A 72,089-nucleotide genomic window follows, 5' to 3' on the forward strand; every position below is an offset into this window, starting at 1 on the left:
CAAATATCATGTTAATCTTAAAAAAGGGTAAGGACCCTGAGCTGCCAAGTTCTTTCAGACCCATCTCAGTCCTTAACACCGACTACAAGCTGTTAGCGGCCATTGTAGCTTCTCGATTGAAACCTTATATTGGTGACCTAATTCATGGGAATCAATCTGGATTTATGTCAGGATGGAATCCTGTGAGAAACACGAGGAAAATACTAGTGCTCATTGAGTCTTTTTGGAATAGATATAAGTCCTCCAGTTCTCACGAGATTCTAGATAAGGCCATCTTAACGGTCGATGCGGAGAAGGCCTTTGATCGGGTCAGTTGGGATAATTTGTTCTTCGCCCTAGACCAATTTGGACTTTCGGGGTTTTTTAACAACTATATTCGGTTAATTTATACTACCCCCACATCTGCGGTCATTATTAATAATGTGACCTCCCAATGATTTGTTCTGTATAGAGGGACTAGACAGGGGTGTCCACTCTCTCTTTTGCTATTCAACATCAGTTTGGAGCCCCTGGCCATACGATTACGCCAAGAGCTGGATGGTATCTCACTGGCAGGCGAGAAACTGGTCCTGCTTCTATATGCGGACAATCTGTTGTTATTTCTATCTAATCTTAAGGTCACTTTGCCAATTCTTCAGGATATTATTCAGGAGTTTGGTGAGATTTCTGGATTCAAGGTTAACACCTTGAAATCGGAACTAATGTGTCTCTATAAAAAGCCTTCACTTTATATTAAGAATCCCTTTTTGGAAGTCTCTCAGATTACATATTTAGGTCTTCGATTTTCTAGAAACCCGGAAGAGTGGTATAAGTTAAATTATGGGCTTGGGCTGGAGCATTGTAGTAAAAAGCAACCCTAACTTCAGCCCTGGACTCTCAAACCAGATATTTAAAGACTGGGAGCTAAAAGGTTTAAAAACCATGAGTCAAATTCTGGGAGCAGAAGGGCATCCACTAACCTATGCAGAAATTGCAAATAAATTTAACCTAGGTGCACGTGAATTCTATGCTTACCTTCAAGTTAGGCACTTTCTTCAAGAGTTGCTTAAGAACTATGGAAATAATTGGTCTGTGGGTGAATTGCAGTCTAGGATTTCTATTTATGCATCAGGAATGTATGCAATTTCTCCACTATATTTACTTGTAATTCAGAAAGCCTCGAGTCTGCAGGTCAGCAATATGGTTGCAAAATGGGTTCCCCAATTCTCAGATATAAATGAGCAAACCATTGTTGGGAGTTTTAAAATAACTCAACAGAGTTGGGTTCCAACAATATGGAGAGAATCTCAGATAAAAATCGGACTTCAGAGGTATCTTACCCCAGGAATTCTATCTAAGTGGTACAATGCAAGGGTTCTCTGTTCTAGATGCTCGATAATGGATGCAGATTTATTTCATTGTCTGTGGGGGTGTCCAAAAATTTTCCAATACTGGAAAAAGATCTCATATTGAATGAGCACAGTTTTAAAACTGGAACATGAGCTAATTTCTATTGCGATTTTTTTTCTGGTGAGATTTCAAAGAATAAATAAAAATTATAGCCTTATAAATACAATTATATTAACTGAACGTAATCTCATCCTTAAACTATGGAAGGCATGTTCAGCACCTACAATGGCACAATTTAAAGCAGCCTTAGTTAATCAATTTACGACAGAGCAGTTTAATATACCCTACCCACAAGACGCCCACTTGGCCGCTTTCTTTAGAAAATGGGAAATGTTTGTAAGATCCTTGCCCCTAGTATACCAAAAAAAAAAATGATTAAACCATTCAGGGAATCTGAGTTCATTTTGATAAATATTCTGGCGGGTCATTTTACTGGAGATTGGGCAGTGGGCGTAGAGTGAGGGGCTTGGGGGGATTGGAGGAGGGAGAAGGTGGATTCACCCCTTCCTTTTTTTTTTTTTTTTTGGTTTGTTTGTTTTGTTTGATGCATGTAGGTTCTATCATTTTAAAAAACAAACAAAAGGGAAGAACAGAAAGCAATGAGATATATGTATATGAAGCTGGATACACATCTGGTTGTTTTGTATTTACCACAGGCTATGTATTAATTATATTAGTCTGTGACTCTGCTGTGATATTTATTGATATCCCTGTATTTTTTCATCATTTGCTCTTGCACTGTATTATATTTTTTAAATTGTTCTGTTGTTAAACTTCTTTTCTCTTGTTATAAATAAAGATTAAAAAAAAAAATCAGAGTAACTTCAATTGCATTTTCTTTTAATTATGCATTTGCTGTCTATGCAATTCTAATGGTCCTTAAAATTATAGAATTACTAAATAAATATGTCTGAAACGGATTAAAATAAAAGTGATAAAAATCCATTTAAGAATAAAAGGCTACCATTTTTGCAAGAAAAGGAAACAAACAAGGAGAATGTTAAGAGTTCTTTATAAGGGCACATCAAATACAATAAACACAAAATAATATTATCAGAGTTACACCAACATAACTATATAGACAAACTGTAAAAACTGCATATCATAAACAAAAAAAGGTCTTGCGGTAATTTACACATCAATGGCTTTAGTATAGTCATAACTCGCATTCTGTGACAGATAATAGTACTAAGCCATATTCTTTGAAGTCCATAGATGCTCAGCTACACATGTGGCAGTAGGAAGATATGCAAGTTCTAAGACAAATGAAGTAGGCAGAGACTGCTCCCCATAAGACTTAGTACAAATGCCAATAAATAGCATATCAATATAAAATGAAAAAAGGAAATATTCCATCGCAACTGAGACATAATAAAAGAAGAACATCAAGCCTGAGTCCAATTAAATAAAATAATGGGAGATTGCAATCACTTTGATGGACTTTGTGTTGGACTGTAACATAATACAATAAATGCAAGGCTCTAGGACACACAGTTGAACCTTCAGCCCACTCTAGTTTTTCAGGCAGTAGACACTTTCAGATGGGATATAAAGAGCCACCTCAGTTGTACTAAACTCTTAGCCAGTGGCTCATAGAATTTCTCCCTGTTAGCTCAATGCAACATCCACCAACTACAAAAGGCTATGGAGATGCCATGCTCTTCCTTACTCAGCCCCTTCATACATTTTCCCCATCGCCCACACCAGTCAATACAGACTCTTCTTCATGTTCTCACCACTCTTGTGCTGTTTCTTCTCACTTAAAAATAGGATTTACCAGAGTGCTAGGCATGAATTTGAAATGTATAAATAAACTTTTGTAGTATGAACCAGGCAGTCTTAATAAACTGCTATACCCAGCTCACTAAACTAATCAAAATTATTCACAGAGGACAAAGACATAGGTTCAAGGCGCTAATGGTGCTTCCTTCCAGTGATAAGTAACAGATTTTAGATTGGTTTTACCACAACCACAAGCACAGCATTCTGTACCAGATGTTCCGCTTCAAATCAATATTTTTTAATGCTCATTAAAATAACAATAAGGATTAGATCTCTAGTAAGTGAGATGAGGTTCTATGAGAAAATTACAAGAGAGAAAAAAGTCTTCTTTAATATATCCCTGGAACAAACTAAAATACTAAGACAAATTAAAAAAGAAACATTTAAAACTGTCACCTACAGCTGTACCCCCTGAATTCCTGGGCAATTACACAATACATTGGTATCAGGTGCCATTTATGAGCCTAAAAAATAAAGGAAGAAAATAACAAAAAGTAATGCATTTTTGCTAAAAAAAAAAAAAACACAGACCTTTTTATATTCGCCTGGCTAATGTCTATATGTTTTTGGTTTATTGTTAAGAGCATCTCTTATCTAAAGTTTCCTTTATATATTGTATATTTATCTATAAAATGTGTGCAACATCTGTTGAATATGCTTCCGTTAATGTTTGTCAAGTTGATGTGTTATCTGTTTCTAAATAAAAAGAATAAATAAAAAAGAAATGTGTGCAACAGCCCTGATAATTAAAAAAAAAACAGTTTGGATTCCTCATTCCCAAAAGCTGATTAACTTTATTGAAGCAATCCATTCCAGAATTACATAAACAATATATGGTCACTTGTATGTAATTTAGTTTTTTTCTTAAAGGGACAGTCTACACCAGAATTGATATTGTTTTAAAAGATAGATAATCCCTTTTTTTTACCCATTCCCTAGTTTTGCATAACCAACACAGTTATATTTATATATTTTTTACCTCTGTGATTATCTTGTATCTAAGCCTCTGCAGACTGCCCCTTTATTTCAGTTCTTTGACAGACTTGCAGTTTAGCCAATCAATGATGGCTCCCAGGTAACTTCACGTGCACGAGCACAGTGTTATCTATATGAAAAACATGAACTAACACCCTCTAGTGGTGAAAAACCTGTTAAAATGCATTCTTAAGAGGCGGCCTTCAAGGTCTAAGAAATTAGCATATGAACCTCCTAGGTTAAGCTTTCAAATAAGGATACCAAGAGAACAAAGAAAAATTGGTGATACAAGTAAATTGGAAAAATGTTTTAAATTACATGCCCTATCTGAATCATGAAAGTTTTTTTTGGACTAGACTGTCCCTTTAAAATACATTTTCCTCATTGTAAGTTTGATGAAGCTATTTAATATCTTATCATAACTTGTATATAACAGACCATTAAAATGAATAAAAGTCTACTAACAGATATACATTTTCACTGGTTTGCAGGTTGAAACAATATTTACAGGTACCTTATTATGTTTAGGACATTTAAATCTAGGGAATACATCTAATTAACCCAGAAAAGGGATATTAAGTAAAATAACACAGTAATGATATATGACACAATCTTATTTTTGAGACGTAGGTTTTGTCAAAATAAGGAAGTACATCTGCATCACTTTAATTTTAAATATATACATATTTAATGCATATGGGCCTATTAAACACTCCAAATTGAAATGCATAGAATAGGTGCAGACCCAATATTATCTAACATGCTAACAATACAGAGAACTGTTTGCAGAAAAATGCAAGTAAAAAAATGTTTTTGTTCATTACACTTAGTTTGATGATACAGTCTGTTGTGTGATTATTTAATTAGGTTTATAATGCTGTTTAGCATTTAAAGTCTTCATTTCAAAGCTTTAAAAATAATGTAGTAGGTGTTACTTATGACAATTTTGAGAGGGGCCTGGAATCTAACTCCCTCACTTCCCATTGACTTATATTATAAAATGGGTTTCAATTTACAACGGTTTCGATTTACAACCATTCCTTCTGGAACCTAACCCCGGAGTAAACTGAGGGCTACCTGTATATATGTATATATACATATATATTTATGTGTATATACACATATTAGCACATAAATATATATAAGCATAACCATATATATTTACAGGGAAGGCACAGTTCCCCATAGACCACAATGTAAAGGCACTTTTCAGTGCCTTTTATTTCTAACACCCCACACCCACCAACTTTAACCCCTAAAAATTGCTTAGTACAGTTTTTTTCTGAATTTAAAAAAGCTAAAAAAAATTAAAGGGATACTTAACCTAAACTTTTTCTTTCGTGATTCAGATAGAGCATGCATTTTAAAGCGTTTCTAATTTACTCCTATTATCAATTTTTCATGGTTCTCTTGCTATCTTTAATTAATTTTTGAGTGCTAATTACTACAGCAAGCTCACAGTAGCAATAACCAGCCACTTGTAATGGCTGGTTATTTATTGTGTGCCCGTAAATGGGCGAATTCCAGTTAATGGGCCCGATATATATTAGCACTCCACTTGTAATCTAGCCTATATTGTTTAATTTTGATCACAGCATTTAAAAGCTTATTAAACTAGCAATCTTTCTTAATACAATTTTACCTACAGCAGTGCAGTTCCTTTTGCTGAACAGAGGAGTTTCCAGGGTATGTCTGAAGCTCTCTCACAATTCTTGTGAAATTCTTTAAGCATTTTAAACAAGCTGGTCTCACTGATTTATTATAACGCCAGTTGTATGCATGTAAAGTTTGCTCCAAATTTACAAAACACTTATTTTAACTAACAGAAAAGTAATATATACTACAATATAGACAAAATCAAGTTAAATTGTAGAGAAAAGAGTTCAGGTTGTCTAATTTTACCCAATCAGAGCAGATGCCTGCAGGAAACAATTTAAAGGGACATTACAGTCAAAATTTAAATGCACGTAGATTAATTACATGTTCAAATAGAAACATATTTGCGATATACATCTATTGGCAAAAATGCTTATAGTAAAAAGTATCACTGTTTAAGTGGTAACATTTTTCTCTGCATGTGCATGTGAAGCATAGCTAGATATTGTCACTGCAGCCACATTTTAAATATTACTGCTGCTCAGATCATTAGTGGGGCTTGTATCATGTCAGCAATTAACAAACTGAGTCATTACCAGATGGTACACCTTAGGCTCTCTGAGCAAGTGCTGTGATTAAAATGCTGGTGCACGGTGCATACTTAAATACACTTTTGAAACAGCTATAGCTTTTATTAGAAGCATTTTTGCTAATACACGTATATTGCAAAAATGTTTCTGTTCAATACCGAAATGCACCCATGTGGTTTCCAATTTTGGCTGAAATATCCCTTTAATCTGTGCAAATACAAAACTGCTCTTACAATGATTCAGCATAAAAAATATTCCTTTTGGATACATAAGATTATTTATTATTTAAATGTTACAATCTCCTTCCAGTCCAATTGTTTATTCAAACTTAAAACTTCACTAGCAGCCATTCCATATGATATAGCACTAAAGTAACACATAATGCTTGAAGGAACTAATACTTAATGACTTGGCAGGTCAGCTGTGATCTCTTACATGTGTTTATGCTTCAACTTATGGCGCTACAAAGGGAACATAACATATAAAAAGCAAATTTAGTACATTGTATCTGAAGCTTCAAATAAAATAAACACATTTTCAAATGCTTGTATTTTTTTTTAATGGATTAACAAATTTGTCTGAAATGTGTTAATTTTTTCTCATCCAAATTGATACAAATTTGAAGTAAAGTATTTTTAAAGGAATATGATACCCAAACATTTTCTTTCATGATTCAGACAGAGCATGTGATTTTAAACAACTTTCTAATTTATTTCTATTATCAATTTTTCTTCATTCTCTTGGTATCTTTTGTTGAAAATCAGGGACTTTTGCTTAGGAGCCGGCCCATTTCTGGAGCACTATAGGGAGGCAGTTTTACAGAAAGAGAACTAGAGAGCAGCACTATACCCTGCAATGTAGTGCTCCAGTCACCATCCAATGAATCTCTTCATCACAGAATATCATGAGAACAAAGTAAATTTGATAATAGAAGTAAATTGGATTTTTTTTAAATCACATGCTCTGTCTGAATCACAAAAGAAAATGTTTAATTGTATTAGCCCTTTAGGCTATTCACATGCAAAAATGCATTTTTAGATGGAGAAAAATAGATGGAAGGACAACATTAAAAACTGGTGAACCTGGTGAACCAATTTTTATAGCATATGACATGGAGATAGATGTGATGATTGAGATAGATTATTCCAAAATTTATTTTAAAATATGATTCAGCATATCCGTAGTTAGTTACAATTTACATTATTTCAATGTTTTATATGCAAAGTAACATAACTTAACCTATATGTGCAGCATACCAGATCATTATAACCATTTAATCAAATTTTGTGTCACATCAATAGAATATTAATTCAATTTTAAAATGTTACATCAATCTGTAGTTATATCAGATTTAAAAATGTGATTTTGAATAGCTAATACTTTTTTGTATTGTTCATTGAAATGACTAACTTTAGCGACGCCGCACGATCTTCATATTCAGCATCTTGGCTTATGTAAAAGTTGATCTACTAGAAAAGAGACGTCTAATACAAATGCTTATGTTAACATAAAGCAAATCAAAGTTTTATAATTAGAAATGTTAAATGGAAAATGATGTATCTATGTTTTTTTTCTCACAGACAAACCTGTTAAAGAAAATAGCTTAATTGCAAGAGGAGCAAGATTAATAGTGCAGGGTGCATTATTTTTTTTATTATGCCCTATGCTTTTAATGGTTGGTGCAAAAAGAGCACTCATTATCCAGTTATTACAAGTAGTGAGTTAAATGTTGCACCTGAGTGCAATCCAAAATACAACTGTAAAGATTAGCACTTTTTAAGGCTTGAAGTAAACCATTATTATTTAATAGTATAGCACAGCCCTACAGGAAGAACTCCAATACTTGTTCATGATCAGCTTAGAGTGAGAACAAAAAGAGAAATGCTATTGATTGCACTTGAGAGATATTAACACACAAAAGTGCTTATAAAGCTAAAAGTTCTAATATATTTGCTTTACACTTGCAGTCTAGGCCAATATAAACATGCTTATTGATACATTTAACCTGTGTCTGTGATGGACACAATGTATACTTTGCTATGTTATAAGTTAAAGGGACATGAAAACCAACATTTTTATTTCATAATTCAGATAGAACATACAATGTTAAACAACTTTCCAATTTACTACTATTATCAAATGGTCTTTGATTTCTTGTTATTCTTTGTTAAAAAGCAAAAAGGTATGTTCAGGAGTGTGCACATGTCTGCAGCACTATATATACAAGATATATATAATAATATATATAATACAATATATTCATACTGTATGTGCTAACCCCAATACAGGAATAGACATACAGGTATAGGTATATATAGATACAGTCGTATGCAAAAGTTTAGGCACCCCTGACAATTTCCATGATTTTCATTTATAAATAATTGCGTGTATGGATCAGCAATTTCATTTTGATTTATCAAATAACTGAAGGACACAGTAATATTTCAGTAGTGAAATGAGGTTTATTGGATTAACAGAAAATGTGCAATATGCATCAACACAAAATCAGACAGGTGCATAAATTTGGGCACCCCAACAGAAATATTGCATCAATATTTAGTAGAGCCTCCTTTAGCAGAAATAACATCCTATAGATGCTTCCTATAGCCTATAATGAGTGTCTGGATTCTGAATGAAGGTATTTTGGACCATTCCTCCTTGCAAAACATCTCCAGTTCAGTTAGGTTTGATGATTGGTGAGCATGGACAGCACGCTTCAAATCACCCTACAGATTTTCAATGATATTCAGGTCTGGGGACGGGGATGGCCATTCCAGAACATTGTACTTGTTCCTCTGCATAAATGCCAGAGTAGATTTTGAGCAGTGTTTTGAGTGGAATCCATGCAACCCTCAACTTTAACAAGATTTCCAGTACCGGCACTGGCTACACAGCCCCACAGCATGATGGGACGTCCACCAAATTTTACTGTGGGTAGCAAGTGTTTGTCTTGGAATGCCATGCATAACACCCCTTGTTATGACCAAATAACTCATTCAGTCCACAGCACCTTCTTCCAAATTGAAGCTGGCTTGTCCATATGTGCATTTGCATACCTCAAGTGACTCTGTTTGTGGCGTGTGTGCAGAAAAGGCTTCTTCCGCATCAGCTTCTCCTTGTGCAAAGTGCGCTGAATTGTTGAACGATGCACAGTGACACCATCTGCAGCAAGATGATGTTGTAGGTCTTTGGAGGTGGTTTGCGGACTGTTTTTGACCGTTCTCACTATCCTTTGCCTCTCTGATATTTTACTTGGCCTGCCACTTCTGGCCTTAACAAGAACTGTGCCTGTGGTCTTCCATTTCCTCACTATGTTCCTCACAGTGGACACTGACAACTTAAATCACTGCGATACCTTTTTGTAGCCTTCCCCTAAACCATAATGTTGAACAATCTTTGTTTTCAGGTCATTTGAGAGTTGTTTTGAGCCCCCCATGTTGCCACTCTTCAGAGGAGAGTCAAAGAGAACAACAACTTGCAATTGGCCACCTTAAATACCTTTTCTCATGATTGGATGCACCCGTCTATGAAGTTCAAGGCTTAATGGGCTCACCAAACCAATTGTGTGTTCCAATTAATCAGTGCTAGGTAGTTACAGGTATTCAAATCAATAAAATGACAAGGGTGCCCAAATGTATGCACCTGTCTAATTTCGTTTTGATGCATATTGCACATTTTCTGTTAATGCAATAAACCTCATTTCACTACTGAGATATTACTGTGTCCTTCAGTTATTTGAAAGATCAAAATGAAATTGCTGATCCAAACACCCAATTATTTATAAATGAAAATCATGGAAATTGTCAGGGGTGCCTAAACTTTTGCATACCACTGTATATATAAAGAAATATGTATTTACAATAAAAAGGACATTGTTCTGTATGTGAAGAACATTGGAATGTGAAATATTAATAATTCATGTTGGGTTTAGCGCACTTTAATAAAGGTGATGTGAGGTCTGTGTCTGTAACACTGTGAGAATATAAGGTTTTGGACCGCAACTGCAGATTAAAGGATTAAATGGCAACAGAAGTTGTTAGCTTGATTAATCTGTTACAAGAGAGTAGCGAGTCTGCTAGAACTGGTAAGGAAACTGACATTTGAGTGAGTCATAGATGGGGTGTGGCTTCGCTCATAGCAAGTTAGTTAGTGCAATTACTGGATAGAGAGTTTAATTAATATTTGAGCAAGTTCCAGAAAACTCTCCTTGTAGAGAGCGGTTGTTAGATTGAACTATGCTGCGGCACAATACTTTGGAGATCCGATTAACAAGAGGCTAGTCTGTGAATCCGCAGCATGATGCAGCGTTATATTCCCGGTATCAGAGGCAACAGCATGCTGCAGCGTTATAGTCCCGGTATCAGAGGAAACACTTAAGGTAATCAGATGCCTGAGGTTTTACTTGCAGAGAGTTAGATGTTCAGTGTAGTATCCTCATACAACAAACTGGTGACAGCTGCTCCGTAATAGTTGCAACAGATCTTTACTGTAGAAGTGATATTGAGAAGTCGTTGAGAGGGGTGTGTACGAACTGACAGGCAGAGGCTGTGAGCTGTAAGTCTCTCCAGAGACAACGGTAATAGTAAATGTCCACAATAGGATATTATAGTACTCTGTAGATATCATGTAGCAGGTTTTCGAAGAATTTATACTGGAATCTTAGGCAGAATTCCTGAATTAACTAGAGGTTTGTAGCCAGATTTGCTGAGACACTTGAAGCACTGATGTGAAGCAGTTCTCACAACGGAAACAAATTAATTGGCAAGTACTGTTAGGTGTGCTGAGACTTTATAAGGAGGATTTAAAGGAAGATATAGGATACGTGTATCAGCGGTAAATTAGTTGTATCAAAACATGACAGGTCCCCCCATCAAAAGAGCTGCCCAGCAGCTGCAGGACCGGGCCTGTCTGGGTGTCTCCGATGAAAGAGGGATACTAAATGGGACGCCTGAATGTTGGTGGAGGGTTCCCAGGAGTCCTCATCCGTCCCATAACCCTTCCACCTTACCAAATATTGCAAGATCCCTCTATAGCGTCTGGAATCCAGGATAGCCTGCACTTCATAAACCTGTTCCGGCTTCAATTCAAGGGAGTCCTGTAAGACCAAAGAGTCAGAACAAGTAGGTCGATATGGTTTAAGAAGAGAGACGTGGAAAGTGGGATGGATATGGAGTTCGGGTGGAAGTTGTAAAGTCATGGCATTTTTATTAACAACAGCAGAAATGACAAACGGTCCTATGTAGAGTTAAGAAAACTTCTTACATGGAGTCCTCAATTTGAGGTGTTTCGTTGAGAGCCATACCTTGTCCCGATAGCATAGTTGGAAGAAATCCATCTTCTAGAATCATAATACGACTTCTGCTTCTGCTGGGCTTGTTTGATGTTATTCCTCAGGAAATTGAAAACTTCAATAAGGCTATTGGTGGTCAGTTGGGGAAACAAATGAAAAGTTGGATGAAAACTATAATTAGTGTAAAAAGGTGAAGTCTTTGTCGAGGTGTTAACGGAATTGTTATAGGCGTATTCAGTCATAGGGATGCTATGGAACCACTGGTCTTGCTGATATGAGCAATAACACCTAATGTACTGTTCTCGGCACTGGTTTACCCTTTCTGTTTGCCCATTTGATTGTGAGTGGTAAGCTGTGCTATAACGGTGTTCTATCTTTAGAACTTTACAAAGCTGTTTCCAAAAGCGTGAGGTGAATTGGGAACCTCTGTCACTAACAATGATGGAAGGAAGACCATGTAACCTCACAACATGTGTAAGGAATAGATCCGCTGTTTCAGCTGATGTTGGTAATTTTTTAAAAGGGATAAAATGAGCCATCTTTGTGAGTAGATCCACAACCACTAGGATGGTATTGTTGTTGTTGGATTTCGGTAGTTCCACTATGAAAACAATTCCGATACTCTGCCAGGGTCTTTCTGGAATTTGGACAGGTTTTAGAAGACCATATGGATAGTTCTTATCAGCCTTGGACACTTCACATGTTTGACATGTTTTTATATAGAGTTTCACAGAGTCGTTCATGGATGGCCACCAGTAGTTCCTCTTGAGTAAGTCCAATGTTTTGTGGAGGCCGGGATGTCCTGCCAAAGGTGAATCATGATGCTCACACAAGAACATGTCTCTTAGTGAGGGAGGTATATACAATGTATAATTGTAATAATAGAGACAATCTTATTTCAGTAGAAGGTTTTCTTTAGGAAAAGAATCATCTTCCTTTTGAGCTGAGCATACGAGAGTGGCTGGATTGGTGGTAAATCCTAGGAAATAGTCGTGAGAAATGATGGATGTAGGAGAAGAGGTATTGGGTGGTCTATCATCCTTTCGTGATAGGGCGTCGGCCTTTCCATTCTTAGATCCTGGTCGATGTGAGGTGATGTGGAAATCAAACCTAGTGAAGTACAGACTCCAAAGGAGTTGTCGTGCTGACAGAGTCTTACAATTTTGGAGGTACTCCAAGTTCTAATGGTCGGTGAAAACCAATATAGGATATTTGGTGCCTTCCAGTAAATGTCGCCAATGTTCGAAGGAGCATTTTATCACCAAAAGCTCTTTCTCACTGATTGGGTAATTTAACTCTGGAGCAGTCATTAGCCTGGAATAATATGCTACCAGATGCATAGGTTGAGTAGGAGAGAGACGTTGGGATAATATAGATCCGATGGCATAGTCCGATACGTCTACCTCAAGGATGTATTGCTGTTCTGGATTAGGAAATTGGAGGATGGGAGCTTCTGTGAAACATTTCTTTAAATGGTCAAAAGCAGTTTGAGCAGCAGATGTCCAAGAGAAGCTGGAATTAGATCCAGTAAGACTAGTGTGCAGTTTAGTGATATTTGAAAAACCTTTAATGAATTTACGATAAAAGTTAGAAAATCCAAGAAACCATTGGACATTTTTCTTATTTTTTGGAATAGGCCAATTCTTAATGGCCTTTACCTTATTTTCTTCCATTTTGATGCCCAAAGGAGATATATGATATCCGAGGAAAGAATTTCTGTAGTATGGAAGAGGCATTTTTGGGGTTTGGCGTATAGCTGGTGAGTCCTAAGCCTGCCAAGTACCCAACGTACATGTTTTTTATGATCCTCCAGGTTGTTGGAATAGATAAGAATGTCATCCAAATAAACCACCATGCACACGTCCAACAGATCTCTGAAGATGTCATTAATCAGATATTGGAACATTGCAGGGGCATTGCATAGCCCGAATGAAATCATGGTGTACTCGTAGAGTCCATAACGGGTTCTAAAGGCGGTCAGCCACTCATCCCCTTCTCTAATTCTGATGAGGTTGTAGGCTCCCCTCAAATCTAGTTTGGTATATATTTTCGCTAAAATGAGATGTTCAACTAACTCCGGAATAAGAGGTAGAAGGTACCTATTCTTAACCGTTCAGCTCACGATAATCAATAATAGGCCTTAATGAGCCATCTTTGTTCTTCACAAAGAAGATACCAGCACCAGCTGGAGAAATCGAAGGCCTTATGAAACCCTTCCTCACATTATCATCAATGTAGATTTTCAGATGATCCAGTTCAGATTGAGATAACGGGTAAACGTACCCATATGGAATAGATGAACCTGGAAGTAGCTGTATTGGACAATCATAAATGCGGTGTGGTGGTAGGGTCTCTGCCTCTTTTTTACTAAACACATCAGTGAAATCATGGTATTCCTCTAGTAAAAATACCTCAGAAATATGTAGTAAGTTCTGATGAGAGAAACAAGTCTTATGACAGTAGGATGAGTTTAATTTGACACTTAACCGATCCCAATGTATGGTGGGTTGATGTAGTTGTAACCACAGGGAATAAAGGTGAGGGTAAAACATCAAAGGTTACATATTTGACATGACCATAAATAGTTGTGACTTTTAAAGGTATGGTGTGATGAGTTAAAGGACCTGTGTTTACATAAGAACCATCAATGACTCTGATTGAAACTGGATTTACTTTAAGAATCAAAGGTATTTTATTTCTTTTAGCTGTTACAGCATCAGTGAAGTTAGAATAAGCAACAGAATCTACAATGGCTTCAGTCTGGAGTTGGTGTTGGTCCCACTGTAAAGAGAGAGAAAGAGTACAATAAGCTGCATTGGACACCTTTGTAGTGAGACAGTCTAGAGTGGTTAATGACTTACTCTTCTTTTGTCATTGTAGTATAGGGCATTCTTTTACTGAGTGGGCACGTGATGCGCAATACATGCAGAGATTTTTCTGTCTTCTGCATGACCTTTTTTCAGGTTGCAGAGGACCTTTCAAGAAACCCACATACATGGGAACAGAAATCTCTTTGTATGTGGATGAAGAGGTAGACGGAATATAACGTTTGTATTTAGTGTCAGGATGTTGACGTTCAATGCGTCTCTCCCGAAGTCTACGGTCGATGTTGATAGTCAGATTCATTAAGCCATCTAGAGTTCTAGGGAGATCTGTGCGAGCCAATTCATCCTTAAGGGGATAAGAGAGACCCAGTCTGTATTGATTTCTTAAAGCTACGTCACTCCACTCGGAATCCTTTATGTACAATTTGAATTCAGTCAATACTCTTTGACTGGACGTCTTCGTTGCCTTAAAGATCTAATTTTGGCTTCAGCTGACAACTGTTTCTGAGTATCTTGATACAAGATGTTCATCTCAGCAAAGAAATCAGTAAGGGAGCCCAGAATAGGGTCAGCGTTTAAAAAAAAATGCATCTGCCCAGAGTCTGGGCTCACCTCTTAGAAAAGAAATGACAGTGAGGACTTTAGTCCTTTCAGTCAAATAGGTTTTCGATTTCATGTGAAATAGAAGGTTGCAGGCATTTTTGAAATGTCTGAAACTGGCTCTGTCACCAGAAAATTTGTCAGGCATACTGACTTGAGGTTCTGGTGTATTGTCCTTAATTATGCCTCTTAAACTGTCATTTTGAATCTGCAGCCCCCTTAGACCTTGTGATAGTTGGTTTACTCATTGTGACAGGTTATACACAAAAGTGGGCAAATCTGCTGGATCCATTTTCAAAGGCGAATTAATATGTGAGGTCTGTGTCTGTAACACTGTAAGAATATAAGATTTTGGACCGCAACTGCAGATTAAAGGATTAAATGGCAAAAGAAGTTGTTAGTTTGCTTAATCTGTTACAAGAGAGTAGCGAGTCTGCTATAACTTGTAAGGAGACTGACGTTTGAGTGAGTCATAGATGGGGCGTGGCTTCGCCCGTAGCAAGTTAGTTAGTGCAATTACTGGATAGAGAGTTTAATTAATATTTGAGCAAGTTCCAGAAAACTCTCCTTGTAGTACTGAGAGCGGTTGTTAGATTGAACTATGCTGCGGAACAATACTTTGGAGATCCGATTAACAAGAGGCTAGTTTGTGAATCCGCAACAGGATGCAGCATTATAGTCCCGGTATCAGAGGGAACAGCAGGATGCAGCGTTATAGTCCTGGTATCAGAGGGAACACTTAAGGTAATCAGATGCCTGAGGTTTTACTTGCAGAGAGTTAGATGTTCAGTGTAGTATCCTCATACAACAAACTGGTGACAGGTGCTCTGTAATAGTTGCAACGGATCTTTACTTTAGATGTGATATCGAGAAGCCGTTGAGAGGGATGTGTACGAACTGACAGGCATAGGCTGTGAGCTGTAAGTCTCTACAGAGACAACGGTAATAGTAAATGTCCACAATAGGATATTATAGTACTGAATATACTTGAATCTTAGGCAGAATTCCTGAATTAACTAGAGGTTTGTAGCCGGATTTGCTGAGACGCTGGAAGCACTGATGTAAAGCAGTTCTCACAACGGAAACAAATTAATTGGCAAGTACTGTTAGGTGTGCTGAGACTTTGAAAGGAGGATTTAAAGGAAGATATAGGATACGTGTATCAGCAGTAAAGTAGTTGTATCAAAACATGACAGGTGATCAGGTTAGCGCGCAAGTATTGGTGTTAAGTTTTTTGCTATTTTTATGTTTCATTGAAGTCTACTGAGAATATGTTAACGCAATCACAATATTCTAAGTCCAACTCTTTGTGCATGTTGGAAAGTCTTTTTACTTTCAACTCGTAATAGAAGATCAGCCCAATGTGAACAATTGGCACGAGTCCATGAGTTAGTGATGTATGGGATATACATTCCTACCATGAGGGGGCAAAGATCCCCAAACCTCAAATGCCTATAAATACACCTCCCACCACACCCACAACTCAGTTCAATGAATAGCCAAGTAGTGAGGTGATAACAAAAAGGAGTAAAAACGCATACAAAAAGAGGAACTGGAAATATAATTGTGCTTTTTATACAAAAGAAACATAACCACCCTAAAAAGGGTGGGCCTCATGGACTCTTGCCAATATGAAATAAATTAATTTATCAGGTAAGTTCATGCATAAATTATGTTTTCTTTCATGTAATTAGCAAAAGTCCATGAGCTAGTGATGTATGGGATAGAAGTACCCAAGATGTAGAAGTCCACAGAAGAGTCACTAGAGAGGGAGGGATAAAATAACAACAGCTATTTCCACTGAGAAATTAAATCCACACAATAATTAAGTTTTCTCAAAAAACAAAACTTAAATTAAAAGCAGTAGAATCAAACTGAGACAGCTGCCTGAAGAACTTTTCTACCAAAGATTGCTTCAGAAGAAGCAAAATACATCAAAATGGTAAAAACAATAAAAGTATGCAAAGAAGACCAAATTACTGATTTGCAAATTGGATCAACCAAAGCTTCATTCTGAAAAAGCCCAAGAAATGGCGACGGAACTGAGTAGAATGAGCTGTAAATCTCTGAGGCTGAGCCTGCCCTGCCTCCAAATAAGCCTTGAGAAACAAAAGCTTTAACGAGGATGCCAAAGAAATGGCAGAGGCTTTCTAACCTTCTCTGGAACCAGAAAAACAACACATATACTAGAAGAAATCCTAGTAACCTCGATATAGAATTATAAAGCTCTTATTACCACATCCAAATGATGTAAATAACTCTCAAAGAATTCTTTAGGATTAGGACACAAGGAAGGTACAACAATTTCTCTACTAATGTTGTTAAAATTCACAACCTTAGGGGAAAAAAAGTGGAGAAAACAACTTATCTAGATGAAAAAATCAGATAAGGAGACACACAAGAGAGAGCTGATAAATCAGAAACTCTTGTAGCAGAAGAGATAGTCAAAAGAAACAACACTTTCCAAGAAAATATATAATCTTCAAAGAAAACATAGACTCAAAAGAAAGAGCCTGCAAAATATTTAAACCAAATAAGACTCCCAAAAAGAGAAATTAATAAATGAACAGGCTTGATACCAATCAAAGCCTGAACAAAACAATGAATATCAGGAAGTTTAAACAATCTTAAAATCCTAGGAATTCTAAAAGAATGCCAAGAGAATTTATGAGAAAAACACCATAAAATATAGGTTTTCCAAACCTGATAACACATGTTCCTTGTACAGACTTATAAGCCTGCAACATAGTGATAAAAACTGAGTCAGAGAAACCTCTATGACTAAACACTAATCAATTTCCATACCATCAAATTAGTAATTTGAGATCCCAATGGAAAAATAGCCCCTAAAACAAGAGGGCTGGCCAAAGAGAAAGCGGCGAAGATGGCAACTGGACATCTGAACAAGATCCACATACCAAACCTGTGAGGCCATGCTGATGCTATCAGAAACACATGAGACTGTTCCAATTTGATCTTGGAAATCACCCTTGGAAGAAAAAAAACAGAGGCGGAAAGATGTAGTCAGGTTGCAAAACCAAGACACTGCTAATGCATCCACCGTTTCTGCCTGAGGATCCCTGGACCTGAAAAGGTACCTGGGAAATTTAGAAAACACATCTGTATTGAGATACCACTTTCCCGGATGTAAAGACTGACGGCTGAGATAATCCACCTCCCAAATGTCTAAACCTGAAAGAAAAATCGTAGAAATTAGACAGGTAGATGAATTCCATCCAAGAATGTATTCAAGATACTTCTTAATTGCTAAGGAACTGTGAGTGCCTATTTGATGATTGACATATGCCACAGTTGTGATATTGTCTGTGCAAAAGCAAAATGAAAAGTTCTCTCCTAAAAGAGGCCAAGCCTGAAAGAGCTCTGAAAATAGCACAGAGTTCTAAAGTATAGATTGGAAACCTCGCCTCTTGAAGTTTACAAACCCCTTGTGCTGTCAGAGACCCTCAGACAGCTCCCCAACCTGTAAGACTTGCGTCCATTAAGAATGCAGTCCAGGAAGGACGAACAAAAGGAGGCCCCCTGAATAAAAGATGATAGTCTAATCCAGGGCTGGCTCAAGACATTGTGCTGCCTGGGTCCGAGATCAAAATGACGCCTCCCTGACGAAGCCCCGACTGCCCCCTGACCCCCCCTACACCCCCCCCTATGCCACCCCCCAATGCCACCCCCCCATACACACACTTCTACCTATTTAACTCCATCCAAAGCAATGCATCAAACTTAGGTCAATTTATACATACTACACATTGGCCTAGATTTAGAGTTTGGCGGTAGCCGTGAAAACCAGCGTTAGAGGCTCCTAACGCTGGTTTTAGGCTACCGCCGGTATTTGGAGTCACTCAAAATAGGGTCTAACGCTCACTTTTCAGCCGCGACTTTTCCATACCGCAGATCCCCTTACGTCAATTGCGTATCCTATCTTTTCAATGGGATTTTTCTAACTCCGGTATTTAGAGTCGTTTCTGAAGTGAGCGTTAGACATCTAACGACAAAACTCCAGCCGCAGGAAAAAAGTCAGTAGTTAAGAGCTTTCTGGGCTAACGCCGGTTTCTAAAGCTCTTAACTACTGTACTCTAAAGTACACTAACACCCATAAACTACCTATGTACCCCTAAACCGAGGTCCCCCCACATCGCCGACACTCGAAAAAAATTTTTTAACCCCTAATCTGCCGACCGCCACCTACGTTATACTTATGTACCCCTAATCTGCTGCCCCTAACACCGCCGACCCCTATATTATATTTATTAACCCCTAATCTGCCCCCCTCAACGTCGCCTCCACCTGCCTACACTTATTAACCCCTAATCTGCCGACCGGACCTGAGCGCTACTATAATAAAGTTATTAACCCCTAATCCGCCTCACTAACCCTATCATAAATAGTATTAACCCCTAATCTGCCCTCCCTAACATCGCCGACACCTAACTTCAATTATTAACCCCTAATCTGCCGACCGAATCTCGCCGCTATTCTAATAAATGTATTAACCCCTAAAGCTAAATCTAACCCTAATACTAACACCCCCCTAAGTTAAATATAATTTAAATCTAACGAAATTAATTAACTCTTATTAAATAAATTATTCCTATTTAAAGCTAAATACTTACCTGTAAAATAAACCCTAATATAGCTACAATATAAATTATAATTATATTATAGCTATTTTAGGATTTATATTTATTTTACAGGTAACTTTGTATTTATTTTAACCAGGTACAATAGCTATTAAATAGTTAAGAACTATTTAATAGCTAAAATAGTTAAAATAATTACAAATTTACCTGTAAAAGAAATCCTAACCTAAGTTACAAATAAACCTAACACTACACTATCAATAAATAAATTAAATAAAATACCTACAATGACCTACAATTAACCTAACACTACACTATCAATAAATTAATTAAATACAATTGCTACAATTCCATCAGCCAATCAGAATATTCCTACCTTAATTCCGATTGGCTGATAGAATCCTATCAGCCAATCGGAATTCGAGGGACGCCATCTTGGATGACGTCATTTAAAGGAACCGTCATTTGTCGTTCAGTCGTCGGCCAGGATGGATGTTCCGCGGTGGAGGTCTTCAGGATGCTGCCGCTTCGCTCCGGATGGATGCCGCTTGGATGAAGACTTCAATCGGATGGAAGACCTCTTCTGCCCCGCTTGGATGAAGACTTCAGCTGGATCATGGACCTCTTCAGCCCCCCGCTTGGGCTTGGATCAGGACATCGGAGGAGCTCTTCTGGACCGATCGGTGAACCTGGTATGGTGAAGACAAGGTAGGATGATCTTCAGGGGCTTAGTTTTAAGTTTATTTAAGGGGGGTTTGGGTTAGATTAGGGGTATGTGGGTGGTGGGTTGTAATGTTGGGGGGCTTGGGTATTGTATGTTTTTTTTTACAGGCAAAAGAGCTGTATTTCTTGGGGCATGCCCCGCAAAGGGCCCTGTTCAGGGCTGGTAAGGTAAAAGAGCTTTGAACTTTAGTAATTTAGAATAGGGTAGGGCATTTTTTTATTTTGGGGGCTTTGTTATTTTATTAGGGGGCTTAGAGTAGGTGTAATTAGTTTAAAATTGTAATATTTTTCTTATGTTTGTAAATATTTTTTTATTTTTTGTAACTTAGTTCTTTTTTATTTTTTGTACTTTAGCTAGTTTATTTAATTGTATTTATTTGTAGCAATTGTATTTAATTAATTTATTGATAGTGTAGTGTTAGGTTAATTGTAGGTAATTGTAGGTATTTTATTTAATTTATTTATTGATAGTGTAGTGTTAGGTTTATTTGTAACTTAGGTTAGGATTTCTTTTACAGGTAAATTTGTAATTATTTTAACTATTTTAGCTATTAAATAGTTCTTAACTATTTAATAGCTATTGTACCTGGTTAAAATAAATACAAAGTTACCTGTAAAATAAATATTAATCCTAAAATAGCTATAATATAATTATAATTTATATTGTAGCTATATTAGGATTTATTTTACAGGTAAGTATTTAGCATTAAATAGGAATAATTTATTTAATAAGAGTTAATTAATTTCGTTAGATTTAAATGATATTTAAGTTAGGGGGGTGTTAGTGTTAGGGTTAGACTTAGCTTTAGGGGTTAATACATTTATTAGAATAGCGGTGAGCTCCAGTCGGCAGATTAGGGGTTAATGTTTGAAGTTAGGTGTCGGCGATGTCAGGGAGGGCAGATTAGGGGTTAATACTATTTATGATAGGGTTAGTGAGGCGGATTAGGGGTTAATAACTTTATTATAGTAGCGCTCAGGTCCGGTCGGCAGATTAGGGGTTAATAAGTGTAGGCAGGTGGAGGCGACATTGTGGGGGGCAGATTAGGGGTTAATAAATATAATATAGGGGTCGGCGATGTTAGGGCAGCAGATTAGGGGTACATAGGGATAATGTAAGTAGCGGCGGTTTACGGAGCGGCAGATTAGGGGTTAATAATAATATGCAGGGGTCAGCGATAGCGGGGGCGGCAGAATAGGGGTTAATAAGTGTAAGGTTAGGGGTGTTTAGACTCGGGGTACATGTTAGAGTGTTAAGTGCAGACGTAGGAAGGGTTACCGCATAGCAAACAATGGGGCTGCGTTAGGAGCTGAACGCAGCTTTTTTGCAGGTGTTAGGTTTTTTTTCAGCTCAAACAACCCCATTGTTTCCTATGGGGGAATCGTGCACAAGCACGTTTTTGAGGCTGGCCGCGTCCGTAAGCAACTCTGGTATTGAGAGTTGAAGCTGCGTTAAATATGCTCTACGCTCCTTTTTTGGAGCCTAACGCAGCCTTTATGTGGACTCTCAATACCAGAGTTATTTTTATGGTGCGGCCAGAAAAAAGCTGGCGTTAGTTTTTCGGGTCGTTACCGACAAAACTCCAAATCTAGCGGATTATGTTTTAAACCCACATTATAATTTGATCACTTTATGTCTCATCTATTTAGAGCTGTAAACTCAGATAGAGCATTACAATTTTAGATATAAGAAATTTAGCCTGATCCAATTTAGTTTGTCTCTTTCTACTCTAGACTTAATATAATATCCCTGACTTTAAACCCATCTTTAATGTTTCAGTTTAATATGTATAGTTGTCTTCACTGTGAAACCACAGCATGTTTTTAACCCAATTGTAATAAGTCTGCATCTTTTACCCCATTTTAATACAACTCAACAATCTATATTTTAACCAATCTATTCTTTAACCCTAAAATGCCTCATTTTAATCCACTTCTGAGACATCTATGCCTTGTTACCCCCAACTTCTAAGAAGTCTGTGCCTTGTTACCCCCAACCTATAAGAAGTCTGCCTTGTTACCCCCAGCTCTGAGAAGTTTGTGCTTGTCACCCACTCCCCACACCTCTGATAGGTCTGTGCCTTGTTTCTCCATTGTGTATAAGACCCAGCAGTCTGTCTGCTTTCACTCCATCAAGGTACCAGTATTTTAGTTTTGTGTACAACCCCAGTCAGCTGTGATATGACCCCAATCTATTTGTGCCTTATCTTCAGTTTGATCAACAGTTTTATTCAGTGTTCTGCTAAAAGTCTATTTTCTACCCCTCTGCTCTTCACGCTCACTTTTTTGCTTCCCCGTCTGTCGCTTCCCGTACCTGTGTCCCTCTCCCTGGCCCGCCATGTCCATACCTTCATACAACAGGAGGAGGTGCAGCGTGGCGGGCTGTGCCGGACATATCAGGCAGTGTGCGGGTCCCCTCTGCATACTCAGCCGCTCCGGCCAGTGCTGTCATTGTGTCCATGTCCCTTGGGCTTAGGGCCGCGTCCTCACTCGGTGCAACCGCGTAGTCCCAGCTGCCCGCTCCCTTCCCAACATGTCACTGGATACACAGTGACACAGACAGTTTAACACTTATGCCGCCCGCTGAGCCTGACAGAGGGGAAATTACAGACAGTGTTTCACACTTATCCTGCTGAGAGGGGGCAGGAGCGTCAGTCAGCAGAGACTATAATAATAATAGTCACTGACTGAACTGCCGCCCCCTGTCAAGTGCTTCCTGGGTCCGTGGGATCCTGTTGGTCCCATTGATAAGCCAGCCCTGGTCTAATCACCAAAACAGAGAGAGTTGAGTGTTAGGATTTAAGAATATCAACTGTGATATCCGAAAACAATTCCTGCACCATTGATTCAGTATGCAAAGAAAAAGAGGTCTCAGATAAAAAACGAGCAAAGGGAACCATGCCCGATGCTGCAGTTATGAGACCTAAAACTTCCATGCACATAGCCACTGAAAGGCATGTTCTAGACTGTAAGTTAGACAGGCTAACGCCAATTACAATTAACTTTTCTCCAATAAAGACAAAGACATGAACACAGAATCCATCTAGAAATCCAAGAAGAGGTGACCCTTCTCTGAGGAATCACAAAACTCTTAGGTAAATGAAATCCTCTAACCATGTCTTGAAGAAACAAAACTAGTTGATTCATGAGAGATTCCAATAAAAGAAAAGATTAAGCTAATACCAAGATACCATACAAATAAGGAAACATCACAATACCCTACTGTCTTATTACAGAAATAACGGCACCCAGAACCTTTGAAAAGATTCATAAAGCTGTCGCTAGACCAAATGGAAAAGCGACAAATTGGTAAAGCTTATCTAAAAAAGAGAATTTCAGAATCCACAAGTGGTCTGAATGAAATAAAATATGAAGATAAACATCCTGTAAAATGGAGTGGACATGAAATGACCTTGCTGAACAAAATGGCATAATAGTCCTTATAATCGCCAACTTGAAAGTTGAGACTCTAACAAAACAATATAAAGTCTTCAGATCCAAGATTGGACTGAATAAACTTTTCTTCATTGGGACAAAGAATAGAATTGAATAGAAACCCAATCCTTGTTCCTGCTAAAGAACTGGTAAAATCACTGCTGAAAAGAATTCACAGAGTGTACTGATAAATAAAGATTCTTCCCATAGAAGGTCTCATTCTAAAAATCTATTCAAACCCTAAGAATAATTTAGATTTTGGACTGAGTTCATCCAAAAACAATCTAATCTGCCCCCCACCAGAAGGACTGGTTTGAGAACCGAACCTACATGCAGACTAATAACTAGTAATTATATAGCGTTTTTCTCCCAGAAGGATACAAAAAACGCTTTTTCAGTGCTTACACTCAGAGTTAACCAAATTAGCAGCTGATAAAACAGTTGTTATTATTACCCAAATTAATGGTACACAACAAATTGACCTCAAAAGGCTGAAGGGTTGTATTAACCCTGCTGGGATATGAATCTATGACCCTTGGATCTAGAACAAGGGTTTGTAGTCAGGACATTCACCAACTGATCTACATCACTGAACTAAAAGTAGGGCAGAAAAAACTCTAAACCTCCAAATAGTGGAGATAATAGAAATCAAACAAATTATTATCCTAACAAGAGAGAGATAATAAAATATATTTGAAATCATAATAATTGATAAAGTAAACATAATTAAATGAATACATCTAAAGTAAATAAACAGTTATATACTTGAGAATCTAAAACTGCTTATGCTAACTGTTCAACAAAAGGTTGAGAGAACAGTAATTTCAGCCACAGATAAAGCTGAGCTAAAAATATAAAGAGTATGTGAATATGCTCTACTAAGGTTATATTCAAACTCTAAAGAATTCTAAAAATAAGTACCAATTTCCATAGAAATAGTAGTACAGTCCCAAAAGGTAATCAGGATAAACCATTCTTTAGAACATAATACAGATAGTATCTTGAATAGGAAAAAAACCTCAGGAGCAAAATTAAAATCTTAAAATGCAGATTTTAAAATAACATACAGCTAGATTGCGAATTTGGTGTTATGAATGAAAAAGCAGCGTTATGCTTCATAATGCTGCTTTTTCCCTAATGCTACTATTACAAGTCTTGTAGGTATAGGTGTACCGCACACCTTTTTGGCCATCACGCAACGTCAGTACCGCACTTTTTAAAAAGTTCTTTTTCAATGGGTCTTCCATAGCGCCGGCATTACAAGTTTGCCTGGGAGGCCAAAAAGTGAGCGGTACACTCTATAACCACAAGATCTGTACCGCCATCTGAAGTCAGTAGTTATGAGTTTTACGTTACAAAGCTGTATTATAAAACTCATAACTAAAGTGTTACAAAGTACACTAACACCCATAAACTACCTATAAACCCCTAAACTGAGGCCCTCCCGCATTGCAAACACTATAATAAATGTATTAACCCTTAATCTGTCGCTCCCGATATCGCAGCCACTATTAAAATTTATTAACCCCTATTCCGCCGCTCCACGACATTGTCACTACTATAATAAACCTATTAACCACTAAACTGCCGCCCTCCTGCACCGCAAACACTATTTAAATATTATTAACCCCTAATCTGCCGTCCGCCCACACTGCCGCTATAATAAACCTATTAACCACTAAACCGCAAGCCCCCCACAACGAAATATACTAAAATAAATTATTAACCCCTAAACCTCTGACCTCCCACATCACTAACTCTACATAAATATAGTAACCCCTAATTCTAACCCTAACGTAACCCTAACCCTAAGTCTAACCCTAACCCTAACGTAACCCTAAGCCTAAAACCCCCTAGCTTAAATATAATTAAAATAAATCTAAATAAACCTTACAATTATTAACTAATTAATTTCTATTTAAAACTAAATACAAACTTATCTGTAAAAAAAACACCTAAGCTAGCTAAAAAATAACTAATAATTAAATGGTAGCTGGCTTAGGTTTTATTTTTATTTCACAGGTAACTAGGTAGACTAGTTAGTAAATAGTTATTAACTATTTGCTAACTACCTAGTGAAAATAAATACAAAGTTACCTGTAAAATAAACCTAACCTGTCTTACACTAAAAACTCACATTACAATAAAATGAAATTAATTAAATTAATAAAATACAATTTACAAAATTACAAAAAATAAAAAATGAAATTATCAAAAATAAAAACTAATTACTCCTAATCTAATAGCCCAATCAAAATAAAAAAGCCACCCCCCAAAATAAAAAAACCCTAGCCTACACTAAACTGCCATTGGCCATTAAAAGGGCCTTTTGCGGGGCATTGCCCCCCCCCCCAAAAAAATCAGCTTTTTTACCTGTAAAAAAAAAATACAAACAACCCCCCAACAGTAAAAACCACCACCCTTCCAACCAAAACCCCGAAATAAAAACCTATCTAATTTAACCTAAGCTAAACATTGCCCTGAAAAGGGCATTTGGATGGGCATTGCCCTTAAAAGGGCATTTAGCTGTTTTACATTGCCCAAAACCCTAACCTAAAAAAAATACCTCACCAAAAAAACCCTTAAAAAACCTAACACTAACCCCCGACGATTCACTTACAGTTATCGAAGTCCGGACATCCATCCTCATTCAGCCGGCGAAGTCCTCATCCAAGCGGCAAGAAGTCCTCGTCCAGGAGGACTCTTCGATCTTCATCCACCCAGCGAAGTCCTCATCGAAGTGGAAAGAAGTCTTCATCCAGACGGCATCTTCTATCTTCATCCATCTGGCGCGGAGCGGGTCCATCTTCAAGACATCCAGCGCGGAGGATCCTCTTCTTATGGTCGTCACTGGAAAATAAAGGTTCCCTTTAAGTGAACTCATCCAAGATGGAATCCCTTACATTCCTATTGGCTGAAAGATTTCTATCAGCCGATAGGAATTAAAGGGGAAAAATCCTATTGGCTGTTGCAATCAGCAAATAGGATTGAGCTTTCATCCTATTGGCCTCCTGGATGAAGACTTCTTGCCGCTAGATGAGGATGGATGTCCGGACTTCGATAACTGTAAGTGGATTGCCGGGGGTTAGTGTTAGGTTTTTTTTAAGGTTTTTTTGGGTGGGTTTTTGTTTTAGCTTAGGGTTTTGGACAATGTACAAGAGCTAAATGCCCTTTTCAGGGCAATATTTATCTTAGGTTTATTAGATAGGTTTTTATTTGGGGGGTTTGGTTGGGTGGGTGGTTGCATTTTTTTTACAGGTAAAAGAGCTGATTTCTTTGGGGCAATGCCCCACAAAAGGCCCTTTTAAGGGCCATTGGCAGTTTAGTGTAGGCTAGGTTTTTTTATTTTGGGGAGGGGATTTTTTATTTTGATAGGGCTATAAGATTAGGAGTAATTCGTTTTTAATTTTGATAATTTCGTTGTTTTTTGTAATTTAGTGTTTTGTTTTTTTTGTAAGTTAGAAAATTGTATTTTAAAAATTTAATTTATTTTATTTTAGTTATTTTTTTATATTAGTTTTTAGTGTAAGGCAGGTTAGGTTTTATTTTACAGGTAACTTTGTATTTATTTTAACTAAGTAGCTAGTAAATAGTTAATAACTATTTACTAACTAGTCTACCTAGTTAAAATAAATACAAACTTGCCTGTAAAATAAAAATAAAACCTAAGATAGCTACAAAATAACTATTAGTTATTTTGTAAACAAACCAACGTGAGGGAGCGCTCAGACACGGCAGCTTACGGTATTGTGTGATTCTGCAGTGGCCTTCACGTAGATGGTCCCTCCTCCAAAGATGTCGTGATGACGTAGCAGGATCCAACAGCCGGTGCGAGGACAGGAGCGATCCACCTCCGCTCCAACAGAACACAGCAAACACAAGGAGTCAGCGCACCCGGCGTTAAAGAAACTGAAGGCACACAGTAAAATGCTCAAGAGGTAGATTTAATGCAATGCATAAATAAACATCACATTACAAGGCCAGAAGTGTATGGTGGCTGGCTCCACCGGGAATAAAAGTTAATAAGGTCAGTTATTTTGTAGCTAGCTTATTTTTTTTTTACAGGTAAGTATGTATTTAGTTTTAAATAGGAATTATTTAGTTAATAATTGTAAGGTTTATTTAGAGTTATTTTAATTATATTTAAGTTAGAGGGTGTTAGGGTTAGACTAAGGCTTAGGGTTACGTTAGGGTTAGGTTTAGGGGTTAATAACTTTAGTATCGTGGCGGCGACATTGGGGGCGGCAGATTAGGGGTTAATAACTGTAATGTAGGTGGCGGCGATTTTAGGGGCAGCAGATTAGGGGTTAATAACTGTAATGTAGGTGGCTGCGATGTTAGGGGTAGCAGATTAGGGGTTAATAACTGTAATGTAGGTGGTGGCGATGTTAGGGGGCAGCAGATTAGGGGTGTTTAGACTCAGGGTTTATGTTAGGGTGTTAGGTTTAAACGTAACTTTTTCTTTTTCTCCATAGACATCAATGGGGCTGCGTTACAGAGCTTTTCTTTCCGCGATCGCAGGTATTATGCTTTTTTTGCCGGCTCTCCCCATTGATGTCTATGGGGAAATCGTGTAAGAGCATGTCAAAGCAGTGCTTGATTTTGGTGCGGTATGGAGCTCAACGCCACCATATCGCCCGCACAAGCCTGCTTTTTGTAAACCTGTAATAGCAGCGCTATAGGGAGGTGAAATAATGTTGCAGTCGTTAATTTCTCTATAGCGCTCAAAACTCGTAATCTAGCTGATACGCTCCTAAAAGCTAAAAATAACTAATTTTCCTTAACAAAGAACAAAGAGTGTTCAAATGAGAAATAAGTAGAATTTTTAACAAAACTGTCTCTGATACAGGATCCTTTGAACCAAAGAAAACCTTCATCAGTAGAATAAACGTAAGTATGCTGTTGGTCAAAACAAAATTAATTAAATCTTAACAATTTTGAAAAGACCTTGTAAGTTTATTTAAAGGCATAATAGCAGTCATAACCTTTTATGATAAAAGCAATAACATGTGATGTTTGCAGATGAAATCAAGTACATGAACTAAGTAAGTAAAAACAGTAAATGTCATTGTACATGTAGAAACATTATTAGCATAAAATATAATAAATAAATGCCACATAATTGAGCTGAAGAAATAACAACAGCTTAATAATGAAAAGAACACTTAGCTTTGTAGAATAGTGTTTCAGGGCATCATAGTTTCTACAGTAACATCAGAGTCAGGATCAGAATGAGACATCTCGCAAAATGTAACAGAAAAAAAAAATAACATTAGGCAAAACATTCAATTTCCACGATGTAACAGTTTCAGTAGATAGAAAAACAAAGATAGGATTTTTTTTTTTTAAAACAAAAAATAAAATACAAAAGCAGGCATAATAGCTTTCAAAATTCATGAAAACAGCGAGCAATAGAGGAAGAGGGGTAAAATAACTAAATTTGGCGCCAAGAATGACGCATTACGCAAAAGAAAGAATTTTTTTGGCGCAAAACCAACATCAGAAAATGACACAGCTCGCGTCATAAAAAACGCAATTTCACGCCAAAACAACTAGCGTCAACAAAGATGCAGGAAATGACGTCCTCGCAAGCCTAGATTTGCCCGCGGAAAAAATTGAAAAACAAGTCAAATTAGAAAAAGACTGAACCCCAGGTAAGAAAAAAGTTTAAATAAACTTCCCAACATGATTCCTATACTGAAACTGTTTAGACTGTAAAGGGAAATATACATAGACCTGACTCATGACAAATATAAGTAAAATACATATATTTAAAACTTTATATTAATACATAAAGCGCCAAACCATAGCTGAAAGTGTCTTAAACAATGATACATACTTACCGAAAGACACCCATCCACATATAGCAGATAGCCAAACCAGTACTGAAAACTATCAGCAGAGGTAATGGTATATAAGAGTATATCGTCAATCTGAAAAGGGAGGTAGGAGATGAATCCCTATGACCGATAACAGAGAACCTTTGAAAAGATTTCCCATGAGAGAAACCACAAAATCAATAGGCGATACTCTCTTCACATCCCTCTGACAAACACTGTACTCTGAGAGTAATTGGGCTTCAGAATGCTTAGAAGCGTTTATCATAGAAGAAATCAAAGAAATCAAGCACAAACTTCACCACCTCCATAGGAGGCAAAGTTTGTAAAACTGAGTTGTGGGTGTGGTGGGAGGTGTTTTTATAGGCATGTGAAGTTTGGGAAAATTTGCCCCCTCCTGGTAGGAATGTATATCCCATAGGTCACTAGCTCATGGACTCTTGCCAATTACATGAAAGAAAAGGTTAATTTCTCATGATGTTTTTGAGCAATGTCCCCTTTCATGCATAGCAAATATGTGACCATCCTATACTATAAAAGGCCAAGTGTGTTTGTCCGAAGCTGTCATTCGCAGTAGAGACAGCACGAGGACAAACACACCTGGCCTTACAGTCCCTACCTGATCTGCGGTGCGAGCAGAAGTGAGCGTGGCCGGGTGTGGGCGTGGCTGAGCGTGCAGGGGGCATGACCGAGTGTGAAGGTCTGTGAAAGGGGCGTGGGAGAGAGAGATCAAAATAGGGGAGAAAGAGAGGGGGGGAGAAAGAGAGGGGAGGATAGAGAGAGAGGGGGAGAGAGAGGAGGGGAGAGAGAGAGGGGGAGAGAGAGAGGGGAGAGAGAGGGGGGGATAGAGAGAGAGGAGGGGGGAGAGAGAAGGGGGAGAGATAGCGAGGGAGGAGAGATAGCGAGGGGGAGAGAGAGGGTAGAGAGAGAGAGGAGAGAGAGAAAGAGAGAGAGGGGAAGAGAGTGAAAGGGGAGAGAGAGAGGGAGAGAGAGAGAGAGAGGGGGGGAGAGAGAGAGGGGGAGAGAGAGAGGGGAGAGAGAGAGAGAGCAAAAGAGAGGGGAGAGAGAGCAAAAGAGAGGGGAGAGAGAGAAAAAGAGAGGGGGGGAGAGAGAGAGAAAGAGAGAGAGCAAAATAGAGGGGAGAGAGAGCAAAAGAGAAGGGGAGAGAGAGCATAAGAGAGGAGAGCGCAAAAGAGAGGGGGAGAGAGAGCGCAAAAGAGAGGGGGGAGAGAGAGAGTGCAAAAGAGAGGGGTGAGAGAGAGAGCACAAAAGAGAGGGGGAGAGAGAGCGCAAAAGAGAGGGGAGAGAGAGAGCACAAAAGAGGGGGGGGGGAGAGAGAGAGCGCAAAAGAGGGGGGAGAGAGAGTGCAAAAGAGAGGGGGGAGAGAGAGAGGGCAACAGAGAGGGGGAGAGAGCTCAAAAGAGAGGGGGAGAGAGAGAGCAAAAGAGAGGGGAGAGAGAGAGCAAAAGAGAGGGAGGGAGAGAGCAAAATAGAGGGGAGAGAGAAAGAGAGAGAGAGCAAAATAGAGGGGGGGAGAGAGAGAGTAAAAGAGAGGGGGAGAGAGAGAGAACAAAATAGAAGGGGAGAGAGAGAGAGCAAAAGAGAGGGGAGCGCAAAAGAGAGGGGGAGAGAGAGCGCAAAAGAGAGGGTGGAGAGAGAGCACAAAAGAGAGGGGGAGAGAGAGTGCAAAAGAGAGGGGGAAAGAGAGAGCGCAAAAGAGGGGGGGAGAGAGAGAGCGCAAAAGAGGGGGGAGAGAGAGCGCAAAAGAGAGGGGGGAGAGAGCTCAAAAGAGAGGGGGAGAGAGAGAGCTCAAAAGAGAGGTGGTGAGAGAGAGCTCAAAAGGGAGGGGGAGAGAAAGCGCAAAAGGGAGGGGGGAGAGAGAGCAAAAGAGAGGGGGAGGGAGAGAGCGCAAGGGGTGGGACCGCTGTACCCTGCAAAAAATGGCCCGTGTGAATGGGCTTTAGGACTAGTATATAAATATTTCAAAGAAAAAACTCACACGAATATCTCTGTGATTTTGTGCCCAAAAAATGCCTAGCGCACATATGTGAAAGAAAACCTGCTCAGTTGTTACTATGGAATCTATAAAAAGCACATGCAGTATGAAATAGATAGGAATCTTGAATCAAGCAAGAATACAGAACCATAGATATAGTAGACATGTGCAACCGCGAAAAATTTGTTTCGGATTCATTTGGATTCTTTCGGATTCGAAAAAATTTGGTTCGCATTCGTTTCGGTTCGATTCGGTTCGAATCGATTCGGATTTTCAGAAATTCAGTCACTGTAAAGTGGGATGTGCTGTGTATTACACTAGTATACTAGTATAATACACAGCCATCCGAATCCATCCGAATCTACCGAATAAATTTGAATCGATTCGGATTTATTCGGTAGATTCGGAACTACCGCAATTTGGAAATTCGAATTGATCCGAATCCCGAATTTGAACAAATTTGTCCGAATTTCGATTCGGGCCGAACCGAATCGCACATGTCTAAGATATAGTAATCTATGTAAACAGGATCCATATATAGGGGCACACACACAGGATCCCAAATAATTGACTATACCAAAGGCTTGCAATTGAAATAATAATACTATAACAAAGAGGAAAAACATGAACTTTTCTTATCACCTCTCTGCTGGTCCCTCTATTAGCTTCCCTTAGCATCAAAATTACAATCGAAAATCTTGACCCTAACATACAAAGCTCTTAATAATACTACACCATGCTATATATCTGCCCTTGTCCCCTCTACTTGTCATTCCTTCTCTCATTACTCTCTCACACTAAATGCTTTTCTAGAACAATATCTGTTCTCATCTCTTCTTTGTAAATTGCAAGTGTTCCATAAAAACCCTTTCCTCCCAGCAAGTTCACAGCTCCCTTTGTCCTATACATGTAAGGATGGTTTACAGTAAACAATGAGTTTACAGTAAACAATGACTCATAACCAGGCCTTTCTGCTTTAATTTTTTTTACCATTGCCATTTACAGTGCTGCATAATATGTTGGTGCTTTATAAATAAACAAATAAGTATATAAAATATATTCAATATATCTATAGTGCACAACTTATTCATTCATTAATAATAGAATAATCATATTTTGTACATTTCCATACATACACAACTTAATAGGACATGAAACACGTTTCATGATTTAGAAAGAGCAGACAATTTAAAAAATATATAATTATCTTTATACTTTTGATGACCTTTGTTGAAAAGCATATCTAGATAGGTTCAGTAGCTGCTTATTGGTGGCTGCACATAGATGCCTCGTGTGATTGGCTCACCCACGTGCATTCCTATTTCTTCAGCAAAGGATATATGAAGAATGAAGCAAATTAAATCATATCATATAAGTAAATTGAACATTGTTTAGTATTGTATTCTCTATCTGAATAATGAAATCAAAATTTAGGTTTCATGTCCCTTTAAGTTAGTTTTTAAGAATTTAAAAATGATTCAGTCAAACTAGCATATTCTAATTAAACTTTTTTTTCAACTGTTTTGCAAAATCTTGCAACTAATTATAATCATGTAAGGTACATAAAGTATTTCATATAATATCAATTATTTTGATGTTGTTTTTAATTTTTCAGAGCAATTAAAAGATTATCCAGAAATGCAGTATGAATTCTGCATCTTCTAAACTAATTTTAAAATCTATGATGATTTATAACCAAAAGAAAAAAATTTAGTACATTTTAGCAATGGCGTGAGAATGTCAGCAATGAACTTTTTACAAATGTTAATAAAAGCACTTTTTAAAAACGTTTTAAATAATTTTAAATAATTTTGATGATAGGTGATGCAAGCAATGATGTCACTTAGGATGCGATATGTAATTTGTGATTTAATTCATGAAGTTGGTGATACTATATATAGGGCTAGATTATGTGTGGAGCGATATCATTTGCACGCAAGTGATATCGGGTTTTCGTGGCCGTTGGCATGCAAGTTAAATTCCGCTCCTATTACAAGTTGAAAATGAATGCGAACTCGTGAGCACAATCGCAATTTACGCCAGAATTATTACAGCAACTTCAGAGCTCTGGTTAACTGCTACTATCAAATAAAAAGTGTCACAAAATACATCAAAAATACATTTAAAAGTAGAGTTACACTCATAATAACACTATCTAAAAAAATATTTTAAAAAAATTGCAATAAAACATTATAAGGTCTCAGGTGTTAGAAAAAAAATTACTGTAAAGGGCTTTAATATAGAGATACATACATATACATGTCTGTCTCTCTCTCTCTCTCTCTCTCTCTCTCTCTCTATATATATATATATATATAATGTGTGTGTGTGTGTTTATATGTGTGTACGTATGTATTTATATGTGTATATATGCATTTACAGACAGATTTAGATCTGATTTTAAGTTTTACATAACCCAGATGGAGAACATGCCAATGATAAAGGGTCACAATAGATTCTATTGGATCTATACATTTTATTATTATTTTATTTTTCCTTTGGGTTTAAACGAAGCTATAGACATGGCTGTTTTTCATTAAACTGACATGAAACCCACATTTTTTTTTCCATGAGTTAGATAAAGAATACAATTTAAAAAAAGTTTCAGATTTAATTTTATTATCAATTTTTCTGTGTTCTCATGTTATTCTTTGTTTAAGCAATATCTAGATAGGCAGCGTGCACGTCTGGGGCACTACATGACTGGAAACAGTGCTTCCATCTAGTGCTCTTGCTTATATATTACATTGTTACAAAACTGCTGCCATATAGTGCTGCAGACACGTGCACACTCCTGAGCTTATCTTCCTGCTTTTCAACAAAGGATAATAAGAAAATGTGATAATAGAAGTAGATTGGAAAGTTTTTTTAAATTGTATGCTCTATCTGAATCATGAAAGAACATTTTGGGATTTTATGTCCCTTTTAATATATATTAGGTTTTATGCTTTATGTAGCAATATTTATGTGCCCCCCTATGAGAAGAATCCCATTAGAGGGTTTTTTGTTTTGTTTTTATATAATATCTTTGGTATAGGATGTATTCATTTTATTAATATTTGATTATTATAAATACTATTTTAGGTGTCTCCAGGCACTAGTATAAACGGATAGACATTCTCTGGTGATAATAACCCCTTAAGGACCAGGCACTTCAGACAAAAACTTCCCCAAAAGACCAGAGCATTTTTGCCATCACTACATTTAAACAGAAATAGAGACCTTTTTTTTTTTACCTATCAAAACTATATACAGGTAGCCCTCAGTTTATGCCAGGGTTAGGTTCCAGGAGGAATGGTTGTAAATCGAAACTGTTGTAAATTGAAAGCCAGTTGATAATGTAAGTCAATGGGGTTACAGGCCCCTCTCAAAACTGACATAAGTAATACCTAATACATTATTTTTAAAGCTCTGAAATGAAGACTTTAAATGCTAAACAGCATTATAAACCTAATAATATAGATTGTATCATCATCAAACTAAGTTTAAGGAACAAAAACAATTGCTAACAGCACCTAATTAAATAATCACACAACAGACGGCATCATCATCAAACTAAGTTTAATAAACAAAAACGTTTTTTTACTTGCATTTTTCTGCAATCAGTTCTCTGCATTGTTAGCATGTTAGATAATATTGGGTCTGCACCTATTCTATGCATTTCAATCTGCAGTGATTAATAGGCAGTTAGGCACCCTCACCTGAAGCTGCTGGACAGGAAGATAATAGGGAAGTGGCTGCTCGATAGCTAATGTCTGTTCTGTGTACACAGATCAATTTCAGACCTGTTATGTTGCATAACTTTGCTGCAAAACAAGCGGACAGCTCCACCTACTGGCTATTTTAATTACTGCACATGACTGAAAAAAAAAGGTTGTTATTCTGAAACGGTGCAAATTGAACCGGTGTAAACCGAGGGCCACCTGTATTTTTTTTTTTTTTAGTAGACAACCCAAAGTATTGATCTAGGCCCATTTTGGTATATTTCATGCCTTCATTTCATCGCCAAATGCGATCAAATAAAAAAATCATTAACTTTTTCATAATTTTAGGTTTCTCACTGAAATGATTTACAAACAGCTTGTGCAATCATGGCACAAATGGTTGTATATGCTTCTCTGGGATCTTCTTTGTTCAGAAATGGCAGACATATATGGCTTTGACATTGCTTTTAGGTAATTAGGAGGCCACTAAATGCTGCTGCGTACCACACTTGTATTATGCCCAGCAGTGCAGGGGTGAATTAGGTAGCTTGTAGGGTTAATTTTAGCTTTAGTATAGAGATCAGCCTCCCACCTGACACACCACACCCCCTGATCCCTCCCTGACCCCTCTCAAACAGCTATTTTTAATTATATATTTTCTGCAGGGTAGTATCCCCCCTTACCTCCCAACCTCCTGATCCCCCTCAAACAGCTCTCTAACCCTCCCCCTCTACCTATTTGCGGCCATCTTAGGTACTGGCAGCTGTCTGCCAGTACCCAGTTTGCTGCAAAATAGGCAATAAAAAAATAAATATAATACTAATTTTTCTGTAGTGTAGCTGCCCCCCTCAATACCCAAACCCCCCTCCCAGATCCTTTTTCTTAAACTATCCCACATATGATCCCCCTCATTGCTCCTCATCTCTCCTCCCTCCTTCCCCCTCAATCATGCAGCTGGAGTTTTTTTCTTCCCCTGTAGTGTGGCTGAGTGGTCCCGCCCTCCTTCAGTGATGGGCCGCCTACTTGCCTCCCTTCTTACGTTCCCATCCACCAATGATCCGTCCCACCGCTGTCCAATGCAGAGAGGTCCACAGAGTGGCCCTCTCTGCTTCAGTAACTCTGCAACTCTATTTCTGCAGTGCCCCACTCGTGGGGCATGCAGAAATAGCGCAATCTCGCAATTTTGAGTGAGATTGTGACAGAGAGAAGCCCAGGACTGCAGCAATGTACAGGGTCGCTGGTCCTTAAGGGTGGTTGTTAAGGGGTTAAAGGGACACTGAACACAATTTTTTTGTGTTTCAGATAGAGCATGCAATTTTAAGCAACTTTCTAGTTTATTCCTATTATCAATTTTTCTTCGTTCTCTTGCTAGTTTTATTTGAAAAAGAAGGCATCTAAGTTAATGAGCCAGCTAATGTTTGGTTCAGTACACTGGACAGCACTTGTTTATTGGTGGGTGAATGTATCCATCAATCAGCAAGAACAACCCAGGTTGTTCACCAAAAATGGACCGGCATCTAAACTTACATTATTGCTTTTCAAATAAAGATACCAAGAGAATGAAGAAAATTTGATAATAGGAATAAATTAGAAAGTTGCTTAAAGGGACATAAAACACAATTTTTTTAGATAGAGCATAACATTTTAAACAACATTCTAATTTACTTCTATTATCATATTTTCTAAGTTTTCTTGTTATCCTTATTTGAAAAGCTGGGACGTAAGCTCAAGAGCATGCATGTGTCTGCAGCACTATATAGCAGCAGTTTTGCAACAATGTTATACATTAGCAGGAGCACTAGATGGCAGCACTATTTCCTTTCATGTAGGGCTTCAGGCATGTGCACGTTACCTACCTAGGTATCTCTTCAACAAAGAATAACATGAGAATGAAATAAATTTGATAATAGAAGTAAATTGGAAACTTTTTAAAAATGGTATACTCTGAATCTCGAAAGAAAAAATTTGGGTTCAGTGTCCGTTTAAGGAATTTTTTTACATATTTTTTCTTTATTTTAAATAGACACTTACACCTAGATTACGAGTCTTGCCTTAAAAAGCAGCGTTGAGAGGTCCCAATGCTGATTTTTAATGCCCGCTGGTATTACGAAATGACAGGCTCACCGCACACTTTTTTGGCCAGACTCGAAAATACCGCAAATCCAATTACTTCAATTGCGTATCCTATTTTTTCAACGGGACTTGCATAGCGCCGGTATTACGAGTCTTCCAAAAAGTGAGCGGTAAACCCTCTCCTGTCAAGCCTGGTACCACATTTAAAAGTCAGTAGTTAAGAGTTTTATGGTCTAACGCCGTAGCATAAAACTCTTAACTAAAGTGCTAAAAAGTACACTAACACCCATAAACTACCTATTAACCCCTAAACCGAGGCCCTCCCACATCGCAAACACTATAATAAATATTTTAACCCCTAATCTGCCGAACCGGACATCGCCGCCACTATAATAAATATATTAACCCCTAAACCGCCACACTCCCGCCTCGCAAACATTAGTTAAATTTTAGTAACCCCTAATCTGCTGTCCCTAACATCGCCACCACCTACCTACATTTATTAACCCCTAATCTGCCGACCCCAACGTCACCACCACTATATTAAAGTTCTTAATCCCTAAACCTAAGTCTAACCCTAACCCTAACCCCCCCTAATTTAAATATAATTTAAATGCATCTAAATAAAATCACTACAATTAACTAAATTATTCCTATTAAAAACTACTTACCTATAAAATAAACCCAAAGATAGCTACAATATAACTAATCGTTACATTGTAGCTAGTTTAGGACTTCTATTTTTATTTTACAGGCAACTTTGTATTTATTTTAACTAGGTAGAATAGTTATTAAATAGTTATTAACTATTTAATAGCTACCAAGTTAAAATAAAGACAAATTTACCTGTAAAATAAAACCTAACCTAAGTTACAATAACACCTAACACTACACTACAATTAAATTAATTCCCTAAATTAACTACAATTAAATACAATTATATAAAATTATCTAAAGTACGAAAACCCCCCACTAAATTACAGAAAATAATAAAATAATTACAAGTTTTTTAAACTAATTACACCCAATCTAATCCCCCTAATAAAATAAAAAAGCCCCCCAAAATAATAAAAAACTCTACCTTATACTAAATTACAAATAGCCCTTAAAAGGGCCTTTTGCGGGGCATTGCCCCAAAGTAATCAGCTCTTTTACCTGTAAAAAAAAAGTACAATACCCCCCAACATTAAAACCCACCACCCACACACCAAACCCTACTCTAAAACCCACCCAATCCCCCCTTAATAAAACCTAACACTAACCCCTTGAAGATCACCCTACCTTGAGAAGTCTTCACCCAACCGGGCCGAAGTCCTCAACGAAGCCGACAGAAGTGGTTCTCCAGACGGGCAGAAGTCTTCATCCAAGCCAGGAAGAAGAGGTCTTCCAGACGGGCAGAAGTCTTCATCCAAACGGCATCTTCTATCTTCATCCATCCGGCACGGAGCGGGTCCATCTTCAAGATATCCGACACGCAGCATCCTTCCTGGCCGACGACTACCCGACGAATGAAGGTTCCTTTAAGTGACGTCATCGAAGATGGCGTCCCTTCAATTCCGATTGGCTGATAGAATTCTATCAGCCAATCAGAATTAAGGTAGAAAAAATCCTATTGGCTGATGCAATTATATTTAATTGTATTTAATTGTAGTTAATTTAGGGAATTAATTTAATTGTAGTGTAGTGTTAGGTGTTATTGTAATTTAGGTTTTATTTTACAGGTAAATTTGTCTTTATTTTAACTAGGTAGCTATTAAATCGTTAATAACTATTTAATAACTATTCTACCTAGTTAAAATAAATACCAAGTTGCCTGTAAAATAAAAATAAATCCTAAGATAGCTTAGGCTTTATTTTTTAGGTAAGTATTTAGTTTTAAATAGGAATATTTTAGTTAATTGTAGTAATTTTATTTAGATTTAATTAAATTATATTTAAGTTAGGGGCGTTAGGGTTAGACTTAGGTTTAGGGGTTAAGAACTTTAATATAGTGGCAGCAACATTGGGGGCGGCAGATTAGGGGTTAATAACAGTTGCATTAACAGTTATGCACAAGAGAAAAGGGGTTTACCGCTGGGGTTTGTGCGCATCAGGTTTAACACTCATAAGTTGAAAGTAAATCCGATTGCTTGAGCGCAATCGTGATTTATGCTAGAATGATTACTGTGACCTCAGAGCTGTTGTTAACTGTTTTGCCAAACAAAACAGTGTCACAGAACACATCAAAAATACATTACACGTACAGTCACACTCTTTTGAGCTGCTGGTGCAATGTTAAATGCAGAGAGCGTATTGCTCTCCGCATTTAGCGAGGTTTTGCAGACCTGATCTGCACTGTTGGATCAGGTCCGCAAGACCTTTGATAAATAGGCCAAAATGACTGTGTTGCACTATGATATGCCTTTTGTATGTTCTTGTATTTCAGAGTGGAGGTTGATTTATTATTGGAAGAGCTGCCGGTGCCCTTGAACATCTAAACACGTGGACGATTAAGGACATTTTAGATTTGGATTTTTATGGAGCACTGTTCCATTTCCCTTACATTTCCACATTCTTAATTTTTGGAGTATAGCGAGCCCGCTACTAAGTTTGTTTTTTCTCTTAGAGTTTTTCTTATTAGAGATAAAAATAAACCTCTTATTGACTCCAAAAAGACTACAGCCTTTACCCCCTTTTGTTGATGCTGGGCTCATTACCCTAAGACTTCCAGCATGGTACTGAGAATTTTCTACTTTATGGTTCCCCAACACTTCCAAAAAAATATTTTTAAATGCTGATTCATACTTTTCAGACAGTCAAAATTCAGGTAGAGCTCACAATTTTAAACAACTTTCAACTAATTTGCTTCATTCTCTTGGTATCCTTTATTTAAATACTTACCTAGGTAGGCTCAGGAACAGCAATGTATTAGTGAGCGCTTGCTGATATCACTGAGCTAGACCAACTGTACTAAACCAGAAAGTGTTAGGAATATTTTACATTTCTATGTTCATCACGTAGAAAAACATGTTCTTTTTATTTTTAAATACATAGTTCAATTTATATTTGATTTTTTTTTTGTAAAATACACGACTATACCGATATATCTATATAAATATGCACAGGTATTGATATATACAGATATATAGATATTGCTTCTATATATAGATAAACATAAAAATATTTAATATTTTTTATGTGAAGAACAAAGGAATTTGAAGTATTTCCATTAAAAACCCATTAAAACCCATTCAAAATTATTAAAATGATATTGCATGTTTCAAGGTATTTGACTGGGAAGGGCACACAATTGTATATATAAGTGTATATGTATAAATGTGTATTTATGTGTATATATCCATGTATGTGTGCACATACATATTTAAATATATAAACACATAAATACTCATGTATACACATATATATCACAGATTAACACAACATGAGATAGATGACACCATCAAACTACATAAACCCTTTGAATTTAACAACCTTACCAAGGATGAACGGTTGGCGATAAAAACTCTCTCACAGGATCCTACCATCATTATCCGAGAAGCGACAAGGGAGGCGCTATAGTCCTTCAAAACTATAAGGATTATAGGGAGGAAGCCTTTTCCCAACTAGAGAATCTGACTACCTATTGTAGGCTACAAAGGGATCCCACAGACATCTTCAAGTAGAAAATTGACAACTACCTGGAATTGATCTTTAATAAGGGATATATTACAAAACAGGAACTGAAGTATCTGCAAAGACCTTTTCCAAGAACACCGGTATTTTATACCGTACCTAAAATCCACAAAAGGCTGGATCAACCTCCAGGAAGGCCAATAGTGTCGGCTATCCAGTCTTTACAGCAACCACTGGCCAGATATGTGGACACAGTGTTACAGCCACTGGTCAGACATATGGATACATTCCTATTGGATTCCAGTGGAGGATACAGATATTTTGGCTACATTGGACGTGACAAGTCTATATACTGTTATCCCCCACCATCTAGGCCTTAGGGTAGTGGAGAAGCAATTATCCAGAAGCCCCTACGTCGGACCTCCAGCAGAGGTGATCTTTACATTGCTAGAATTCTGCCTCACTTCTAACCATTTCAAATTTGAAAAACACCTTTATTTACAACTTACAGGAATGGCGATGGGGTCCAATGTGGCCCCATCCTACGCTAATCTTTTTATGGCAGAATTTGAGACCTATGACACCATACTTTTTAAGGATCCAAAAATTAAATTGTTTAAACAATATATAGATGATTTGATAATTATCTGGTGAGGCACTGAGAAGGAATTAACAGAGTGTTTTCCGATAATTAAACCAAGTATCCCCTAACATTAAATTCAAGATCATAGACTTTTTGGATCTACGTCTCTACAAGGGAAATGGAAAGATACAGTCTACTCTGTTTAGGATGGAGACAGACAGAAATTATATTCTTCATTACACAAGCTGTCACCCACCAGCCCTAAAAAGGGCACTTCGCAATTAACAATTCAAAAGGGTGCTAAGAAATAATACAGAAGAATTGCACCTACAAAGGCAATTAGAAGAGATGAGGGATAGATTTCCAGAGAGGGGATACCCAGAAAAAGAACTGGACCAAATGAAACAGTCCTCAACAGTTACTTCAAAGGATAAAGAAGAGGAACTTATACGACCTAGGCTGACTTTCACCACTACCTATACACATGACAAGCAAGGCATAGCGGAATGTCTAAGAAAAAACTGGCAAATAATTGCTACAGACCCCACTTTACCATTTCAGGATACCCCTCCCCAAAGGAGGGTTTTAAAAGAGCAAGATAACTGAGAGACAGCTTGGTCCATACGGACCATGTACAATGTTGTGAAAAGACTACCTGGTTAAAGACTAGCAAGAAAGGCTGCTTTAGGTATATGGGATGCACCAACTGTAATGGGCTAATAGCAGGATCTTACTTCACGCACCCCTACAAGAAGAAAAAATACTACCACAAGAATAGATTGGCATGCACCACCACTCATGTGGTGTATCTCCTACATTGTATATGTGGGTTATTTTATGTAGGGGAAAACCACAGAGGACCTCCGTACCAGGATGGCAAATCACTGGTCCTCTATAAAGACAGCCATTGAGAGGGGGACTACGGACCAGCCATTGGCTTGCCACTTTCTGCAAACTGGCCAAACAGTGAAGGACTTAAAGTACACCATGATTGACCATGTTCCCCCTACCACCAGAGGTGGGGATAGGGGCAAACGCCTCCTCCAATTGGAGGCTAGATTGACCTATGAATTGGGGACATTGATCCCCAAGGGACTTAACACTCACCTGGATTGGCATTGTTATCTGTAGCAATAGCAGATGGATCCCTAATAGCCTTAGCTATACGATTAGTATTGTATTAATACCCCCTGCCTAGTGACCCACTAACAACAATTACTAGTACCTGTACATATTAAGGATAGGTCCCCATGTCCGTTAGCATATTTTTCACCTAGGTGTTCTTTATTGTTCCTTATTATATTGACTAAGGAACTATTATTCTAAGGATTCCTATCTATATTGTGGGTTGTGCAAGTGTGACATGCCCAGCCTTTTTCCCTTGTATATAGTATGCAATATGCTGGCTCACTTTTCATGTACCCCTTGTCAATATATGGCCGGGTTATAATACAATATATTTAATAATTATTCATTAAAACAAAACCCCAATAAAAATACATATACCGGGGGGTGGAGCCAACAACCGAGGCAGCTAGATGCATATCTTTCGAGCTCCTAGAGAATGACTGAATAAAGTGCTCTTTTTGGCAAAGAAATCAGTTAATTTCACATGTGGAATATCAACAATTAGCCCACAACTAAAGTCTGAACATAGTGACTAGCTTAAAGTTTAGCAACTCCAACCGGAGGGAGCCTCTGTACTGAGAGTTCTGAGATATGTTGGCCTACTTCCACTAAAACTGGCTTACTTATCACTTGACGGAACCTGAAACTACAAATCTAAGTAACTATATTGGATTGTTTACGCTGACCATGGAGGAGATACAAGCGCTTCTCTACAAGCTAGATCAGCAGATGTGCAATCACTTTCATGGACTTACATCTCTTATCAGAAACCCTTACACTAAGGAAGAAAACGAGGTATTTAAGATGGCGGAGAGAGGGAGCGATCTTGTGCAGGACAGGAAACCATTAATCGCTGTAAGCATCGACTCTCACAAAGCTACTACGCCTGAGCGCTCTTTGATTCAGCCCAGAGAATATAAAGTAGATTTGAATCCTACACTGCTGATGGGGGAACCGAGTAATCCTCACAATGCGATTAGCAACGAAATTCCCATAAACAGCATTGTCCTTACATTGCCCTATCCCCTACTAAAACGCTGGATGATGCAGAGAGGTATTCAAGCTAATATAAGGAAGGGGGACAGACAGCCACTAGTACCGCACATTTCCCAGCAAGGCACTACTTATCCTTGGTCACAATGGGCTAAAGGCCAGAAGACATTGGGTGCACAGGATTTCTTAAACGGCAACTACACTAGACATACCATCATCTGGTGGAAGTCTCTAACGCTATCAAGTCAGACTCTATACCTGTTTCCTGACTTGCAAGTAGGGACCGAGATTGTAGTATCAGGAGTAGGATAGACATATTTGCCCTCAGACCCCGCTCACATAGTTGAGATAGTATACGGTTCGTTAATGGGGCTGCATTGTATGACTCTAGTTACTGTCTATGTTATTCTTTGTTTTTGCATGATTTCAGTCAGGCGACTATAAATACATATAGCTCCCTGCAATATTAGGTATAATGTTAGTGAGGTTTGTTTTGGGCAGGACCGAGTCTTATTTTACTGCATACTAGCATATTGACAGCTATTCTATTTAGTTTTCTAGATTACTGATATGATATTATTTAAATTAGCCTGGCACTGTATTCTTACAATTATTGCCTACTTTGTTGTCTTACGCACAAACTTTTAGCTGATTATTGTAATATTGAAAATTATTTAACTTAACATTTTCCCATAACTTCTATGTCATGTTGGTATGTCACTAATAATTAAGGTATTTTGCTATTTCCTATATCCAATTATTCCTGAGACAAGCTCTATATTTGTGGTTTCTTATAATGTACATTTGTTGTCTAATCAGATTGTTCTTCAAGTTGAGGTTTTCACATATTTACATAGAGGAAAACCTAAATCCAAGACATTGTTTCTCTATGCACCCATAAACTACCTATTAACCCCTAAACCGAGGCCCCCCCACGTCTCGCAAACACTATAATAAAATTATTTAACCCCTAATCTGCCGACCGGACACCGCCGCAACCTACATTATACCTATGAACCCCTAATCTGCTGCCCCTAACATCGCCGCCACCTACATTTTATTTATTAACCCCTAATCTGCCCCCCCAACGTCACCGCCACCTACCTACACTTATTAACCCCTAATCTGCCGACCAGACCTCGCCGCCACTATAATAAATGTATTAACCCCTAAACCGCTGCACTCCCGCCTTGCAAACACTATAATAAATAGTATTAAACCCCTAATCTGCCCTCCCTAACATCGCCGCCACCTACCTACAAATATTAACCCCTAATCTCCCGCCCGCAACGTCGCCGCTACTATAATAAATTTATTAACCCCTAAACCTAAGTCTAACCCTAACCCTAACACCCCTTAACTTAAATATCATTTAAATTAATCTAAATAAATTTACTATTATTAAATATATTTTTCCTATTTAAAAATAAATAAATAAATACTTATCTATAAAATAAACCCTAATATAGCTACAATATACAGGGAGTGCAGAATTATTAGGCAAATGAGTATTTTGACCACATCATCCTCTTTATGCATGTTGTCTTACTCCAAGCTGTATAGGCTCGAAAGCCTACTACCAATTAAGCATATTAGGTGATGTGCATCTCTGTAATGAGAAGGGGTGTGGTCTAATGACATCAACGCCCTATATCAGGTGTGCATAATTATTAGGCAACTTCCTTTCCTTTGGCAAAATGGGTCAAAAGAAGGACTTGACAGGCTCAGAAAAGTCAAAAATAGTGATATATCTTGCAGAGGGATGCAGTACTCTTAAAATGGCAAAGCTTCTGAAGCGTGATCATCGAACAATCAAGCGTTTCATTCAAAATAGTCAACAGGGTCGCAAGAAGCGTGTGGAAAAACCAAGACGCAAAATAACTGCCCATGAACTGAGAAAAGTCAAGCGTGCAGCTGCCAAGATGCCACTTGCCACCAGTTTGGCCATATTTCAGAGCTGCAACATCACTGGAGTGCCCAAAAGCACAAGGTGTGCAATACTCAGAGACATGGCCAAGGTAAGAAAGGCTGAAAGACGACCACCACTGAACAAGACACACAAGCTGAAACGTCAAGACTGGGCCAAGAAATATCTCAAGACTGATTTTTCTAAGGTTTTATGGACTGATGAAATGAGAGTGAGTCTTGATGGGCCAGATGGATGGGCCCGTGGCTGGATTGGTAAAGGGCAGAGAGCTCCAGTCCGACTCAGACGCCAGCAAGGTGGAGGTGGAGTACTGGTTTGGGCTGGTATCATCAAAGATGAGCTTGTGGGGCCTTTTCGGGTTGAGGATGGAGTCAAGCTCAACTCCCAGTCCTACTGCCAGTTTCTGGAAGACACCTTCTTCAAGCAGTGGTACAGGAAGAAGTCTGCATCCTTCAAGAAAAACATGATTTTCATGCAGGACAATGCTCCATCACACTCGTCCAAGTACTCCACAGCGTGGCTGGCAAGAAAGGGTATAAAAGAAGAAAATCTAATGACATGGCCTCCTTGTTCATCTGATCTGAACCCCATTGAGAACCTGTGGTCCATCATCAAATGTGAGATTTACAAGGAGAGAAAACAGTACACCTCTCTGAACAGTGTCTGGGAGGCTGTGGTTGCTGCTGCACGCAATGTTGATGGTGAACAGATCAAAACACTGACAGAATCCATGGATGGCAGGCTTTTGAGTGTCCTTGCAAAGAAAGGTGGCTATATTGGTCACTGATTTGTTTTTGTTTTGTTTTTGAATGTCAGAAATGTATATTTGTGAATGTTGAGATGTTATATTGGTTTCACTGGTAAAAATAAATAATTGAAATTGGTGTATATTTGTTTTTTGTTAAGTTGCCTAACAATTATGCACAGTAATAGTCAACTGTGCAAAAATGTGTGTAGCAAACAAATAGATGTTAACAAAGAATATGCTCAACACAATGTACTAAAAACAATACTCTCCTTGTTAAATAAAGTGACCGCTGCCCTTCCTCAGTCTCTCCCCAAGGACTGTATAAGCAATAGACAAAACGAAATGGATGGCGCTGGTCTTGCAGAATGATAAGTTTCTGATAATAGATAGAAATGGATCCTTAAGTAACGTGAGTCCTGCTTCTATGGTATATCCCTCTGTAATGTGTCCCTCTCCAAAGGCAACAACAAGGAGGTTTTCAACAAGGGGCTGGAAAAGGATTGGAACCTCATCAGCAGTAAAGTGAAACTTTAAATTGAAGAAACAAGTAGTAACTTACTTATCCAAAATAGCAAGTCCGGCTCATCACAGCGAAATAATTGCCAAGTAGTGAGATAAAAATGGTTTATTGTAGCTCTACGCGTTTCAACGCTTAAGCGTCTTTTTCAAGAGCAATAAAAGACGATAAAAACAAGTAACAGTTTGTATGATGCTGTGACAAAATAGCCGGCTTTTATACAAATGTATCCATGTTCCAATTTCCTGTCTGTGGCAGGAAATTGGACTCACATAATAGAAACAGAAATAAAAGTACAAATTCCTACTAGATGTTTAGGCCCAACCTTGTTTTTTTTAAAATATTAAATCTTTTTATGTCGCTCATTTAACTTTTAAATATTAACTTTATATTAGGTTCGGCATAAACATGAACAATAAAAGTGACCAATCAGTGAATTACTTTACATTTTTATCCAATGAGAAGACAGAGTTAGATTAAGTCCCCATTCGAGTATTCCTTGAATTTCAGTTCCCTTTAAGGTCCGCTTTAAGTTCACGTGATACTTTTAGCCAATCCCATGATGTTAGAAGATTTTCCGTTGATCTATGACGTCGTGTGGGCTCGTTAGTCATGTGTTCTTTCTGACCAATCTGTGAGGACGTTTTTCCTTTGTGGCTTTAACCAAATATTCCGTTATAGGGATTTACGATTATACATTCTATGAATAGAAAATAGAATAGCGGCAGTATCCATTCTAAACACCAATACAATTGAAAGTTATCTATGACAATTTTATATATAATTTGATAGTATGAGAAATATGTGCAAAGATGTTTTGCGCTGTACGGACTTTAATGTATGTAAATGCATGAGAATGAAGATTTAATTCTAGTCACTAAATGGTACTTTTCCAAAGTTTTCTTTCTATAAAGAAGACTTTTGCGGCAACCTTAAATTACATATAACTCAGTAACATCGACATTTATGCAATGGTATATACAATATAAATACTTTGCAAACACATTAAAGACCGTATTATCAATCTGGATCATATGAAAGGGGAATTCAAAAAGTTTCTCTTTATATTATAAAACCCTTTGAGAAAATTTAGAGAGGGCAGCATTTGTCCGTTCAACTCATATATGGATAAGAATAGTGACTTTATATTTGACAGTTTACCATAACCTTATAGCTTACCTACGTTAGGGGATAAATGAAAAGTGAAGTTATGTGTGCTGGTTAAAGGTATTTCATATTTTGTATTATCTAATTTAAATATGAATACATTTGTAAAATAGTTACAATTTTTAGGTTGACCTTAATTTTTGTGTTATCTAATTTAAATATAATGTGAAAAAATGTGCTAAATATAATTTAGTATAATACTAATGGCATTACTAATTGAGAGAATAAATTGACTTTCTAAATTGTGTGAAATAAGTGAAATAAAATAAAAACCAAAATTAAAAGAAAAAGAAAAAATAAAATAAAAATGATAATAAAATAAATGTGTGAACTCAATAAAGTAATATTATATGTGACTAAATAAATAACTAATTAACTTAACAGTAGTAAATAATTACTTCATGTATTAGAACCCTGTGTTTAAAGAATTCTCTATCCCTAATGGAATTAGTTTAAATAAAAGCTGCTATTCGAATATCTTTGTTGAGCCCCCAATGATTGTAAGTTCTAAGCGTGTGAATCCACCATAGTTCCCTCCTGTTTAACTCATCTTCCAAATTCCCTCCTCTCCAGTGAGTGGTTACCTTTTCTATCCCTATCCATGAAAAATTCTTAAGATCAAATTTGGTGCAAGTGTTGCAATGTGAAGGGACACCATGATCTTCATGTCTCTTCTCTATTTTGTTAAGGTGTTCTAAGATACGAGTCTTGAGAAATCTGGTTGTTTGTCCTAAATATTGGATCTGACAGTTGCATTGTAATAAATAGATCACGTTCTGAGTCTTGCATGAAATAAAATGTTTAATTATATAGGTCTTTCCCGTTACAGAGGAAGTAAAAGTTTTGTGGGTTCTTTTTGTGTAATTGCATCCTTTACATTTTCCACATGTATAGAAACCTTGTAAGTTAGATATACTTAAAGGTGGTTTGGGGGCCATGCCTTTAATTAAAGAAGGGGCCAACTTTTGTTTAAAATTACTACCTCTTCTATATGTGATCTGGGGTTTGTTGGGTATAATATTACTTAACAATTCATCGTTCTGTAAAATGTGCCAGTGTTTTTTGATTATTTTATTGATTTGATGATGCCCTGAATTAAATGTTGTGACAAATCTGGGGAAAGGGGATTGTTGATTTATTGTAGTTTTATTTTTTGCCAAAATTAAATTGCGATCCTGATTTTTAATTAATTGTCTATCTACCTCAAGACTACTTGAAGAGTAGCCTTTTTGCAAAAATCTCTTCTTAAGTAATAATGATTGTTCTTCATAATCTTCTATTTTATCACAATTTCTCCTGATGCGTTTGAATTGTCCTCTAGGAATAGCCTTTAACCATGATGGGTGGTGTTGACTGTCATGCTGAATGTATGTGTTTGCATCGCATTCCTTGAAGTGTGTTTTCGTGTGTATATGTCCATCAACCGTTGTGATGGACAAATCTAAAAAAATAGCTTTGGTGTTATTTATTTCTGGGGTCAAAATGATGTTCATGTTATTTTTGTTTAAATCATTAACAAATTGTTGGCAATTTTCTATATTTCCCCTCCAAATGCAGAGGACATCGTCGATGTACCTCCGCCATGTCACCAGGTTCGCCCCAGCCACGTCATTGGACCATACATATAGGTGTTCAAAATGGTCCATGTAAATGTTGGCGTAGCTGGGGGCGAACCTGGTGCCCATGGCGGTGCCACAAACCTGTAAATATTGTGAATCATTGAACCAGAAAAAATTGTGAGTTAACATGAAATCTATAGCTACCAAAATAAAATCTAACATTTTTTCAGATAAATTAGGATCTTGGGTTAGTTTCCATTTGATGGCTGTTAGTCCTTTTTGATGGTCTATTATGGAATATAATGATGTAACATCCATGGTAGCCCATAAAAAATCAGGTTTCCATTCTAATTGTTTAATAATGTTGAGTACACTGGTGGTGTCTTTTAAATATGATTTTGAATTTTGTGCATAAGGCTGTAAAAAATAATCTAGAAATGCAGATAAATTGGAAGTTAATGAATCTATGCCACTAATGATTGGGCGACCTGGGGGTTGTAGAGGATTTTTGTGTAACTTTGGCAAGAAATAAAAAATTGGAGTTTTTGAGTTGGTTTTAAACAGAAAATCATATTCTTTTTCATTGATAACTTCTCTATCTAAAGCTGTTGTCAATAATTCTTGTAATTCCTGACTGAATTCTTTTTTGGGAGAGTGGTTTAGAATATGATAAGTGTTAGTGTCTGATAGAATTCTGTTGGCTTCTTGTAAATAAAAGGCTCTATCCATAATGACTACCCCTCCCCCCTTATCGGCTTCCTTTATAACGATGTCCTCTCTCTTGTTAAGTGCTTTTAAAATTTCAAATTCTGTTTTAGATAAATTGTAGTGTTTTGGTTGGTGTCTCAAATTTTCTATGTCTTTCATAATTAGTTTCCCAAAGACATCTATACAAGGCCCTTTGAAATGACTGGGATAGAACTTTGATGGATTTTTAAATTTGCTCCTCGGGTCACTCTCAGGAGGTGTATAACTTAAAGTTTCTTTTTTAATAAAGAAACGTTTGATAGTTAAATTCCTGATGAATTTCTGGGCGTCTATGAATAATTGAAAAGTATTTACTCCTTGGGTTGGGACAAATTTAAGTCCTTTGGCTAATACCCGTGTTTCTTGTTCACTGATTGGCTGTGATGACAAATTATATATCTTACTTAAAAATGTCTTGTTCTCATGTGTCTTGCCTCCACCTCCCCTTCTCCCCCTAACTGATTTGGTGTTCTTTCTCGTTTTCTTGGGTTGGATCTGTTGTCCTGATTCCTGAAATGTGGGGTGTATCTTTCTGTTGATGCGGTGGGGCTGTCTTGATTCCTGAACTGTGGGGTATGTCTGTCTACTGGTGTGTTGGGGCTGTCCTTCTGTAGAGGAGCAAATCTGTTGTTTTGGGGCCAATGTTGATTGGTGTGAGGTGTTGATTTGTGTTTGTCCCAATTTTGATTGGATGGAAAAGGGTAAGAATCTTTATGATGTGCTCTATTATCATAATTATATGTATTTCTATTTTCCTGTTTAGCATCGTAATTCCTGTATGAATTACTATTAGTATGTCTATTATAGGTTTCCATATCTCCATTGTGTTGATCATAATTTTGGTCATAATGATTGGACTGTCTGTTTGATCCCTGTTGGGTCCTATAATTAACTCTGTTTTTTTCCCATGGTTTATTACCAATATGCTGTCTATCTCCACTAAAGGAGTGTTTATTGTGGGGACCTTTAGAAAAATTATTTTGTATATTAGAATTTTCTTCTTGCATTTGGACATATTGTATGCCCTTATCAAAATCATCTTTGTCCCTGAGATATTTTTTGTATTTGGAGTTCCCAATTTGGTCATCTAATTGTTTAGCATTACTTTTTATTTCTTCAAATTTATCTAAACAACGTTTATCTGATAAAAAAGTGTCCAATTCATTTTCAAGAGCTATTATTTCTTTCTCTATATTTTTTAAGCTAATGTCTTGTGATTCGTATAGTAAACTGACCAACTCTGTTGAGCATTTGTGTAATGCAGCATTCCATTTATCTAGGAAAATTTTGTCATTCATACCAAAAGCTGGAATTTTGTAAACTCTTAATCCTCTAGGAACTAGATTTTCATTTAAATAACGGCTAAGGAAGGTGCTTTCCCACCATTTTTTTGTTTCTTTAACATATAATCTCTCTAGTTTAGATATAATGATTTCCCAGTTGGAACAAGGGTGTGAATTTTCTTTAAAAGCATTATTGTATTTATTTTGTCTTGCCGCTCTCCAGTCATTGAGAGTGTTTTTAGCCATGTAGGAGAAAAATAAATGAACAACTGTGCAAAAATGTGTGTAGCAAACAAATAGATGTTAACAAAGAATATGCTCAACACAATGTACTAAAAACAATACTCTCCTTGTTAAATAAAGTGACCGCTGCCCTTCCTCAGTCTCTCCCCAAGGACTGTATAAGCAATAGACAAAACGAAATGGATGGCGCTGGTCTTGCAGAATGATAAGTTTCTGATAATAGATAGAAATGGATCCTTAAGTAACGTGAGTCCTGCTTCTATGGTATATCCCTCTGTAATGTGTCCCTCTCCAAAGGCAACAACAAGGAGGTTTTCAACAAGGGGCTGGAAAAGGATTGGAACCTCATCAGCAGTAAAGTGAAACTTTAAATTGAAGAAACAAGTAGTAACTTACTTATCCAAAATAGCAAGTCCGGCTCGTCACAGCGAAATAATTGCCAAGTAGTGAGATAAAAATGGTTTATTGTAGCTCTACGCGTTTCAACGCTTAAGCGTCTTTTTCAAGAGCAATAAAAGACGATAAAAACAAGTAACAGTTTGTATGATGCTGTGACAAAATAGCCGGCTTTTATACAAATGTATCCATGTTCCAATTTCCTGTCTGTGGCAGGAAATTGGACTCACATAATAGAAACAGAAATAAAAGTACAAATTCCTACTAGATGTTTAGGCCCAACCTTGTTTTTTTAAAAATATTAAATCTTTTTATGTCGCTCATTTAACTTTTAAATATTAACTTTATATTAGGCTCGGCATAAACATGAACAATAAAAGTGACCAATCAGTGAATTACTTTACATTTTTATCCAATGAGAAGACAGAGTTAGATTAAGTCCCCATTCGAGTATTCCTTGAATTTCAGTTCCCTTTAAGGTCCGCTTTAAGTTCACGTGATACTTTTAGCCAATCCCATGATGTTAGAAGATTTTCCGTTGATCTATGACGTCGTGTGGGCTCGTTAGTCACGTGTTCTTTCTGACCAATCTGTGAGGACGTTTTTCCTTTGTGGCTTTAACCAAATATTCCGTTATAGGGATTTACGATTATACATTCTATGAATAGAAAATAGAATAGCGGCAGTATCCATTCTAAACACCAATACAATTGAAAGTTATCTATGACAATTTTATATATAATTTGATAGTATGAGAAATATGTGCAAAGATGTTTTGCGCTGTACGGACTTTAATGTATGTAAATGCATGTGAATGAAGATTTAATTCTAGTCACTAAATGGTACTTTTCCAAAGTTTTCTTTCTATAAAGCAGACTTTTGCGGCAACCTTAAATTACATATAACTCAGTAACATCGACATTTATGCAATGGTATATACAATATAAATACTTTGCAAACACATTAAAGACCGTATTATCAATCTGGATCATATGAAAGGGGAATTCAAAAAGTTTCTCTTTATATTATAAAACCCTTTGAGAAAATTTAGAGAGGGCAGCATTTGTCCGTTCAACTCATATATGGATAAGAATAGTGACTTTATATTTGACAGTTTACCATAACCTTATAGCTTACCTACGTTAGGGGATAAATGAAAAGTGAAGTTATGTGTGCTGGTTAAAGGTATTTCATATTTTGTATTATCTAATTTAAATATGAATACATTTGTAAAATAGTTACAATTTTTAGGTTGACCTTAATTTTTGTGTTATCTAATTTAAATATAATGTGAAAAAATGTGCTAAATATAATTTAGTATAATACTAATGGCATTACTAATTGAGAGAATAAATTGACTTTCTAAATTGTGTGAAATAAGTGAAATAAAATAAAAACCAAAATTAAAAGAAAAAGAAAAAATAAAATAAAAATGATAATAAAATAAATGTGTGAACTCAATAAAGTAATATTATATGTGACTAAATAAATAACTAATTAACTTAACAGTAGTAAATAATTACTTCATGTATTAGAACCCTGTGTTTAAAGAATTCTCTATCCCTAATGGAATTAGTTTAAATAAAAGCTGCTATTCGAATATCTTTGTTGAGCCCCCAATGATTGTAAGTTCTAAGCGTGTGAATCCACCATAGTTCCCTCCTGTTTAACTCATCTTCCAAATTCCCTCCTCTCCAGTGAGTGATTACCTTTTCTATCCCTATCCATGAAAAATTCTTAAGATCAAATTTGGTGCAAGTGTTGCAATGTGAAGGGACACAATGATCTTCATGTCTCTTCTCTATTTTGTTAAGGTGTTCTAAGATACGAGTCTTGAGAAATCTGGTTGTTTGTCCTAAATATTGGATCTGACAGTTGCATTGTAATAAATAGATCACGTTCTGAGTCTTGCATGAAATAAAATGTTTAATTATATAGGTCTTTCCCGTTACAGAGGAAGTAAAAGTTTTGTGGGTTCTTTTTGTGTAATTGCATCCTTTACATTTTCCACATGTATAGAAACCTTGTAAGTTAGATATACTTAAAGGTGGTTTGGGGGCCATGCCTTTAATTAAAGAAGGGGCCAACTTTTGTTTAAAATTACTACCTCTTCTATATGTGATCTGGGGTTTGTTGGGTATAATATTACTTAACAATTCATCGTTCTGTAAAATGTGCCAGTGTTTTTTGATTATTTTATTGATTTGATGATGCCCTGAATTAAATGTTGTGACAAATCTGGGGAAAGGGGATTGTTGATTTATTGTAGTTTTATTTTTTGCCAAAATTAAATTGCGATCCTGATTTTTAATTAATTGTCTATCTACCTCAAGACTACTTGAAGAGTAGCCTTTTTGCAAAAATCTCTTCTTAAGTAATAATGATTGTTCTTCGTAATCTTCTATTTTATCACAATTTCTCCTGATGCGTTTGAATTGTCCTCTAGGAATAGCCTTTAACCATGATGGGTGGTGTTGACTGTCATGCTGAATGTATGTGTTTGCATCGCATTCCTTGAAGTGTGTTTTCGTGTGTATATGTCCATCAACCGTTGTGATGGACAAATCTAAAAAAATAGCTTTGGTGTTATTTATTTCTGGGGTCAAAATGATGTTCATGTTGTTTTTGTTTAAATCATTAACAAATTGTTGGCAATTTTCTATATTTCCCCTCCAAATGCAGAGGACATCGTCGATGTACCTCCGCCATGTCACCAGGTTCGCCCCAGCCACGTCATTGGACCATACATATAGGTGTTCAAAATGGTCCATGTAAATGTTGGCGTAGCTGGGGGAGAACCTGGTGCCCATGGCGGTGCCACAAACCTGTAAATATTGTGAATCATTGAACCAGAAAAAATTGTGAGTTAACATGAAATCTATAGCTACCAAAATAAAATCTAACATTTTTTCAGATAAATTAGGATCTTGGGTTAGTTTCCATTTGATGGCTGTTAGTCCTTTTTGATGGTCTATTATGGAATATAATGATGTAACATCCATGGTAGCCCATAAAAAATCAGGTTTCCATTCTAATTGTTTAATAATGTTGAGTACACTGGTGGTGTCTTTTAAATATGATTTTGAATTTTGTGCATAAGGCTGTAAAAAATAATCTAGAAATGCAGATAAATTGGAAGTTAATGAATCTATGCCACTAATGATTGGGCGACCTGGGGGTTGTAGAGGATTTTTGTGTAACTTTGGCAAGAAATAAAAAATTGGAGTTTTTGAGTTGGTTTTAAACAGAAAATCATATTCTTTTTCATTGATAACTTCTCTATCTAAAGCTGTTGTCAATAATTCTTGTAATTCCTGACTGAATTCTTTTTTGGGAGAGTGGTTTAGAATATGATAAGTGTTAGTGTCTGATAGAATTCTGTTGGCTTCTTGTAAATAAAAGGCTCTATCCATAATGACTACCCCTCCCCCCTTATCGGCTTCCTTTATAACGATGTCCTCTCTCTTGTTAAGTGCTTTTAAAATTTCAAATTCTGTTTTAGATAAATTGTAGTGTTTTGGTTGGTGTCTCAAATTTTCTATGTCTTTCATAATTAGTTTCCCAAAGACATCTATACAAGGCCCTTTGAAATGACTGGGATAGAACTTTGATGGATTTTTAAATTTGCTCCTCGGGTCACTCTCAGGAGGTGTATAACTTAAAGTTTCTTTTTTAATAAAGAAACGTTTGATAGTTAAATTCCTGATGAATTTCTGGGCGTCTATGAATAATTGAAAAGTATTTACTCCTTGGGTTGGGACAAATTTAAGTCCTTTGGCTAATACCCGTGTTTCTTGAACAAGAAACACGGGTATTAGCCAAAGGACTTAAATTTGTCCCAACCCAAGGAGTAAATACTTTTCAATTATTCATAGACGCCCAGAAATTCATCAGGAATTTAACTATCAAATGTTTCTTTATTAAAAAAGAAACTTTAAGTTATACACCTCCTGAGAGTGACCCGAGGAGCAAATTTAAAAATCCATCAAAGTTCTATCCCAGTCATTTCAAAGGGCCTTGTATAGATGTCTTTGGGAAACTAATTATGAAAGACATAGAAAATTTGAGACACCAACCAAAACACTACAATTTATCTAAAACAGAATTTGAAATTTTAAAAGCACTTAACAAGAGAGAGGACATCGTTATAAAGGAAGCCGATAAGGGGGGAGGGGTAGTCATTATGGATAGAGCCTTTTATTTACAAGAAGCCAACAGAATTCTATCAGACACTAACACTTATCATATTCTAAACCACTCTCCCAAAAAAGAATTCAGTCAGGAATTACAAGAATTATTGACAACAGCTTTAGATAGAGAAGTTATCAATGAAAAAGAATATGATTTTCTGTTTAAAACCAACTCAAAAACTCCAATTTTTTATTTCTTGCCAAAGTTACACAAAAATCCTCTACAACCCCCAGGTCGCCCAATCATTAGTGGCATAGATTCATTAACTTCCAATTTATCTGCATTTCTAGATTATTTTTTACAGCCTTATGCACAAAATTCAAAATCATATTTAAAAGACACCACCAGTGTACTCAACATTATTAAACAATTAGAATGGAAACCTGATTTTTTATGGGCTACCATGGATGTTACATCATTATATTCCATAATAGACCATCAAAAAGGACTAACAGCCATCAAATGGAAACTAACCCAAGATCCTAATTTATCTGAAAAAATGTTAGATTTTATTTTGGTAGCTATAGATTTCATGTTAACTCACAATTTTTTCTGGTTCAATGATTCACAATATTTACAGGTTTGTGGCACCGCCATGGGCACCAGGTTCGCCCCCAGCTACGCCAACATTTACATGGACCATTTTGAACACCTATATGTATGGTCCAATGACGTGGCTGGGGCGAACCTGGTGACATGGCGGAGGTACATCGACGATGTCCTCTGCATTTGGAGGGGAAATATAGAAAATTGCCAACAATTTATTAATGATTTAAACAAAAACAACATGAACATCATTTTGACCCCAGAAATAAATAACACCAAAGCTATTTTTTTAGATTTGTCCATCACAACGGTTGATGGACATATACACACGAAAACACACTTCAAGGAATGCGATGCAAACACATACATTCAGCATGACAGTCAACACCACCCATCATGGTTAAAGGCTATTCCTAGAGGACAATTCAAACGCATCAGGAGAAATTGTGATAAAATAGAAGATTACGAAGAACAATCATTATTACTTAAGAAGAGATTTTTGCAAAAAGGCTACTCTTCAAGTAGTCTTGAGGTAGATAGACAATTAATTAAAAATCAGGATCGCAATTTAATTTTGGCAAAAAATAAAACTACAATAAATCAACAATCCCCTTTCCCCAGATTTGTCACAACATTTAATTCAGGGCATCATCAAATCAATAAAATAATCAAAAAACACTGGCACATTTTACAGAACGATGAATTGTTACGTAATATTATACCCAACAAACCCCAGATCACATATAGAAGAGGTAGTAATTTTAAACAAAAGTTGGCCCCTTCTTTAATTAAAGGCATGGCCCCCAAACCACCTTTAAGTATATCTAACTTACAAGGTTTCTATACATGTGGAAAATGTAAAGGATGCAATTACACAAAAAGAACCCACAAAACTTTTACTTCCTCTGTAACGGGAAAGACCTATATAATTAAACATTTTATTTCATGCAAGACTCAGAACGTGATCTATTTATTACAATGCAACTGTCAGATCCAATATTTAGGACAAACAACCAGATTTCTCAAGACTCGTATCTTAGAACACCTTAACAAAATAGAGAAGAGACATGAAGATCATGGTGTCCCTTCACATTGCAACACTTGCACCAAATTTGATCTTAAGAATTTTTCATGGATAGGGATATAAAAGGTAACCACTCACTGGAGAGGAGGGAATTTGGAAGATGAGTTAAACAGGAGGGAACTATGGTGGATTCACACGCTTAGAACTTACAATCATTGGGGGCTCAACAAAGATATTCGAATAGCAGCTTTTATTTAAACTAATTCCATTAGGGATAGAGAATTCTTTAAACACAGGGTTCTAATACATGAAGTAATTATTTACTACTGTTAAGTTAATTAGTTATTTATTTAGTCACATATAATATTACTTTATTGAGTTCACACATTTATTTTATTATCATTTTTATTTTATTTTTTCTTTTTCTTTTAATTTTGGTTTTTATTTTATTTCACTTATTTCACACAATTTAGAAAGTCAATTTATTCTCTCAATTAGTAATGCCATTAGTATTATACTAAATTATATTTAGCACATTTTTTCACATTATATTTAAATTAGATAACACAAAAATTAAGGTCAACCTAAAAATTGTAACTATTTTACAAATGTATTCATATTTAAATTAGATAATACAAAATATGAAATACCTTTAACCAGCACACATAACTTCACTTTTCATTTATCCCCTAACGTAGGTAAGCTATAAGGTTATGGTAAACTGTCAAATATAAAGTCACTATTCTTATCCATATATGAGTTGAACGGACAAATGCTGCCCTCTCTAAATTTTCTCAAAGGGTTTTATAATATAAAGAGAAACTTTTTGAATTCCCCTTTCATATGATCCAGATTGATAATACGGTCTTTAATGTGTTTGCAAAGTATTTATATTGTATATACCATTGCATAAATGTCGATGTTACTGAGTTATATGTAATTTAAGGTTGCCGCAAAAGTCTTCTTTATAGAAAGAAAACTTTGGAAAAGTACCATTTAGTGACTAGAATTAAATCTTCATTCACATGCATTTACATACATTAAAGTCCGTACAGCGCAAAACATCTTTGCACATATTTCTCATACTATCAAATTATATATAAAATTGTCATAGATAACTTTCAATTGTATTGGTGTTTAGAATGGATACTGCCGCTATTCTATTTTCTATTCATAGAATGTATAATCGTAAATCCCTATAACGGAATATTTGGTTAAAGCCACAAAGGAAAAACGTCCTCACAGATTGGTCAGAAAGAACACGTGACTAACGAGCCCACACGACGTCATAGATCAACGGAAAATCTTCTAACATCATGGGATTGGCTAAAAGTATCACGTGAACTTAAAGCGGACCTTAAAGGGAACTGAAATTCAAGGAATACTCGAATGGGGACTTAATCTAACTCTGTCTTCTCATTGGATAAAAATGTAAAGTAATTCACTGATTGGTCACTTTTATTGTTCATGTTTATGCCGAACCTAATATAAAGTTAATATTTAAAAGTTAAATGAGCGACATAAAAAGATTTAATATTTTAAAAAAAACAAGGTTGGGCCTAAACATCTAGTAGGAATTTGTACTTTTATTTCTGTTTCTATTATGTGAGTCCAATTTCCTGCCACAGACAGGAAATTGGAACATGGATACATTTGTATAAAAGCTGGCTATTTTGTCACAGCATCATACAAACTGTTATTTGTTTTTATCGTCTTTTATTGCTCTTGAAAAAGACGCTTAAGCGTTGAAACGCGTAGAGCTACAATAAACCATTTTTATCTCACTACTTGGCAATTATTTCGCTGTGACGAGCCGGACTTGCTATTTTGGATAAGTAAGTTACTACTTGTTTCTTCAATTTAAAGTTTCACTTTACTGCTGATGAGGTTCCAATCCTTTTCCAGCCCCTTGTTGAAAACCTCCTTGTTGTTGACTTTGGAGAGGGACACATTACAGAGGGATATACCATAGAAGCAGGACTCACGTTACTTAAGGATCCATTTCTATCTATTATCAGAAACTTATCATTCTGCAAGACCAGCGCCATCCATTTCGTTTTGTCTATTGCACAGTAATAGTCACCTGCACACACAGATATCCCCCTAAAATAGCTATAACTAAAAACAAATTAAAAACTACTTCCAAAACTATTCAGCTTTGATATTAATGAGTTTTTTTGGGTTCATTGAGAACATGGTTGTTGTTCAATAATAAAATTAATCCTCAAAAATACAACTTGCCTAATAATTCTGCACTCCCTGTAACTATTAGTTACATTGTAGCTATTTTAGGATTTATATTTATTTTACAGGCAACTTTGTATTTATTTTAACTAGGTACAATAGCTATTAAATAGTTAATAACTATTTAATAGCTACCTAGTTAAAAAAAATTACAAAATTACCTGTAAAATAAATCCTAGCCTAAGTTACAAATACACCTAACACTACACTATCAATAAATTAATTAAATAAATTAACTACAATTAGCTAAACTAAAATACAATTAAAAAAACAAATCTATAATACAAAGAAAAACACTAAATTACAGAAAATAAATTTTTTTTACAAGAAGTTTAAACTAATTACACCTAATCTAAGCCCCCTAATAAAATAAAAAAGCCCCCCAAAATAATAAAATGCCCTACCCTATTCTAAATTACAAAGTAATCAGCTCTTTTACCAGCCTTTAAAAGGGCCTTTTGCGGGGCATTTCCCCAAAGTAATCAGCTCTTTTACCTGTAAAAAAAAATACAACCCCCCCCAACATTAAAACCCACCACCCACATACCCCTACTCTAACCTACCCAAACCCCCCTTAAAGGGCCACTGTAAGTAAATATTTTCTATGCCTGTTACTAACTACCCCAAATACGCTTTTTATCAATAGCATTTCATTAACATATCCCTACCGTATATCAGAAATCTTGTCTGCAAATTTAATTTTTCCAAACCCACTGCGTGGGTATCCTTTGCTCTGTACCAATCCGTTTACAATACCTAGGTTTCAAAATGGCGCTTTAAACACAAAGTTATTGGTTTAAGTATTTTGAAAATGCAGTGCTGAAAATAGTGGGCAGGATAACGTGACATCATCGGCGAATAAAAGATATAACTTTTAGAACGTTATGAAACTTCGTTTTAGAGAAAATATAGGTCAGTAGGTTTTAATTAATGTTTATTAACTTTAATATGTTAGTTGTTTAGCTTAAAAATTATAACAGAAAGTAATCCTTTAAATAAACCTAACACTAACCCCCTGAAGATCTCCCTACCTGGAGTCGTCTTCACCCAGCCAAGCCGAATTCTTCATCCAAGCGGAGCAAGAAGATGTCCTCCATCCGGTAGAAGTCTTCATCCAAGCGGGGTCTTCTACCTTCATCCATCCGGAGCGGAGCCATCTTCCAGACGGCCGACACGGAGCCATCCTCTTCAACCGACGGACTAACGATGAATGACGGTTCCTTTAAGGGACGTCATCCAAGATGGCATCCCTCAAATTCCGATTGTCTGATAGGATTCTATCAGCCAATCGGAATTAAGGTAAGAAAAATCTGTAAGATGGCTCCGCTCTGGATGGATGAAGATAGAAGATCCCCCTTGGATGAAGACTTCTACCAGATGGAGGACCTCTTCTTGCCCCGCTTGGATGAAGACTTCTACCGGTTGGAGGACATCTTCTTGCTCCGCTTGGATGAAGAATTTGGCTCGGCTGGTTGAAGACGACTCAAGGTAGGGAGATCTTTAGGGGGTTAGTGTTAGCTTTATTTAAGGGGGGTTAGGGTGGGTTAGAGTAGGGGTATGTGTGTGGTGGGTTTTAATGTTGGGGGGTTGTATTTTTTTTTACAGGTAAAAGAGCTGATTACTTAGGGGTAATGCACCTCAAAGGCCCTTTTAAGGGCTGGTAAAAGAGCTGATTACTTTTTTTTTGTATTATAGATTAGTTTATTTAATTGTATTTTAGTTTAGCTAATTGTAGTTAATTTATTTAATTAATTTATTGTATTTGTAACTTAGGCTAGGATTTATTTTACAGGTAATTTTGTAATTTTTTTAACTAGGTAGCTATTAAATAGTTATTAACTATTGAATAGCTATTGTACCTTGTTAAAATAAATACAAAGTTGCCTGTAAAATAAATATAAATCCTAAAATAGCTACAATGTGACTAATAGTTATATTGTAGCTATATCAGGGTTTATTTTATAGGTAAGTATTTATTTTTAAATAAGAAAAATGTATTTAATCATAGTAAATTTATTTAGATTAATTTAAATGATATTTAATTTAGAGTGGTGTTAGGGTTAGGGTTAGTTTTAGGTTTAGGGGTTAATAAATGTATTATAGTAGCGGCGACGTTGGGGGCGGGCAGATAATAATTGTAGGTAGGTGGCGGAGATGTTAGGGAGGGCAGATTAGGGGTTAATACTATTTATTATAGTGTTTGCGAGGCGGTTTAGGGGTTAATACATTTATTATAGTGGCGGCGAGGTCCGGTCGGCAGATGAGGGGTAAATAAGTGTAGGTAGGTGGCGGTGAAGTTGGGGGTGGGCAGATTAGGGGTAATAAATATAATATACAGGGAGTGCAGAATTATTAGGCAAATGAGTATTTTGACCACATCATCCTCTTTATGCATGTTGTCTTACTCCAAGCTGTATAGGCTCGAAAGCCTACTACCAATTAAGCATATTAGGTGATGTGCATCTCTGTAATGAGAAGGGGTGTGGTCTAATGACATCAACACCCTATATCAGGTGTGCATAATTATTAGGCAACTTCCTTTCCTTTGGCAAAATGGGTCAAAAGAAGGACTTGACAGGCTCAGAAAAGTAAAAAATAGTGAGATATCTTGCAGAGGGATGCAGCACTCTTAAAATTGCAAAGCTTCTGAAGCGTGATCATCGAACAATCAAGCGTTTCATTCAAAATAGTCAACAGGGTCGCAAGAAGCATGTGGAAAAACCAAGGTGCAAAATAACTGCCCATGAACTGAGAAAAGTCAAGCGTGCAGCTGCCAAGATGCCACTTGCCACCAGTTTGGCCATATTTCAGAGCTGCAACATCACTGGAGTGCCCAAAAGCACAAGGTGTGCAATACTCAGAGACATGGCCAAGGTAAGAAAGGCTGAAAGACGACCACCACTGAACAAGACACACAAGCTGAAACGTCAAGACTGGGCCAAGAAATATCTCAAGACTGATTTTTCTAAGGTTTTATGGACTGATGAAATGAGAGTGAGTCTTGATGGGCCAGATGGATGGGCCCGTGGCTGGATTGGTAAAGGGCAGAGAGCTCCAGTCCGACTCAGACGCCAGCAAGGTGGAGGTGGAGTACTGGTTTGGGCTGGTATCATCAAAGATGAGCTTGTGGGGCCTTTTCGGGTTGAGGATGGAGTCAAGCTCAACTCCCAGTCCAACTGCCAGTTTCTGGAAGACACCTTCTTCAAGCAGTGGTACAGGAAGAAGTCTGCATCCTTCAAGAAAAACATGATTTTCATGCAGGACAATGCTCCATCACACGCGTCCAAGTACTCCACAGCGTGGCTGGCAAGAAAGGGTATAAAAGAAGAAAATCTAATGACATGGCCTCCTTGTTCACCTGATCTGAACGTCATTGAGAACCTGTGGTCCATCATCAAATGTGAGATTTACAAGGAGGGAAAACAGTACACCTCTCTGAACAGTGTCTGGGAGGCTGTGGTTGCTGCTGCACGCAATGTTGATGGTGAACAGATCAAAACACTGACAGAATCCATGGATGGCAGGCTTTTGAGTGTCCTTGCAAAGAAAGGTGGCTATATTGGTCACTGATTTGTTTTTGTTTTGTTTTTGAATGTCAGAAATGTATATTTGTGAATGTTGAGATGTTACTAGGAAAATGCATCTTTGTTAACAGTCAAATCTTTTGGCTGTAATTCTCGCATCACAACACCGGGGGCAACATGACAAAAACAAACAAGTTCATTCTCAATACTGCTAACAGAAAATGACAGATTCTTGTATATTTTTAATATGTACACTATAATTTGATATTAATAAACTATGCGTTTAATATTCATAGGACCATATAGTGCTATTTTCTCTGATCACTTCAATACCAGACATGAGCATATTTTTAATAATCATATTAATAAGCAATTTATACTGCTAATTATTATCTTAAAATCCATTTAAAAATAGCATTGATTATTTCATTTTATTCATATAAAACCACAAACATATTTCATATTCAGTACACCTCTTTCTGAATGTATATATTGATGCCCATGACATTCATAGGACATCCTGCTGTCTGCAACACAAAGAAATAATTGTTAGAAATGTCCAACATTCATATATCTATTTGCAATATATTTGCATATTTTTCTAATATGTTGCTATTTGTCACTGTTTCTTAGGTCCACAAATATACATTTCTGTACAGTATTTAAAAATTATACAGGCGGTATTTTAAAAATTAATTTAAGAGTTAAAATGCAAGACATATGCTTTTGCTTAGCTAGTAATATAGACATGTATCTGAGGTTTAGGGGTAATTAACAGGCCTGTGCTAATTACCATTTCCCTGGCATTTTGAACATCTTTCCATTGCTCATTACAGACTCAGCATCCCCCTCACCACAGGTAGCATCCTGATCTAGGTACCATGTTTATCTTTGTTTGAAAAGATCTAATCTCATTAAGTGGTGATGTAAAGAATGTTTTGATGTTTGTACTTTTAGCTAGGGAGCAAATGCTCTCTTTTTAAGTTTTTGGGACATGTCTGCATTGAGCTCTGAGATGTGTATTCAAATTACATGGTTTTTTTTTGTAACCTTGTAGTAATATCTGATAAAAACATGGTTTCATATATAAACAATTTTTTTTGTCTTATTATATATATATGTTAGTATATATATATATATATATATATATATATATATATATATCATTCACCTGTGCCCTGACATAATTCCCCCTTCCAATCCAAATAGATGTAAGAACCATGTATTTGAATTGGCTTAAAGTCAGTGGTACTTGGTGAGTGTATTGACGGTATCCATCATAGACAGTCTTCCATGAGAAGAGTCCGTCATTTTTTTGAGCCTTCATGCTCATCAGCTAGGCATCTTTAAACTACAATTTTTCTTATTGCATTTGGGGATATGACATTTCATTCTCCCTCTATGACTTGTAGTTGGGATCTAGGATGGCATGCTCACAACTGATTAATATGGACCCATTTGTCTATAAAAGTATCGTTTTAAGGGATCCTAATTTTATAGGCAACTGGAGATATTTTGTCAGTGATGACAAAAGGGCCCTTCCATGATGGAAGGAATTTCTTCTCTTTAACCTGATCTCTTCCAAAGTTATAAAGATAAACTTTATGTTATTTCATATTCCTTTTTGGACGTTTTGAGATCATAATAGGTTTTAGTGGCAGTTGCAGCCTTTTCTAAGTTCCTTTGTGCAAATGCAGAGGCATATTGAAGGTGCTTTCTTAGGTTCTCCACATATTGATGCATATTGGCAGCATTTATCAAGTTCTGGTCTGATGTACGGTACAGTAGATCCTGAGGTAGAACCATTCTTCTACCAGTCATCAGTTCAAAAGGTGACATCTTGGTAGCACTACTTGGAGTTGCTCTCAATGCTATTAATACGAAAGGTAATTTTACATCCCAGTCTTTACCCGTTTCACTCACAAACTTTTTGAGGATTTTCACAATCTATTGGTTGTAACGCTCTACACCACCACTTGAGGCAGCTCTATATGCAATATGGAGCTTTCTTTAAACCGCTAGTATTTTCCACATCTTGGACATCACTTCACTAGTTCCCTGATCGGATTTCATTCTCTGGGGTAAACCAAATCTGGAAAACACGTGGTTGATGAGCAATGCTGCGCATGTTTCAGCACTATTGTTAGGTGCACTGATGCACTCGATCCATTTAGTGAACAGACATGTCCCTGTTAACATGTATTTGTTACCTCTTGATGACCTTGTTACTGGACCAATAAAATCAATTTGTATATCTGACCATGGCATTACTATCCCCTTTTTCTGCAATGGCGATCTATGCATTGGTGCAGTCAGTTGGAACTGTGGACAGATTAAACAACCTTGACAGTAGGTTTGAACATCTTTCAACATGTGTGGCCAAAAGGCATAATCACGCAATATTTCATACATTAATTTGGCACCACGATGACCAGATGTGGGAGCATCATGGACATGTTGAAGCATGAGACCTCTGAACTTCGTGGGTACTACCCATTGCTGGATGCCAGTTTTGGAGGTTCTAATTAACAAACCATCCTGTAACTTGAATTTTGACCTGGATGTCACTAAGATTCTAAGATCTTCCTTGCCAATACAATCATCTTTTGAGATGGGGTTGCTTTCAGGATCTTCTATGTGTTTATAGAAGATGCCTACAATGGGGTCTTCTTTTTGACTTGTGATCAGATCCTCACTAGGAGAATCTTGACTCCATTGTACCAGGTTAGGCTCACTCTGTTCTTTAGCCTGGTTTCTTGTAATGGCTTCTACCTGAATTGCACCCATTAAGTGGTCGATATTAAAGAGTTCTCCAGTTATGGCTCCTTGTTTGGCTAATGAATCTGCAAGATCATTGCCTTCCTTATCCGGACCTAGAACCCTGGAATGACCCTTGGTCTTTTTCCAGTGTATGGTTAAACCATTAGACACCACTAGATTGTCAATTTCGCAGAACAACTTGCCATGCTTGACTGGTTTGTTGTTATTTTTCTGCATGCCATTTCTTTTCCAAGTTGCCAGGTATTCAACAAAACTGTCCCACACGTAATTTGAGTCAGTAATGATCACAAATTCATGAATATTTTGTTCAATAGCCATTTCAATTATTTTTAGAACAGCAGTGAGTTCTGCAACTTGACTGGATCTTGGTCCAATGTTGAAAGCTATAGATATATTTGGGAATCCACTTGCCCAAGTTATACCAATGCCAGCGACTAGTCTGCGCTCATTTTCAATAGTGGCATGGTTAGAACAACCATCAACATATACCCAAGGTAATGTTTGACAATGGTCCTCATTGTATATCTTATATGGGGAAAGCAATTGTTCCTCCAGTAAATCATCTTCTGATAATTATTCTACAGGATCCTTAGCAGTACAGTCGTCGAGTTCAGCAAGCCCCTGTGTGACTGGATTCTTTTTTTTCTGCTTGTAGCAAATTTCTAAAGGCCAGCCTTGTAAGGAAAGTGTCCAAGCTGTTATGCGACTATTAGACAAATTCCCATCTCTTATTCTCTCACTTTGCAGATATAGCAAAGGCTGGAGGGCCATTTCTACAATAATTTTCTCATCCTGTATATAGCTGCGGAAATTTTGTAGAGCCCATACAGTAGATAAGAGGGCTTTTTCGCAATCGCTAAATTTAATTTTAACTGGGGATAGAGTTTTGCTCACATAAGCAATGACTTTGCTTAAATTATCATGCTTTTGGTATAAAACAGCACTCATGCTTATGCTGTGTAACCTGTTTCTAAGAAGAAAGGTTTACCACCCTCAGGGTACGCTAAGCAAGGTGTTTGGGTGAGTTTTCTCTTCAGCTCTTTGATGGCTGTCTCTTGAGTCTCTCTCCAGTGCCATTTCACATCCTTCTTTAGAAGAAGTAGCAGTGGTTTAGCTAATTCTGCATAATTATCAATGAACTTGTGAGAATAATTCGTCATACCAAGGAATGATCTCAATTCCTTTAAGTTAGTTGGGTTTTTAGAATTTTCTTCTGAGGATTTAGTCCTTCAGAAGTAACTTCATGTCCCAAGAAGTTTACACAAGTGCGGCACCATTGAGCTTTTTGTAGGGATAATTTGACACCTGCCCTTTTAAGTTGGCTGAGGATGTGTTTAAGCTCTGCTATGTGTTTTTCAAAGTCTGTGCTTTTGATTAAAACATCATCAACATAAGATAAGGTCCCTCTTTCCAGTGCATCAGGCATAGCCTTATGCATGAATACAGCAAATTCATGTCCAGAATTTATGTAACCAAATGGAAGTCTCTGGAATGCATATTGGACCTTTTGGAATGAGAATATCAGCTTATACTGGTCCTCTTAATGTACCTTGATGGTCCAATATCCCTGTGCGCAATCAATGGCAGTGAATATTTTGGATCCCTGCATCTGTGCTATGCACTGGTCAATATATGGCACAGGCCAGCCAGACATGTACACTCGCTTGTTTAGCTGTCTTAAGTCAGCACACAAATGCCATTGTCCATTGGGCTTAAAAACACCTAGAATAGATTGTTATAAGAGCTGTGCACCTGTGGGATAATACCTATTTCTTCCAGGTTCCTTAAGATTTCTGCAAGAGAATTTTATGAGGCTAAAGGAAGTTTGTATTGTTTAACAAAGACAGGTGGTGCATTGGGATTTGTTTGGATGTAGTCCCTAGCAAAAATATCCTGGTATTCCATCAGGAGTTCTCGTAGCTGTTGGCGTTCTCCATCATTGGAACAGCCATTAGCTAAGGAGACTTGTTCTTCGACTATTTGCTGAAATCCCAGAAAGATTTCAGGCTGTCCTATCTCATAGGCTTCTTCCAACCTGGAGGTGAGATCCCTTTGATTATAATTTTTCTTTGTCCCATGACTCTGGGTATTGGGGTATTCTTGATCTTTGATCGGTTGATCAAATACTAGAGAGGCTTCTTCAATTTTACAGATGCCTTCCTCTCAGCTGAAGGGATAAATAGACTGAATTGTAAATAGTCCCTCTGGCATAGATGCAAAGGATTGTTCTATTAATTGTTCTTCAATTAAGTATCCTTCAGGTATTAGCCCAATTATATTATTCTGGAATCCAAAAGTGTAATAACTTGATTCCAGCGCATATCCTATGGTAGTTCCCTTGGATAAGGTTATATCCTGTGGGGTCATCTTATGCACAATAACATGTATTGGAATAGTTCCAATATTTACCATAGGAGTATAGGTCATTGTGATACCCAGATTTTGTATTCTATAGGAGAGGCAAATTAGTGTTTCAGAAGTTTTTCATTTCTGACCTCTTTTTACCTGTAAGGGTAAGAGGAATCTATCAGCCCCAGCAGGAATTATAACATCGTTAGACACCTGCATATTCACAGCATATGGTAATTGCTGGTTTGATTTCATGGCTGCGTTTTCAACCTGAAATACTTCAGGGTCCCCCTTTAGCTGCTCCAGAGGCAAGAGTTAATCAAGTCTATTTATATGGCATATCTATGTAAGAGATCATTGCCAATGTATATTTGATTATGGGGAGTATTTCAAACTAAAAACAGGTGCTTTGATGATTTATTACCTAAAGAGATAGATAATAAACATTTAGCTGTGATATTATAGCTTTCAAACCTGTCATCCAGGCCGTGGGCACAGTGGTCTTGGGGAGAAAGATATTTAATCACTTTAGGTTCAGCTATCTGCGCTAACAAGCCTTCGCTTATATAGCTAGCTTCCTGTTTTAAGCTCAATTTGGCATATTTGGTTTTCCCAAGGTCATGCACTTGTATAGGGATAAATAGATCCTCTTTAACTCTCTCAATTCCTGAGAGGTATTGAGCATGGCCTCCCCCCTTAGGGATTTTAGCATCCCCCTTGTGGTGAGATATGGTTAATACATTCGCTATCTTTCCAGGCGAAATTTTAAAAGTATTACCATCAGAGCCACTTAAAGGAGTCTGATAATCTATTTGTAAGATAGTGATTTCAGGTACAGAGTCATTCCTGAAATGAATCTCCACAGCATCTGGCTTCTCTTCCACCACGTGACAGTTATGTCAGGCGCTAGATATATCGGATTGTTCATAATTGATTGGGTTTTTTACTTGTGACCAAATTACATTATTTATGCAATCAATTATGGTGCTTAATCGCTTCAGGAGATCACTACCAATAATTAAACGATCAGTTGGCAGATCCATTATAATGACAGGGTGTCTTATGACCCTGTTCCCCAGTTTAAATTTTAACCATGCCGTACCGTAGACTTTTAGAGAGTCACCCCCAATACCTATTAGTGAACCATCAAATTCTTTCATTTTAGGTTTGTGGGGTGTTAGCTCATTTAGCTGTGTGTAGTACCTGTGGGATAAAATAGTTGCCTGAGACCCAGTATCAATTAATCCCATGATAGGGTTGGAGACGGAATCCTGGAGTTCAGCTAATACATAATATCTCCATGCAGTTTCTACCATTTCACACATAAAATTGTCATGATTAAACAATAGTGGGCTTCGCAATGTGTTACCTGGATCCGCCGTGTTACCTGATGCAGGAGAATTTTCATGCTCACCATTCATGTCCTCTATGATAAGGCTGATTGGGTTCCTGTGTATTGCATCTGTGGAAATAAGGTTAAGAGAATGCTGCAAAGGAAGAGATTTGTTAAAGCTTTCAGGCCGAGGTTGCTCGTTATCACAGCTAAATCGTCCGTTTCCGGTCTGTAGGGAGAGAAAATGATTAGTACCATTATTGAAATTTATCATTTCATTTTAGTATATCTCTTTCCCCTCTTTCAGGTGATACTGCAGTATTTATGACTGTGCCTGTGGCCCACTGCTGGCCACTGGCTGTACCCCTAAAAAAGTATTATTCTGTTGCTGAGCCGTAAACGCTTGACTCATATTAGCGAATTGTTCGCTCAATCAAATTAGCTGGGTACTAAGCTGATCTACTTGATCGTACAAGTTACCTCTACCCCTGGGCCTATCTCTTGATGCCCTATAGTAGTGATTCCTGGACCATTGGGACCCCTCAGAATCAGGGCCGCTGTTTCTATCCTGGCGTGGCTGCCCCTGGGGTTAAGCTTGTCTCGCGTTGCTTTCTTGGGGTGCACTATTTAACTGGGGCGACTGGCTACCCTGAGAATATCCTGAGACTATCTGCGCCACTTATTGTATTTACCTTTACGGGAATACCTATTACCTTGTGGGTATTCTTCTCTTTGGGGATACCTATTTATCTAGTTATGCCCCCCTCTTGAGCATAATCTCTCTGTGCCTCAGCCCGTGTTGGGAGAGGGGCAGAGATAAAACTTTGTGGGGATGGCCTATTTTCTTGGGCCACCTCCGCATAGGTTTTCTTTTTTGACTCCAAATTGAGGGGGCTAGGTGACACCCTAGTTTCTGTCCCAATTTTGGGACTGGGTTTTGATTCCCTTTTAACCCCCTGTTCACCGGACTTGAATAGAGTATATCTTTGTACTCTCTTTGATCAGCCAGTCTAATGAGCAGTGCTCATCAAAATCTCTAGATAAATTAACTTTGATGTGCGCGGGCAATGCTTCGAAAAATAAATTCACAAATTCTGAGCATTCAAATATGGGATAATCTTCAGCCATACTGTATGCACTTTTCAGTACAGAAAGTAACTCTATATGGCTTTGATTTGCACTACATTTGAAACCGTATACAGCTATTTTCGCTGCAGTTTTAGTGCGATATTGCCATCATTCTTTTCTGCACTGTCGTTTTGTCTCATTCCAGGAATGAATATTCATATTTTTTAGTGAAGCAAAGAATTTGTGATATTTACTTTCAAATACCCAGGGCAGAAAGTCAATTTTTGACTGCTCACTTGTAACATTCATAATGGATAAAGCATTTTCAAAGGCCTCTAAGTGGTCAATTATACAATTGGTTCCCTTGTGCAAGAATTTAGGTACTGCATGACTTAAAAATTTAAATATTTTATGGGTGTCACATACCATATTAGACGTATCTCTGGCTTTCCTAGGAGCTTTATTTTTGGGACTGGAGCGTTCCCAATCTTCCCTTTTATCATGGGGAGGCCCCCTACGTACATTAGTACTACATGGGCTATTTGGGTAGCTATCTCCGCCCTCTGACTCACTACTAGAGCTTACCTCCCCCTCCTCAGCTGAGTTATAGCAGATCCCTGAATTAATAGGGGTTCTTTGTTTAAATTCTTCCCTAAATTTCTGCATTTCATCCCTGATGCATTCTTTAAGAGAGTTAGAATTATCTGTATTAT

Source organism: Bombina bombina, chromosome 4 (genome assembly GCF_027579735.1).
Source record: "Bombina bombina isolate aBomBom1 chromosome 4, aBomBom1.pri, whole genome shotgun sequence".
NCBI classification, from domain to species: Eukaryota; Metazoa; Chordata; class Amphibia; order Anura; family Bombinatoridae; genus Bombina; species Bombina bombina.